The 60948-nt window shown below is 40.7% G+C and overlaps 2 protein-coding genes across 2 annotated transcripts; one reads left to right on the top strand and one right to left on the bottom strand.

Moving 5' to 3' along the window:
- Positions 1 to 33087: 33087 nt before the first annotated feature.
- Positions 33088 to 38682, bottom strand: supt7l (SPT7 like, STAGA complex subunit gamma). The gene is made up of 5 exons (XM_083908174.1): positions 38594 to 38682; positions 37365 to 37829; positions 36744 to 37068; positions 34122 to 34359; positions 33088 to 33708 (listed from the first exon to the last, which is right to left on the bottom strand). The coding sequence occupies exons 2-5, from the start codon at positions 37787 to 37789 to the stop codon at positions 33416 to 33418; spliced, it is 1281 nt and encodes a 426-aa protein (XP_083764300.1). The 5' UTR covers positions 37790 to 37829; positions 38594 to 38682; the 3' UTR covers positions 33088 to 33415.
- Positions 38683 to 38982: 300 nt separating this feature from the next.
- slc4a1ap (solute carrier family 4 member 1 adaptor protein) lies at positions 38983 to 50878 on the top strand. Its single transcript, XM_083907638.1, has 14 exons — positions 38983 to 39767; positions 40293 to 40497; positions 40625 to 40753; positions 40982 to 41042; positions 41120 to 41259; positions 41369 to 41529; positions 43584 to 43653; positions 43730 to 43919; positions 44521 to 44614; positions 44714 to 44933; positions 45663 to 45764; positions 45901 to 45956; positions 48534 to 48603; positions 49984 to 50878. Exons 1-14 carry the CDS (start codon positions 38985 to 38987, stop codon positions 50031 to 50033), a joined length of 2331 nt encoding a protein of 776 aa, XP_083763764.1. The 5' UTR covers positions 38983 to 38984; the 3' UTR covers positions 50034 to 50878.
- The last annotated feature ends 10070 nt before the right edge of the window (positions 50879 to 60948 follow it).

Below are 60948 nucleotides of genomic sequence, written 5' to 3' on the forward strand. Positions count from 1 at the left end.
CCGTTGCCGCTGCTGAGTCGCATCAATCTCAACAGAGCAGATCACACCAGACAGCAAGTCCGACACAGAATCAAAGTAAAACACTTCTGTCCCCCTTTCAAAATAAAACACAATACGCAGGCCATATAGCCTATCACAACTTCACATCAACATCACGTCGATACCGCGCCGCTGCTGTAACGCGCCCGGTGGAAATCCGGGGTAAGGAGCTGAGTGACCAAGCCAGTGTGCTCCAAGCACCCTGGTACGGCAGGAATGCTGCCTTTTTGCTCGGAGGTGTCGATGTATCTTTTCTTGAGGAAGAAATCAGCCAGTCGCTTAGCTACAATGCTGAAGAAAATCTTCCCTTCAACAATGAGGAGCGAGATTATGCTGAAGTGCCTGATGTTCTTGGAGTCCTCCTCTTTAGGAATCCACACACCCTCTGCAAACATCAAACGTCACTGCTGCACTGTTTTCCTCTTCTCCAGATGACCCTCTGGAGCAGTATTATTGTTTTATATGTATTATATATATTAAATGTTTTTTGTTTTTACCAAAGTTACATTTTATATGTATAACATAATAGTCTAAGGGACAAAAAAATAATTGTATTACTTGTTTTCCTATCCCACCACCTTTTTTCACATTTTATCAGCCCCAGCCTCTTATTCAATGCATTTTGAAAGCAGCAGTTTGCTCTTCACTGTGATACAGTCTGCTCTTCTCTTTCACCCTCTGATTGTTTCTTTTCCACTCCTCCATCCACCATCCACTACTGGCGATGATTTGGCACCAGAAGCAGCATTTATTTTGGCTCCCAGTTCTTTCATTCCCATGTGTGAATTCCTCTAAAGGAGAGCACACAGAGGAGAGTGAAGGAGAGTGGTGGTGCCCTGCGGGAGGGGGGGGAAAGGTTGACTGATGCACCACCCATGCTACACAGTTGGTTGTCAGTGCAAAGATGACCTCAGCCTCACATCTATTCAGTCTAAACTATGGCGAGCATGCGGGAGCTCACTCCAACTGGAAATGTCGTGTCTTGTTACAATGGAAACCAAGAGACTGATGTCGACAGAGTGCATGACTCATGTTTCCAACGGCCTCCACTGGGTGATATTGAACCTATATTCTATTCTCCATTCTCTGCTTTGACATAAATATGACTTTAATTATCCAGCAGTAGGTACACCTGCCACTTTGACGAATGTTCCCTAATATTCTCTTGAAGGCTGTGACAAATTAGTCCTTTTTTTTTTCAAATTTAAATATCACTTGACTCTCATGAGCATCGATAAGTCGAGACGCATGTGTCGCGACCTGTGGATATATCCAGGCTTTTTTTTTTTTTGACAGACATTTATTCTATTTGGACTTTTTGCAGTTCTCCGTCAGGGTTGTTTGTGCCGTATTAGTCTCACTTGTTTCTGATTATTTCTGCCTCCCTAATGCATTTAGGCCTTGTTTAGATTGCAGCCTAAATTGGATTTGTCAGAATCTGATCTCCCAGACTAACTGTTCACAGCATATTGCCTTTGATCAGACCCAATCTGCGTGTGTCCATATTGACAATGTTTTGTCTAGTCTGTGCCTGTTTCACACGTGTGAATATTGTTAACCTCTTCACAATAGAACTACAAGCCTTGCATTCAAGCTAACTATTGGTTTGGCATTGTGATTTTTATTTGATCCAAATGGGTAATCTGCCTAATTTATGAGACTGAATCAGTAAATCTTTTCCCTTCTTTCGAAGGCAGGTGCCCTGAGAGACTTTGATATCAGTATTAAGTAATATTAAGTAATAATATTTTCAATTATTCAGTTAATTCTTATGATTAATTTACTTTATGGTCCCCCAAAACTGTGCTCCCCGTGTCTGTGTTGGTTCATTCTGTTTGTTTCCGTGTACTTTATTTTGTCTCTTCCTCCTGCTTTTGCTATTTTTCCCATTTTGTGCTGTTGATTTATTAAAGACTTTTTGCCTTTAGGGTCCTCACTGTTTCTAACAACCGTGCCAATTTGCATCAAAAAAAAAAATACAACTTATAGCTGCAGCAAGAAGTTGCTGGAAAAAAATGTTGATTTAATGGGCATGTTTTTGAGTCACGGCATTCTATCTTGAGCTCCTTATCAGTTGAGCAATGACAGGTGCACTTGTTTTCCAAAGCAATCTCAATCTCTGAAAGTCTGTGCTCTATGATATTGACATGTGTTTATCATCTGACTCTTACTTTTTATTTTGCCTATTTTGTTTAGGCTTCTCAACCTAGGAAGTTTGAACTAACTTATAAAGACACATAGTTATTTTGTTGGTTTGCTATCTGCAAAGAGAGTGTCTCTTATGCAGTTTTTGTCACACTGTGGTGAGGGTTGTCTTGTTTTTGGGATTTTTTGTCCTGTCATTTTGTGTTTTATTTTGAAAGACTGTCCTCTCGTTTCAGAGCACTTGTCCTTCCTTCATTTGTCACCGTTGTGTCTACCTTGATTACCAACTACCTCCACCTGTTCCCCATAACCTTCATGTGCTTAAATAGTCTGTTTCCTTTGACTTGTGCCAGAGTGTCTTCGTCCATTGGTCTGAGCACCCGAGCCTTGTTTCCTTGAGTCGAGTGATGTCGTGTTTGTAATTTTAATACCTTAGTTTTGTGCCTTAGCTTAAGATAAAGTTCTCACCCATTTTAATTTCTCTCTTGATACTTTGGTGATTTGTGTTGTGTTATAGGAGTCATATTATATCATATTTCTCCAAGTTGACCTAGTTCCCTGGTGTCCTAAAAATACCATAAGAATGAAGCACCACAGCAATTCAATCAACCTGCCAAAACAGCCCTGTTCAGAATGCTCTGTTTAGATGTATCTCTTTAAAAAAAATAAAAAAAAGTAAAACGAAACTTAAGGGACAGGAAATGGCATCAGCCTCAGAGGCTACTGGGAGCTAACAGCACTTGGAAAAGTGATAATTTGCAGGTTCCAGCATGTATCCACTGGACAGATAAATCCTCTGAGGCTGGAAGTTTGTGTAGGACTCTGTGCTGCACTGTTTTACGGACAAAGCAGAGCTCCGCAAGACAACAATTCCAGAAATTTAGCGCATTGTGACGTCCCACCGAATGCGGAAGTCAACATTGAGAATTAATCTCCTGTACTTAGACTGAGGAGGACCACAAAAACATGAGTGAGTCATCTTTTTTCACACTTTGGCGACTGATAGGGCCTCTAGAGTCCCAAATATAAGGATTTAAATGATTAAAAAGTTGATTTTGCGTAATATGGGACCTTTTAGTTTCATAGTTAATCATCAGTCCTCCGTTTTTTAGGAGTGGATTTTATTTTGTATAGTTTTTCTATCTTGCCAGGTTTTTTTTGTAGCCTTTTTGTTTGCTTCCCTTGGGAGCCCTTGTTGTTGTTTCAACTTTTTCAAGTTATTTTTCTCTGTTTGGAGTGAATTTTCATTGCTTTTTGTTTCTAGTTCATTTTCATAGCGCTCTTTAGCTTTGTTATTCTGATCCAGGGAACTTTGGTTTATTAATAAAATTCTTATCAACTGAACCATCACTGAGTCCGAGTCCTGCCTTAAGTCCAGGCCTGACCGTTTTACATTTTCACGGTGCTGTCACTACTTTCCCAAAGTTACTCGGTTTGTACAGAGTAGCAGACTTGTGGTTGAACAGTCAGTGAGAGCATGAGAGGTCAAATCTTGTCGTTCTGTCTCTTGGTACCGTGACGTGGAGCTCAGCATCTACTGCAAACTTGGCTCTCTGTCTCTGCGTCCACTAGCTTGCAATACCATACAAAGAAGCTGAACACGGACAAGACCAAAAATTGCGTACGCAGCGAACACTCCACTCATCCCTCTCATGGCATGTTCACTGTCATGCAGACCAGGAATTAGATCCAGAAGTGTCAAATCAAGCACTTTCACAGCTTTTGAACAGCCTCTTTCCGTCAGCAATCAGACTGTAATCTGCATGTGACGACTGTTCCTCAAATGATATTCTAAATATATACGTAGTTCAATTATTTGTGGTCTGAATTATTATTGTGATTGGTGGATGTGTGAAACACAACGTTGTATTTGTGGTTCATAAAATAATTTTAGAATATTGATTTTCAGATGCAAACTGTCACCATGGTCCAGCTGGGCTCTTATATTGAATTTTGTCTTCATTATAAATATCTTGGTGTTGTTCTTGATGAGTCTCTTTTATGCCTCATATTCAGCAACTGAAAAGATTTTAAAAAATAGGATAAAATTTGTTTACTTTGGAATTAAATTACGTTGGTGCTTGAATATGGTGATCATCTCAGTGTATGTACTAGACAGACAGTCATGGAGCACTGATGTTTATTACACATCTCAGACCATTGCTTTCTGTATGCCAGAGTTGGATGGCTGCATTTATCCATCCATGGATCCCATCACAGACATTTACTATCTCTGAGATATTCCTGGCTTTATTGCCTCCTTATGTAGGGTCCTACATTATTCTTGAAAACGGTGGGAATCATGGCCTGGGCTCACAGGACGTAGTATTATTATCATTATTATGATTATTAATAATCATAATAATATTATTAATAATTATATTATAATTATTAGAATAAATGTCTCAATGTTCCATATAAAATTGAAAAAAATGTGTTACATTATGCAGCTCTGTCACCTTGGAATAATTGACAAACCAGCAGAATCTGAAAGAGCTGGTCTCACATAATGTTTTTTTTTTTAAATTAAGTTTTATTAAGTTGGAGTCACATGAATTTGGCTGTCCTTTATCACCAAATGCTGTACTTGTTTTGTTTCAAATGTGTGCATAAAAACACCTGAATGGAAACACAGAAAATCTGGAAAAGTGTTGGAATATTGCATAAAAAATTTAATATTGAGAGTTGGAAAAGTTGCCGTTTAGACTTCAGCTTCCCTCCAGCTTCTGCATTTCACTGTTCTGGTTTAAATGGTGGATGTAGCAAGTGAGAAGAGGAATGTGTGGACTGGGGAGAAATTCTCAAGTTTGTGGAAGAAACAAATATCACTACAATAATGAATTGAAACAGTGATGAAACACCATGTATCAACAGCTATTGGCACCTTGTTAGCTGTCTGATATGGACTTTTGCGTCAACTGCTGCTCGCTTAACTGAACTAACAGCAAAAATGAAAGATAAGTGCAGAATAAATGCACATTTTCTTTTAACCAATCATTGAAAATTTGGTTAAAATGTGCGATACAAATCTAGCTAATGAGGCATTCCTGGTTAAAGGGTTATAATTAGAATAATAAATGATGCTGAAAGGATATTATGCAATTATTGAGCAATAATACACAAACTTCCTAGTGTAGCTTTAACAATGACTACAGGTAAGCTCCTGAAAACAGCAATTCCAGCTGTCATTACAGAACAACAGGCATGATTCCTATTGTTCCTTTGGCATCTATGTCTCCCAGTGGGGCAGAATTATTAACCGTCGGTTGTGTGTTTGTGACATAATCCACGATACATACCTCATGTTCATATATATTGAATCCTCCATGATTAGTTTGGCTCTTGTTCACAGACAAACAGGTTGGAAAGACTATTCTGTCTATTCTGGCAATTAACATAGAGGGAAGGTTTTTGGAAATTGGTCACCAAAAGCCAATCACCCTATGTCAGCTGAGATAGGCACATCACCAGCACGACCATACATGATGGATGGATGGATGGATGGACATTTTTTTTGTTTTTTGAAACTAATTGAGAGGAAAAAATCATGGGGTGAAATTGAAGCTCATAAGTCTCATGTTTAGGTGTAAAAAAGGGGACATATTTAAAAGTGTAAAAGGGGACATATTGTGCAAAATCAACTTTTTAATCACTTAAATCCTTATATTTGGGACTCTGGAGGCACTATCAACGGTATCCGAAAACACGAAGTCTGTAAAAAGTTCTATTCTTGGCTCCACAGTGCAGCACAGAGTCCGACACAAACTTCCAGCCTCAGAGGATTTATCTGTCCAATGGATGCATGTTATATATGACAGCAATGTGCCTGCTAGAGCCTGCAAATGATCACTTTTCCAAATGCTAACTGCTGTTAGCTCCCATGACTCAGTGGCTGATGTCTTTTCCTGTCCCTGACGTTTCTTTTACTTTTTTTTTTTGTAAGAGATACTACTAAACAGAGCTGTTTTGGCAGGGTGATTGAACGGCTGTGGTGCTTCATCCTTAAGGTATGTTGACCAAAGCATGTCACAAACATGTTCATTAGGACACCAGTGAACTAGTTTAACTTGGAGAAATAGGATATAATATGGCAATTTTAAAGCAGTACAGCCTTCATCCGAGAAAAGCATGCAAGTGTCTCAGTTACAGCAGCATGACAGTACACAGACAAAGAAATTAGGAATTTTAATGCATATTTCTGATGTGTGTCCCTTTGTTGTTGTGCAGTGAAACATGCACAGAGCAATGCTGGTGTATGTCTCCTTCTGCTCATCATCTGCTTGAAAATGCATGAAGTGTCCTCTGCTGGTGTTTTTCTCGCTATTAGATGCTTCTTTGACAGCCATCACAGTCCTTAAAGGAAGGGAGGAAGGAAAGGATGTACAGTATAGATAGAATCAGGTCGTGACACGCTCCCTGGATTACCCACAGTGACAAGTGACTTGTCTGTCTGTCACTTCCCAACTCTTGCTGGATCACACTCTCCCTGTATCGCCTGCATCTGGAATGAGGGATACTGATTCTGGGGAGAAAATGGTGTAGGGGGGTTGCCATAGTAACGGCGCGTTCCCCCGTCTGTCTATGCAATCTGATCTTGTTTATCAAGTTCTTCAGCCAAGAAGCCTTATATAGGAACAACCCCTGATGCCTCACAGCCAAAGGAGCATGTAAATAGAACATTTAAAAGGAACAATTTGACTCTGTGAGTATCCACAAGAAACAATCATTTATTAAGCCCATTGTTGAGCCACACATAATTTTTAGCAGTGTGGTAATAAGATAATAATATTACAGAAATAGTATTTCCAAAGTAATATAGCAGCTTGGAAATTACATGTAATACCTTCACATGAAGATGTTTGTAAACCAAGGTTATTCATTACCGTAATATAAAGTTAAAATCCTCCCTTATACCCACACAAGCTAATACTGATTACTATAGAAATAAGATATTGTGGTATTTTTAATGTATGATGGTAAATGGTCTGTGTTTTGTAGGCTTTTGTAGACCACCCATTCACCCATTTACACCAATTTACTCATGGACATTCACATGTGCAGCATATTTCTTTATCATAGGTCTGTCAATGTACCCATTCATATACACTACTGGCACAGGGCAATATATCGCAGAACTAAGTGAATATACCTGAATCTTACAATACCTATGGTATTCTGACATCTTCAGCTTCCTGATAAGCTTTCCCTCGTCCTACTCCAGAGGACACAATAAACAAGATATCGCATCCAGTAAACGCTGGATTCTGAACCTGACTACATAGTAAATCCGTTGCCTGTGCTTTCCTCTTGCTTCATCTTCAATGCTTGAGCGCGTTTTATCCACTTCTGCAGCTCAGATCCGGTGAAATAGTCTCCCCTTTGCTCATCCCTGACTATTTTGGCATCCCAGGGCACAACATCTGTCCGCCATCTTTATTTTTAATGAATACAGCTGATTAAGAGACTGAGTTGCCTGACATGAGGCTGGGGATTTGAACAGCACAGCGTTTTACCAAAGTGGTGTTTTGATTCCAACTGTTGCATGATGGGATGATAATTTCCACTGTCTGTGTCTGCAGAGAGTTGCTACACATTTCCACTTTTGTCCCCATTTGTAAGACCTTCTATTCTTTATTCTGACTCTCAAATTGCGTTTATTTTCAACTTTCCTCCTGTTTTTTGGTTATATCTAGAGACAGTTGTTGCCACTGCCAAAACCACAGTACAAACTTATATGTATAAACTAATCACAAGAATGTCTGACATTATATCCTTGTAACATACCAACATGTGCAACATGCTTTACTTCCAAGGTTCCATGTCTCTGTGCATGGTTTCACCAGATTCCCAGGCTCTGTCTAACCAACCATCTGCTGCCTATAGTGTTGTGGGGGCTGTTCCAGGTGATAAAAACAGTGCCTCCTTTTTCCAGAACTACTGCACAGAGAGCCTTGATATGCTGTTCTGTTCCTCTTGCATAATACTCACATAGACAGGTGCTGTTCTCATGTGCTTGTTTCTACACTCACCGTGGTCTGATTCATAATTTTCCACAACAATAGAAGCCAGTGCAACTTAAAATAACAGAACAACTTTATCAATAAAGTGCCTTTAATTTGCGAGCATTAGGATCAATTTCTGCTGGGCTGCTGTGAGGTTGAGAAACCTTGTGAGGTCGAGAAACCTGGTGTGGTCAACGTGCTCGGAGATTCACCTCCCGCAGGCGGTTCCTGACTATCAGCGCTGAAATCCGCCTGTTGTGCAGACCAACAGTCTCACCGGCAGTTCTGGTCGCTGGGCGGAACCGATCATGGAGGTGCTGGAGCCGCATGTACCGGTCCTGAGCGGGCGCGGCAAAAAGGTGGCCGGCAGTGGAATAATGCACATTCAGTTGTGTTGCCACAGCTGTAACGCTCAACCCAGCACTCAGCATGCCAATGACACGCTCCCTTGTGATTTGTGACATCTGTGGCATATTGACAAGTGACGAAAGTCCACATTTTGGTGTGCCCTTTTATTGACCAGACCATAAGGAGTGTCTGTGTACTGGTCACGCATATTGACCACCACTCTGCCATGCTCCATGACTCTCGTGAGTTGAAATACTCAATCTGAGATTGTAGTCAATAGGAGTGGCCAAGTGACACTGGACTACTGGGTTTGAGCAAAACAAATGATTCCATAAACAAATGCATGAAGAATCTGAGCAAATGTCATGACATTCTATTTTTGTTCACCATTTCAAGTTTGTGCGTTTATATTTTTTTTGAGTATACATAAATTGCCTCCTTGCTTCAGCTAAATACTGCAAACAGATAAGATTGTGGCATCAATATTCCTCCGTCACTTTGAGCAAGAAAACAATTAGCATATTTTGGTTTTAGAAATCCTCTGACAAAATCCATGGAGTCTGGCATAAGTCATGAAAAACAGCCCAGAGGCAGAGGTGCATACAAAGTTTTGGGCATATTTGTGCACTTTATTTAGTCCCATCCTTGACAGGTGCATGTGGTAGACTCCAGCTACCTGCAACCTTAAACTCTACATCATGAGGGGATAGATCAATACATTTGATCCATGTCGATACTGAATTTAAATCATCTACCCCTTGATCTTGAGCAGATTAATTCACAAACATTCAGTTTGTGGAGATTTAGGCAAAAAAAAAAAAAGCTCGAGGCATTTATTATTGACCAGCTGGAGGTGCATATTTTCACAGATCTCTGGGAATACGCTTCCAAACTTTCACTCTTTAAACCACGAATGTCTATGTTCTCATCACGCAAGTGTTAACTAATGTCTGACAATTATGTCACTGTAATGGCACAAGAACTCAGTGCACTATAAACTCATAGGGAATTCATATAATATCTATACTGAGTAGTCTTTATAAAGAAAAAAAATAAAATAATTCCTCATGCAGTATGTTTGTAATTGTAAAGTGCAATAACAATATAAAACAAAAATAAAACGGTGTTTAAAACGTGTCTTTTTAGAGTAGACCACCCCATAAAATATCTTTAAACAGTAGGAACTGTCTTTTCTTCTGCAACAAACACTGGAAACATTCAGAGTAACCTTCTTTGAACAGAGAAGCTGGTTTAAGACACCAATTGTCAGCCTACAATGCTGTCTTGAGTGCCCTCGCCAAACAGTTTCACCCCAATTCACTTTGACCTGACTCAATTCTCATGGTTCTCAGGTGGAATAATGACCCTGATGACACCTTGGCTCATGTGATCTTAACAACTGACATGATGATTATGTGATAGACCCCAAGGTGCCACCAAGGGTACAACAACCTGGGGACTCCCACACTGGGAGAACTATTATTACTATTATTCATTAAATTTCGAGAGCGCTTTTCAAGACACCCAAAGCGCTTTACAAATTACCCATTATTAATTAACACATTCTCACTGGTGGTGGTAAGCTTCATGTAGCCACAGCTGCTCTGGAGCAGACTGACGGAAGCGTGGCTGCCAATGTGCGCCAAACGGCCTCTCCGACCACCATAATCATTCATTGCATGTTTTTTCGAACTGTGGGAGGAAGCCGGAGAACCCAGTGAAAACCCACGCACACACGGGGAGAACATGTAAACTCCTCGGGTCTTCTTGCTCCAAAGGGGAGAGTGCTGACCACTACACCAACCGTGGGCCAAGAACTGAAGAAGCCTTTTGGACGAGATGCGAAACATCTTCAAGAACCTAACAAATCCAGTTTCCTTGTTTTTTAGAAGACTACCATGACTTAGATGACTGAGAACCTTCACAGACGTAGCTAGTGGGTGTACTCTATGCCATTGTGGGGTGGTGTTTGTGTCTCTCGGCACAGCAGCAACAACAGTTCCACATTACTGTATTTCTAGTGTCTTTGTGTTTAACACACATCAAACCACCAAATTTGCTGCCATATGTGTGCGACTTTGTAACAGGAAGACGCCGAGTCTTACAAATGTACTTTTCACAGTATCGATCAGACCCTCCTTGTTTTTCCTCCATCCTTTGTTGCACTCGACTCAGCCAGACATTAGCCTTGGGGGAGTAATACAATGCCACCAAGAGGACCAATCAATCGGCATTGCTGCAACATAAAGTTAGATTTCCGTGGAGGTAGGCGTCAGACACTGCATGTGGTCCACATAGGGTCTGTAGCTATGCAGAGAACAACTCATAGGAGCAATTTGGAACCATAAATCAGGTTTTACTGTAGTCTGTCAACTCAAACCAGTCTGGCCGTTTTCCTCTGACCTCTCTCATCAACAAGATGTTTCCATCCACAACTGCTGCTCACTGGAGACAATAGTGTAAAAATAATAATAATAATAATAATAATAATAAAAACAGAAGCTCAGCAGCTTGAGAAAAACACAAAAACCAGCCTGCCAAACACAACGTCACAGACAAAGTGACTGAATTCACGTTTTGTCCTGATCCTCATCCATGAAATCGAGCACTGCATCCAAATGATTGACTTGTAATGGCACAAATAAGCAGGTGTATAGATGTTCCTGAGGAAGTGCTCATGAGTGGAGAGCTTATGCACCACATCAATAACTTCTTTCTTTCAACTGAAGATTAATTGCTGTGTCATTGGCTCGTGCCATTTTAATTTGTTTTAATCTCCAAACCTTTTAATAGGCCTTTCATGGTGTTCAGAACCTCACTGGTGTCTTATCTGAGAGTTCACCTGAACACAAACATAAATTAGTTTGTGCAAACAGTGGGACTCCTCTTCACTATAAGGACTGAAATCATTACAAGAAAGAGAGGTTTTTTTAATAGAAAAATTGTGATATGAGTGTCAAAGCTACAGGGAGGAGGCCTGGGGTTAATTTCATTCTCTCTTCTCTGGCAGCAAAACATTATCTCTGCTGGCACATTTATAAGGAGGAGTAATTGAATCAATTGTATAGCAAAGGCATTTTAAGTTCACATGGTTTTTAATCACACAGTAGGTGTTGTCTCAACAACATATGGATTTGATTCATTTAAGGAGGTGACGAAGCTTAAATAACCTTGAATAACTATGAAGTACTTTTGTTTTTCAAGGTTTCAAGAGCAGGTCTGCATGCAAACGTTGACCTTTGTCACAAAATAAGGTCACATAAACTCATGTCTCATGTTACAACCAAGCATTATACAGTATCTAAAGCCCAGATGGCCCCAGCTCGCTGGCTTAGGTTGGTTTTTCACTACAAAATAGTACCTAGAGTCATCATATCACAGCTGCATGAAACTGCCGTGACTTCGTTTTACATGCAACATACAAACAAGTGACGGGTGACTTGTAAAGCAGTTGTTTTCAGTGTAACTGAATCATGAGAATCAGTTAATTAAAAATATTTGTTCTGTACTTCGGTCCAGTGACCGGAGACAGAAATACAGTGGCATAGTTTTTTTGATGAAGCTCACTGGTCACGATCAGCATTGCTGTCGCTAAACACACCAGACTCCTCTGTTCTGCTTGATTCTTGTGTCCAATGTCTTGCTCATGCCTCCTCCTGTGACGGCACTTTGACCAATTAGTGGCCGGCAGTCTGGCGACATCACGCATAGTATCGCCTCAGCTCGCTTGGATCCTCGCCAGAATAGTACAAGGTTCTATCGCTAGTGGTAAACCGCCATAAGAGGACATGTCAAATTAACTTAGTAACCCTAAGGGTTAACCCTAACCCAAGTAAAACGTACAAAAACTGTACAAAAACCATCTTGAATATTACAAGTGACAGTTTCAAGCTTTAAAAGTTCACTGTGCACTTTAAATCCGCAGAGATCAAGCAATATATCACATAAACTGCTGGAGTGGACTTTATCCAAGACCTGCAGCATTATGACATTTTCAGCTTTTTGATCAACTTTCCACCGTTCTACTCCACAGAACACGTACAACTAACAATAATACACTTAAAATAAATAGCTGAACGCGAACTTCAGCATTGCGTCCAGTACCTGAACTGTTTCATCATCATAGCACATAACATCTATCCACCATCTTCAATTTTTAATAACAACAGCTGGTGAAGGGACGAATTCCCTAACATAATATGTTAGGGAATTTGTCTCATTAATTTATGCATCATCTTGCTGCAAAGGCAAGAATGCTAACTACCACACCAACCGTGTCCAACTGTGTGGCTTTGCCTGACAGCGTCTTTGCCTGCCAAAATGTCGTTACCATGGTTGCATGAAGTCAGCTACTGAAGCACAATAATCCCCAGAGAACAAAATTATTCAAGAGAAATTCTAAAGCAGATTTGAGGGCATAGCAACCTTTAAAACTAAATTTGGATATTATTAGGTTGTTTAAGGGTGTCGAGCTGACATTTTAAAGGAGACATATTATACCCTATTACTCCAAGTTAACCTAGTTCCCTGGTGTCCTAATGAACATGTCTGTGACATGCTTTGGTCAAAATACCATAAGGATGAAGCACCACAGCAGTTCAATCACTCTGCCAAAACAGCCCTGTTCAGAACGCTCTGCTTCGTAGTATCTCTTTAGGTCCACCTTAAAAAAAAGTTAAATGAAACTTAAGGGACAGGAAATGACATCAGCCACAGAGGCTACTGGGAGCTAACAGCAGTTAGCATTTGGAGAAGTGATCATTTGCAGGTTCTAGCAGGCACATTGCTGTCATATATAACATGTATCCACTGGACAGATAAATCCTCTGAGGCTGGAAGTTTGTGTAGAACTCTGTGCTGCACTGTGGAGCCAAGAATATAGCTCTTTGTGGATTTGGCAGACTTCCGGGTTTTCGGATACTGTTGCCCTTGCCAGCACTCTCGCTTGTTTTGCGGCGAAAGCGGAGCTCCCGAGGACAAGGAATTTAGCGCATTGTGACGTCCCAACATCACGCGTTTCATCTCCTGTACTTAGACTGAGGAGGACCACAAAAACATGAGTGAGTCATCTTTTTTCACACTTTGCAGACTGATACGGCCTCCAGAGTCCCAAATAAAAGGATTTCAATTATTAAAAAGTTGATTTTGCATAATATGTCCCCTTTAAGCAACACATACGTGATTAAAGCACTGCAACGTTGATTTTGATATCACAGGGACTTTGAGTTTACATTATTTTAGGAATATGTAAACTGCTTTTTCTCACTGTTAGAAAGGCTTTTCTGAAGTTTGACATCACACAGGAGTTGTCAAAGACTGCTGCCTTCAAATACAGTATGTCGTCTTGTGACTTTGGTGGGTTCTTTTCTAAATTGTTTTACACACATATTTTCTGGATGGCCTTTAGTTTGAGCAAGAAAAGCAGTGAATACTGTGAGAATACTGTGAATAACAGATGTGGGTTTTAAGGTGAGCCCTTTTTTTAATGGCGGTGCATGCACTTGGCATAATACTTACTATAATAACTATACCTTTAAAGACAGAATAATAAACATAAAAACGTGACAGTGGGGCTCGGTAATTAAATTATACAACATAATAGTAAATAAAACCTAACAAGCGTGACCGTGCATCGTAATTTTTTAACTTGCAAAACATAATGATGACTGATTCTTGTTTTTTAACATTCCTAACCACTGTTCATTCATTATTTACAATACACATAAAGGTGGTGTCATCCCTTCTTATCTCTCTGGTCACCACAGCAAATTAGCATACTTGCCAAGCATTCGGTATTCTCAGGCTGTGCCCTGCTGCAACACTGCTTGACAATAGTGTGGCAAACACACAAAGCAGACAATATTTATTCGGGAGAATTTTCATTTCAAAGACCATTCCTGTCTGTGCAAAATGTGTTCTTTCACCTGAGATGCTCGGAATATCAAGGGAGCTGCAACGGTGTGTTTCCTGAGAAAAGTCGCTGTGGACAAAGAGAAAAATTGTCTTCGGCATCGGCAACACGAGGCAACACTGAAACAAGTGAAGCTGCATGCTGATGTGTGATTTGGCCGTGAAAAAAAAGACGACAAGGTTAACACATTTATTGCAGGTGGAAAAATCTGTGTTCCACAAAAACGCTCGAGTAAGGAAGTGAAGACAAAGAGGGGACTGCTTCAAATAACCACAACAATGCAAGGGAGGGCCTATGACGTGTGTAAACAAGTACCGAAATGGCACCAAGCTTTCATCAGCCGCTTGCTTGACTCCTGCTTATGCATGTGTAAAATAATTGGCACAGAAAAGAAACACCTCAGAAAGCATAAAACTTACCCTGCTTCTAAATTAGGTTGGACTGGAATAGCATTGAATGTAAAAGGTAATTTTGAGTGTAGTAAGTAGCAAGAGTGTGAGTGTAAATTCTAGGTACACAGTTCATTTTGCATATTAAAGCTGCAGTACGCAGGATTGTGGGGCAAAAAAAACAGTTGATAGAGTCATGGACCAAGCAAAAAAAAGAAAAAGGGGTAAAATAATATTGAAATAACTCGATTGTAAGCTAGAATATGGGGCCCAACACGAGGCCAGCTGAAAATCAATAATCAACAATGAATAACTGGAAAGGCATTTATTTGTCATTTAGCAACAATAGCACTGAAGCTGTAAAACCAAACAGAATCAAAAGAAGGTATCTAACAAAAAGTAATGTGCTTAAGCAACTCATAAAATAAAGCTGATGAAAATATAGAAACAGCTCCGTGATCTGTTACCGGAAGAAAACAGATTAGTTCTGCACATGTGCGAAGTGTGACTACTTCCCATTGCAACTGTTGTGGAATGACTAAAAATGTACATGAAAACATGAATGATGACTGGAAGCTGTTTTTTTTAAAAGGTGACATATTAACAATTGACAAATATTGACAAAATCAACTTTTTAATCACTTAAATCCTTATATTTGTGACTCTGGAGGCCCTATCAGTCAGCAAAGTGTGAAAAAAGATGACTCACTCATGTTTTTGTGGTCCTCCTCAGTCTAAGTACAGGAGATGAGGACACGATGTTGACTTCCACACTCATTGGGACGTCACAATCCACGAAAAGTTATATTCTTGGCTCCACAGTGCAGCACAGAGTCCTACACAAACTTCCAGCCTCAGAGGATTTATCTGTCCAGTGGATACATATGACATATTATTATATTATGACAGCAGTGAGCGTGCTAGAGCCTGCAAATGATCACTTTTCCAAATGCTAACTGCTGTTAGCTCCCAGTAGCCTCTGTGGCTGTAATTTCCTGTCCCTTAAGTTTTGTTTTACTTTTTTAGGTGGACCTAAAGAGATACTAAACAGAGCGTTCTGAACAGGGCTGTTTTTGCAGGGTGATTGAACTGCTGTGGTGCTTCATCCTTATGGTATTTTGACCAAAGCATATCACAGACATGTTCATTAGGACACCAGGGAAATAGTTTAACTTGGAGAAATAGGGTATAATATGTCCCCTTTAAGGTTTATACAGGAACTAATAAAAAGTCAGTGGATCTAATTTTGAAATCTGCCTGGGATTGAGACAGAAAAGGCTCCAGTGTCTACATTCTACAACGCTGTCAATCCAAAAGTGGTTCCGCCTTTCAGACAGTTCCTCCAATCATCATACATCAGCCCAGCATCTGTGCCCGCCCACTGCTCCATTGACTCCCAGAGATGCTGAACTATTCTGTGCTGTCTCACAGAGATCGATTTAAAGCTGAGCTTTCACTGGTGTTAATGCACCGTGCTGCTGCGACAATGTATGAGAAGAAAATCGCTTCAGCCAATCTGTGATTCTGTCATGTAGTTGATTTGTTGTAGTGCCAGTTTAGAAATGTAAATACAACAGTACATATTTGACAAATTTATTTCATGACATAAACGTAGAAAGCAGAGTTTTCTGTCTTAGAGTGATCACCTTTCACTGTGATGCACTGCATTTCCCTTGTTTTTCTGAGGAGACGTGGGTCATTGCTGTATCAGATCATGTCTAGTAAGGAGGAAACAAGATTGGGGTCAGTGAATGGGTCAGAGGGTCTAATAGTGTGAACTATAGGCTTAAAGCTGCAGGGCATAACTTTTTAATATAAACACGTTACATTCAAACCATTGTCACTGTAGCTCACACAATCTCATCATTTCTCATTACACTCGTGTATTAGCTCTTGTATTGCCTGGCGACGTTCTCATGCTGCACACAGGAAGTGATTTGTTTTATCTTAAAAACAGATGGAGGCAGCAGCCAAACTGTGCTCATAAAGTGAGATGGCTGCAGTCGGAGTATGACTGACAGCACAAAGTGTCACAAGTGAAATCTACTGCTCTGAAAAAAAACCTGTCATGAAGCAGTTTGACAGGATAAACGCTTATTGTCCCCGCCCGCCCCGGCACTGGTGCTGTATACGCACAAACGCCCCCCTCAGTCAGGTCAGATGAAGGACGCTGCATAAGTTAAATGGTTTCTGTTCATAAAGACCAAACAGAGGCAGTTTTACATCAACAACAACAAAAAATAAAATCATTAAAAGTAAGCGCTGCAGCTTTAGCATGGTTGTAAGTACTTTAAGATGGATATAAATTCCCTTTACATTTCAAGGGGGAAAAAAACACATTACAAAACACAATGACGTCATTGTGCTTCCTGTGGCCCAGTTCAGCCAAGCCTGATTCCTGGTTCAAGGAAAACCTGATTTATAGTATACTTAAAAGGTTATTATTGAATTACTGATTAACCCTTTAATTCCTAACCCTCAAAATGTTTTGTTTGCTTATTTAACCATTTTTCCAGAATAACTTCTACTGTCTGGCAGTTATTTACAATTTACTGCATGTTAAAATAGTGCATTAACAATTAAATATGAAGAAAAACAAAATTAGAAAAGCACTGTAGTTGTACACAAACAACAGATTTTACATGCTAATTCCAAATTATTATGCAAATTGTATTTAAGTGTCATAAAGATGAAATCTTTTGTTTTTCATTAAACTCATGCATGGTATTGTGTCTCAGGGCTCTTTGGATCACTGAAATCAATCACCTGTAATGATTAGTTTGCCGTGTGGATCAAATCAAAGGAAAAACTACTGAAGAAGGACGCTCCACATTATTAAGCAGACCACAATTTTCAAGCAATATGGGAGAAAAAAAGGATCTCTCTGCTGCTGAAAAGCGTGAAATAGTTGAATGCCTTGGACAAGGTATGAAAACCTGAGATATTTCACGAAACTTAAATGTGATCATCGTACTGTGCAAATCAATGAGGAAATTTTTCTGCCAGACAAATACATCGGATTAAGAGAGCAGCTGCTAAAATGCCATTACAATGCAGCAGACATCGGTGCTCCAGAGGCATGCAGTTATGCATAAACCTTCTATTCGTCCACCCCTAACCAATGCTCACAAGCATAAACGGCTGCAGTGGGCCCAGAAATGCATGAAGACTCATTTTCAAACAGTCTTGTTCACTGATGAGTGCCGTGCAAACCCTGAGTGGTCCAGATGGATGGACTAGTAGATGATTGGTGGACGGCCACCATGTCCCAACAAGGCTGTGACTTCAGCAAGGAAGTGGCGGATTCATGTCTTTGGCAGGGAATCATGGAGCGAGACCTGGTCGGGCCACTTTAAGCTAGGTTTATAGTCGCCGTGGTGTGCTGGGCGCGCGCCAAATATTACGTCATATCATGTGCCTTGGCGCACGCCAACTCTTCATTTTCAATGGAAGGAGAGAGACAGAGACAGTCAAATGGCCTTATATTCATGGAAGGAGATTGCTACCACGTTACAATAAGACAATGGTTTTTACTGTAGGGCGTGAAAAAAAGGAGGGATCGCTTTGTGAAGGGCAAAAGACGAGCCCATTGAAAGAGTGGTGACCCAGGGGGAAAAGCACTCCCAGTGATTCTGGTGGAGCTGGGATGGCTGACCCAACAGTCATTTTGAGATCAATGTAAGCAATATGCGGAAAGTTGTTGTTTACAACTGTTTCTAGGCAGTGGACGTTTATCCGGCAGCACAAGTTGACTATTTTGGTTGTACGCCCCGAGTGCTGTAGGGCTTTAGGGCCTCCAGATACTCTGAAAAGTCTTCTTCCATGGTACAAAAGGAACCGTGAAATCATCTTCATGCATGACAATGCACCATCTCGTGCTGCAAGGTACACCTCTGCATTATTGGCTGCTATGGGCGTAAGAGGAGATAAAAAAGAATAATAATCCAGCTTACTGTAACTTTATACCACATTTTCAAAAGAAGCTATTGTTGAAACTTTACAGTTACTGCTTGTGGTTTCCTTCTGCCCTTTTGATTTGAAATGAATCAGACCGTTTCCCTGGAATGTTGGTCTCAGAGGATTTGACAGAAAGGTCAGGTCACCTCTCCAACCCCATTTCAGCATCGCCTCTTGCAAGTAAAACAGATCTCTCTGCCAGGCTTTCATGTGCACGGATACATTTGACAGTGTTGGAGGATATGGCAACAAATGCACAAAACAGCTGAGATAGAAATGGTGTCACTTATCAAATCTCTGCCAGCTGCCGCTGCTCGCGCTAACTTTTTCTCGATCTTCGAACTGTTTTGACAGTTTTGGAGGAAGTGCCAGCGGAGAGCACATGTGAACGGTGTCATGCACTTGGTACATTTGACACTGAGGACTAATCAAAGTGTCACAGCTTCACAACTGTGGTGTGACAACCTGATGGAGGCTCAGACTTCAACACTTGTGCTTCCCAAGAATGGGCCTCGAGGTAGAAGGTGAAATAAGCCAGCAACTGATTTTCCTTTTTTCTTCTTCTTCTGAATAACTGTGGTTTTGAGGAAACAGTATCTTGCTAAAGCCTCACTGCATGTCAAACTGACACCGTAGAAAATTCATTAGTAACGATGAAACCCTTTTATTGCACTCGTGCTTGGTTTAGGGGGCGAATGGCTAATGCCATGTATAGAGATGTGGTGTTTGCTGGTGTTCTGTTTCAGGATGCATTATAGGTACTTTCATCCATTAGATAATTCAACATACAAGTAATTTTTGCGACTGTATGTAAGTATTTTTTTGAGCTTTTATACTGTTTATTATTTTATTTTTTTTATTCCAAATAACCTATAATATATAAGTTGTTTTTTCCTCCATCATATCTGGCTTGGCTGGACACCACATCAGCTGGAGAATCTCTACGTCGACTGGTTTTCATGTCATTGTATGAGTCGAAGTTTTTGGCCAAAGTTGAACATTTTTAACTCAACGTGAATGACACAAAAACACTCATCTCTAGTTAGTGTCTAACCGCGTCTATGCATCGACTCTCTATGTTAAAATTGTACTGATTCCATTGTGACCACAGCAGTTGAATTTCACTTGACAAGGGAATTTTTTTTAAAAAAAGGCAGTGACACCTCGTCTAAAAGAGGGGTCTTCTATATTATTCGGGCCAAGTACCCCCAAACTGAGGGAGAGATGGAGCAGGAATCCACATCTATATATATTGTATATGAAATTGTTTTTATATTAACCCTTAGAACACAGAGCATTTTGGCTGCTTTTGTCCATTACTATATTTAAACATACAGTATATACAGAGGTTATAAGAATGTGCAATATAAATGAAATACATTTTTCAGCACAAAATAGGCAATCGGAAAAAAACAAAACATTTTCACCAACTTTATAAACACACTTTAGCAAAAAACTACTCAAAGTGTTTGGTATAAATTTGTGAAATTTGGAAATATAGTATGTCACAGTTCAAAGTTCACTTGGCTTGTTTTTATGAACAAAAATAAAATAAATAACGGTCTATTTTGTGACTTCTGCACAATTATTGCTACTTTATATCACTACTAAAAATGCGATATAAAATGAATCCTAACTTTGACTCCACAACAACACATAAGAAGACCAGAAAAAAAAGCCTTTTAAAGCCTGCATGCGTGACCTATAAAACACTCACCCCCAGGATGTCCATATAAGGAGTTGTGCATTATTCCCACGGCAAATTACCATGGGTGCACCTGTGCCACAGATCCGTGCCACGTTAGCATTAAGGGTAAACTGGGCCTAGTGCCATGTATAAACTTACTTTAGGTTTGCGTTTTCGATACTAATCTATTCAAATAATAAACAGGTTCATATATTAATTTTTTTTAATTTAAAGATGTGCAAGGTACAGTGAGTATGGTGGCCCTGCCACTGCTATTTAATAATTGCATGGTAATCATACATACAAGCTATTCAAACTTGTTACATATATGTTGGATTCATGTGTATTACAAAAAACTGAAAACAATAGTAAAGCATGTTATTATGGATGCCTCTTTAATGAGTAACTACAGACCCATATCAAACCTTGCATTTTTGTCCAAGATCATTGAGCGAGTTGTTTATCAACAAATTCACTCTTTCATGACCCAAAACAATCTCTTCAATGCTTTCCAGTCAGGTTTTCGACCACACCACAGCACTGAAACTGCACTTATTAAGGTCTTAAATGACATACGTCTTAATAATGATGCATCAAAAACTTCAGTGTTGGTGTTACTGGATCTCAGTGCTGCATTCGACACTGTTGATCACAACATGCTGCTCCAAAGACTGGAGAAGTGGGTCGGAATTTCTGGTACGGCGCTAAATTGGCTCAAATCTTACTTAGAAGATCGTGACTTCTTTGTCTCACTGGGAAATTGTGAATCTGAGCGAACAAAGATGACATGTGGGGTCCCTCAAGGCTCCATTCTTGGGCCACTCTTGTTCAACATCTACATGCTCCCACTGGCCCAGATCATGGAATATCATAACATCTCATACCACTCATATGCTGATGACACACAACTCTATATTACAGTGTCACCACATGATTACGGTCCATTACAGTTGCTGAGTGAGTGTATCCAACAAGTCAATCAGTGGATGGGCCAGAATTTTCTCCAGCTCAATGCAGAAAAGACAGAAGTTATTGTTTTTGGTCCCAAAAATGCGAGGCTTGAGGTCAGTGGCCAACTTGACTCAATGACACTAAAAACCACTGACAAAGCCAGAAATCTTGGTTTAGTTATGGACTCAGACCTGAACTTTAACAGCCACATAAAGACCATCACTAAATCAGCCTATTATCATCTCAAAAACATTGCACGAATCAAAGGATTTCTGTCTCAACAAGACATGGAAAAACTTGTTCATGCATTTATTCTTAGTAGGTTAGATTATTGTAATGGTGTCTTCACAGGTCTTAGTAAAAAATCAATCAAGCAGCTGCAGCTCATCCAGAATGCTGCTGCCAGAGTCCTGACCAACAGTAAGAAAATGGACCATATCACACCTGTCCTTAAATCATTGCACTGGCTCCCTGTGAGTCAAAGGATCGAGTTTAAAATCCTGCTACTCGTCTACAAGTCGCTGAATGGTCTTGGGCCTAAATACATGTCAGAGCTGCTCATTGATTATGAAGCGTCCAGACCCCTCAGGTCATCAGGGACAGGTTTACTCAGCGTCCCCAGGGTCAGAACCAAGCAGGGCGAAGCTGAATTTAGCTTCTATGGTCCTCACCTGTGGAACAAGCTCCCTGAACACCTGAGGCGAGCACAAACTGTCAGCTTGTTTAAATCAGGGTTAAAAACATTATTGTTTACTGCAGCTTTCTAATATTACCAATTTTAACCACTTTAACTTTCCTTTTTAATGATTTTATTAATTTTAAAATAATGATTTTAAATTGCATTTTTTTTTTGTGCATGATTTTAAGTTGTTAAATGTTTTAAATTGTTGATCTTAAATTGTTTAATGTTTTAAATTGTTTTAATTTCATAATTGATTTTTGAATTTATTGTGCTTAAATTTCAAATGATTTTATATTACACTCATTTCTGCTTGATTTTAAATTGTTTGATGTTTTAAATGGTTTTAATTTCTTTACTTGATTTTTTAATTGATTGTGTTTTAATTTCAAATGTATTTCCTGCCTGTAAAGCACTATGAATTGCCTTGTGTAAGAATGGTGCTATACAAATAAACTTGCCTTGCCTTGCCTATTATTTCTTGATTAAGATGTCAAATTGTAGTTATTTATGTGCATTCCTGAACAGACAAATCTGTTTCAGTGGTTGAATGTTGCGCTTGATTAATTTCTGAGTGCTCAGAGAAGCCCAGTGAGCCGACTCAAATTTGGGTATGAAACAGTGAGTTCAGTTTTCTTGTTTTCGTGACAGATGGTCTAATATTTTTCTTAAGCACTTAAGAAACTAACAAAACGGTCTAATGAACCAAAACATTTTGCATCAGTGTTGAAGACCTCTGTTCTCGAGGCAAATGACAGAGTTGGCAACGAAAGAAAGTTGTGAAGGAAAGAAATCTATGAGTGTTTGAAGAACTTATTTATTTTTTTACTTTTATGTCCCATGTTTAAATGTCCAATATGTCTAAAGGAGGAGGATGTATGGACAGATATTGAATATACGTATGAGTATGTTTCTATGAGTTTCTAAATGCTTTAAAATAAAATAAATATATTGGGGTTTTTCTAGCCTTAGAATAAAACTTACCAGCCAGAGTATGCCATTTGCAGTTTGTAATGAAACTTACTACACTACTGAAGAAGAAACCAAATTACTTCTGGAAAATGAAGGCCATGTAGTTCCCTGATGCTCATGGGAAAGAGCCGAGCAGAGTAGTTCCTCCATTTGTTGCTATCTGCAATCTCATCATGATGTCATTCATTCTTACACTGGGGCTTTTAAGATGAGTTCTCAAACCTCTTACTTTAACTTTAAATTTAACCTTTAACACAGATTATATTTATGTCCTGTTTTAAGACTTTTATTTAAGTAATATTCTAGATTCTAGATAAGACTGTTTAATGCTGAAAATATCGAAACACATACAGGCTAAAAGGGCTGCTGTGATTCTTTGTCTCCTTTAAGTAATACAATTAATAAAAAGCATCAAATTTAACGGCCCTATTTAAACAATCTATAGGTCATGGTCTGAAATGAGTTGCGCAAGTGCATTAGGGTGTATCCTGCTGTAATTTGTAATCCTGGTGCAAAGTGAGGCGCAGGGTGCAAAGAGGGTGCATTTTGTGTCTAAATTATTTGTAGGTGCGTTTTGGGCGTAACATCAATTCAGTTTCACTTTTCATATCCTTTAAATGCCAGAAGCGCTTGATGGTTTCCTATTTCAATGGCAAATGCAGGAAACTAGAGAAGTGAAGTCTTCTCGCAAGCACTTCACAGTGGGTCGGGCCGCTTGGGCAGTGAGTGATGTGGGAAGTTGCATGTGAAACAGGAGAGATGGGATGGAGTATTTCAAATGCAGAATAAACAACAATTTAGAGCTGAAAGATCAGTTGCTGTTGGAAAAATTCCAATGGTTTTTGAAAAGCTGAGAAGTTGCACGTCAAAGCCATCATGAGGTTATTACAGTAATTGCACTCGAACTGTTGCAGGAAGCTGGTGAATCAGTGCCTTTGTCACGAGAGAATAGAGAGTTGGACAAAAGCCTGTACATAGTTTCCATTTTTTGGCTTGTTTTTGGACATTGAGACATGAAGTCTCAAACGAATGTTACTTTACATATGTTTTATACTGTTTAAATTTCAAATTTAATTTGCAAAATCTGGTGTTTGTAAACTCCCCGCCACAGTCCCTTTTACGACTTTGACCCGGAGTCAGACCCAGAGTCAGAAGACACTGTCACTCATGAAACACCTCCACAACGGACGTTCTTCGTCTTCTGCGGTTCAATGTACGCAACCGGATGTGCCCAGACGAGTGCCCAGAGCAGGACGATCTGCTGTTCAGGAGAAATGCTGTTATCGTAACGAGAACGGGTTTCTTCATTTATCTCGCTGAGCCCGAGATTACAATACAACACAGCGTTCTCAGCAGTGGCTGAACTGTTTGTTTCAAACCTTCAGGGCTTCATAAAAGGTAATGGTGCAGATACACACCAAAAAAACAGCGTTAATTCGTACTTCCATTCTATGGGAGCTTTAATAAACCTATGAAAAATACACTCTTTTAACATGCAGTAAATTGTAAATAACTGACAGATATTGAAAGATATTCTGGAAAATTGGGCAAATGCACTTACTCACAGGACAGTTCTGTCCCTTTTATGGTTAAAATAGGCACACAAAAAGTTTATGCACATTGACTGACTCCCATAATGTTTAAAAAAGAACTTGTGTGACATGGATGCGGGCAGCTCATTATAGTGTTGGTGTGTCCTGCACATAGTGCCCTTGTTATTTCAATTCTTACCGTATACGATGTTAACCTGCAGCCACATCAGGGCAGGACAAATGCTATGTTAAAGGGAGCTGCAGCTCCGGCAGTATGGGTACATGCTCCTTGGCTGGTGGACCCTTTGCCTCCACTGTCGACCAACAACTCTATTAGAGTGTCGACATTCAACATGCATGTAATTGATGAGGAAGAGGAGGAGCTGAAGACTGTCCATATATAATGCACCATTTAAAGGGGTCATATTATACCCTATTTCTCCAAGTTAACCTAGTTCCCTGGGACAGGAAATTACATCAGCCACCGAGGCTACTGGGAGCTAACACCAATACGCATTTGTAAAAGTGATCATTTGGAAAAGTGAAATAAAGTTTATGTGATTTACAGAAAGTCTATCTTTCACATGCCTAATCAAAATTAGGCATGTGCATAATTTTGTGCATCCTTTTGCAGAAATAACAGGCTCTAAACGCTTCCTGTAGCTTCCAATTAGAGTTGGAGGCAGAAGGTATTTTGGACCATTTTTCTTTACAAAACATCTCCAGTTCAGTCAGGTTTGATGGTTTCCAAGCATGGACAGTCCGCTTTAAATCACACCACAAATGTTCAATAATATCCAGGTCTGGGGACTGAGATGGCCATTCCAGAACGTTGTATTTGTTCCCCTGCATGAATGCCTTAGTAGATTTTGAGCAGTGTTTAGGGTCGTTGTCTTGTTGAAAGATCCAGCCCTGGCACAACTTCAACTTTGTCACTGATTCCTGGACATTGTTCTCCAGAATCTGCTGGTATTGAGTAGAATCCATGCGACCCTCAACTTTAACAAGATTCCCAGATTCGCAATGCATAACGCCCCTTGTTTTGTTTAAATAATTCTTGCACATTTTCTGTAAATCATATAAACTTTATTTCACTTCTCAAATATCACTGTGTTTGTCTCCTATATGATATATTTACAGTAAAACCAATGATTTATAAAGGAAAATCATGAACATTTACAGTGGTGCCCCACTGTAACATGTATCCACTGGACAGATAAATCCTCTGAGGCTGGAAGTTTGTGTAGAACTCTGCTGCACTGTGGAGCCAAGAATAGAACTTTTCAACATGAGACCAGGATTTTGTTGATTAATGCTATAGTGGCGGTATCATTTTAAGAGTTGGGCGCGCTGATGTATGCAAGTGTGTTTGTTACCTACACGATGTTAACGCTGGAAGTGAAAATAACAAATGTGCCGTGGCTAAACCAGCCATGACACGTGTGCTCTGAGCCGCTTCGTGCCAGGTGTAAGATAAAGCTATAAGGGGTAATAAGTTTAGCCATGTTGTGCTAATTTAGTTTTTGATTTTTGTATTGTTCACACCACACATCGGTACAGTGGCTCGCATCATTACCTCACAGCAAAAACGCCACCAGATTGAATGTTCTACTGGGTGCCTGGGTTCTCTCAGGGGAACAACAGTTTCCTCCCACAGTCCAAAAACATGCAGTTTGGTGATCAAATTAATTGGACAATGTAAATTGACCATATAGGTGTGTGAGAACCAGTGGCGGCTCGTGATAAAAAAAATCAGAGATGGCAGACTTCACCCCATTCACGCAACAAGCCTCTGGCGGCTTCTGTTGGTTATATTGGCAAGTGCAAGTGTGGAAGCACAGACAGACACACAGAACCACCATAAACAATGTTTCACTCCCACTGAGGTAAAAAAAAAATCACGACACGAATCAAAAGAAAAAAACAGCAGACACAATCAATTAGAGATTAGACGTGACGAGCTGTTCGGAGCTGTTCGGAGCTTGCCTCTCGCTGTGACAGTATGATGTTTCAAACTAGTTTGACGTTCATAAACATTTATAAGTCATTGATTGACTCAGTCATCACGTGTCTCACCTGCTATGGAGAAGCTGTGTCCGCACTGACGCTGACAGATCTGCAGCTGCACACGAGAGCATGTTCCAGAGTAAGATAGTTTATATCTGATTATCTGGGCCAGTCTGCTCGACTGTGGGCAGTCTTTGGGCGCTAAATTGTGCGCCCAAGAGTTGTCTTGGGCACACAGATGTCTTTGCAGTGCAAGGGCGGGCCTGTGTGCATGCGTCACTACTAGTCTATGGTAAAGACTTGTGCGGAAATACGTCACTTGACCGGCACTCGCTGTAATCGAGCACGTACGTTTTTAGACTGCACTTTAATGCAGATTACACACGATGGTCGTAATGTGTAGCTTGTTTATTTCTTCTTCTTCTTTTTGTGAGACCTCTATAATTATAATAATAATAATAATAATAATGCATTATATTTAAGGCGCCTTTCAAGACACTCAAGGTCGCCGTACAACAACATCTCCTCTATGGACGGGCCGGCACTGCAAATGGTTGTTCATTGGTCTTGTCATGACCTAGTGACCTTGCCTTTCACCCTCTGTCAGCAGGGATTGGCTCCAGCTCCCCCACCACCCTCGTGTGGAGGATAAAGCAGGAGATAATGAGTGAGAGAGTTTACAGTTCACGGTGTCGGACCCTGAAAACAAACAAGACGAGTCTCTTTAGATTGATGCTGAGGCACACTTTCAAGCGCATTCAAATTTAAGCCGCCTTAATGAATACGAACACTAAGAGCAAGTCTTGTATGGTGTGGGAGGGGATTGAAGGCTTCTTTATGATATCAGCACCATCACCTAAAGTGCTTTCAGTGTCTGATGTGAATACATTACCCACAGCCATATCAATTGTGGGTGCAACGGAATGAGAAAACGGTGGTGCTATTTTTGCTCGTGTGCTGCCAGCTAAATGTAGGCACAAAGGGCCTAATTAGTGACCATAACCCTTGTGCTGCAGTGGCAGATGTGAGACAGTCACCTACTGAACAACATGACTGACACGCAATTAGATTTCTGTGGTTTTAAGGTTTGAATGAAAGAAGTTTGGATCAAAAAAGCTGGCATCACAGACGGGGGAATACACTTTTATGTTGATGTAGGGACAAATTGATCGTGGTCATTTGCTCCAGAGAAAAGAGAACTCATTTGTTTGTTTAGATGCACTCTCATCCAGACATTCATGTTGATTGTATTCAAAGGCAGCAGCAAGCTAATTATTCCCAACATTTTGCACTACTCTCCTCCGCCCTGATGACATATAATGACCGCTCACTAACAGGACATGGGAGTCGCCGACTCTGTGGAAACTCACTGGGAAAATGATATTTTTAAACAGGAGGCCACAGTGTCGCTGCAGCTTGTTATGTGGTGCAACACTGCCCCCCAGTGGAGGCATCATGATCTGAGCTCAATTAAATAAAAACGACAGAAATGTGTCATTTTCAAACGATCAATTTTATTTCCAGTAAAATGGATTTGCCATAGAGTGGCTCTATTTCCAGACTCCACTTTATTCTGTAAAGATGAAAGCTATCATTTAATTGATTCGGATTTTATTTATATAGCACCTTTCCTACAATGCAACGCAACTCAAAGTGCTTCATGGGAGAAGAATAAGACGGGTCACAACCACTCAACTCATCACTCATGTCTACCAAAACATCAAATAAAAATATATCACAAATGTAGATAGTGAAGAGACGCTATCATAGATCTCAGCAATCACAGATCGGGAAATACTGGAGACTAAACTAAGTAAATAAAAACAACAGCTATATAGGAAACATTTTATCTAATGCAGCTAATACAAAGGGTATGATGAAGATAAATGAAATGGATAAAACATGTTATTAAATAAAAGTCCAAGCTAAAATGAAAAAAACTGGCCCAAGGCATAATCATACTAAGCGGCATATTAAAGAAATCTAGACATCTTTAAATATCTAAATAGTGGGGTTGAAGAATGCACATCTGTTGTACGTTTTAAAAACAGCTGGTTTACTCGTTTAATTCAAGCGGCACAACACAACACGGCACGGCACGGCATACCTATGTGTAGTATATTCAATATTTGTCCTTAAACCCTCACACTTGATATTGAAATATGGTAAAAGTACCTCAAAGTTGTACACAACAATGTGACAAAAGTTGACTTTCATACAGCCAGTCATTTAACAGTTCACTCACACTTTCTGATGAACTCTTGTCACTGTCATTTGTAGGTGCTTATTACATTTTTGGACCCCCCCCCCCATCAATACTTGCTTCATTTTACAAATTTAGTAAGATCACCCAAGAGAAAATCTTCATCAATTGATTCAGAGTGAGACTCTGATGCTTTGAAATCAATTCTAATCTCTGGAGAGGAGTGCAATAGCTGTAACAGTGGCATGTGCAGCAAAGGACCTCTTTGTTCCTGTCACATCCCGTATTTGTGGCAATTCATCTCTCTGTTAGAATCATCATCTCACCTCATAATTCATTATTTATCTCCTCTGCAGAGGCAGCTCCTCATACATAAGTGCAGTCTTAAAAAAAAAAAAAAAAAATCAGTCAATGACTACTTTGGGGTTGACTGTGATTTGTTCACAAATGATTGCACTAAAGAACCGCCCGAAAAAAAAATTATACATATACCTCATTCTACTCGCAACACGACTGGAGAGATGTTTCATTCTAAATTAACGACTCAGACAGGGGAAGGTAATTAATCATTCGTTGGGTTCTTTCATTGGCGCTCAACACATTTCGGTCCCACTCGCACAGCTCTGCCAAAAAAAAAAGAAATAAAAATAAAAAATCTTGACATTTTTGTAATTACACCTTTTCTTCCCAGTACAAAGCAGCTGTTGACGAGCTGAAGGGTCAACACTAAGGATCTATTATTATTACTACAGCATGAATATAATACGGATGTTGGTAGTACATTTAATTGTTTCAACAGTGACCAACATTTTCTACCATTATTTTTGTATACCTGTTTCACTCAACCTTATCAAATCATTAATCAGCATAAATAATCAGTCATCTTCACATTATCAAATCTGGCCCTCGTTTGGACACCCCTGAAGTAGAGGATGGGTTAAACGCAGAGAAAGTATTTCCCTAAGGGATTGATAAATATAAGAAAGAAACAAACAAGAAAACATTACAAAATACACAATCACAGAGACCAAACACAAGAGAACAATGGCGACAAAGATGGTGACAGTGAACGAACAAGGCCAAGAATGTGGCCAAAAACGGTTACTACACTCAAATTCAAAATACTGTGGCAAGCCGTATCCGCCATATTCCTCTCAGCTTTCAACTCTCTCCACCGTTCAAAAGCATGTCCTATATATACCCTTGCTTTGATGCAAGCTTTATCTTGGCGTTTTTCAGTCAAAGCGATTTCTTTAAGGTTTTGATTCCATTGAAGCTCAGAGGTAACTGGCAACCCGTGGTTGCTCGGCAGCTGAGACTCTACTGACTGCAGTGATTGGTAGACGGCGGTAGGTGGCGCCACATGCCAAAACATGATTTCAAAACATAAACATGAGTTGCGGTCCGCAAAATATATTTTTAATGCAAATATATTGGCTGTACTGTTGTTGTTGGTGAGTTCAGTTTGTTATATGAACATTATTCCTGAGTCTCTGTGACATATTAGGAGGATTTTACGGCCAGTAGCTTTAGATTTATTACATAATGCACCTTTAATTTAGTATATGTGGCCTCCTGGTTTTATTTTGGTGAAGGGTTTTTCTGTCTTCCTGTATGCACTTCATCTGTCTTATGCAGTCTAGTTGATTCCCCTTGATTGTCTGAACCTGGTGTTAATCAGTTCACGCTCCTTTAAATACGCCCTCCACCCTTTTTCCTTGTGCCAATGCGTCATATGCGTTTCCTCGTCCTGCACCTCACGGTCCCCTTTTGGATTTCCACGTCTGCGTCACCTTGTTCCCTGTCCCTGGCTCACTCTGGTCTGACCCTGTTTTGGATTTATTGCCTGAGCAAGAGTAAGCCGTTGCTTTGTTATAATAAACTCTCCTCCTTTGAACCTCCGCCTTGTGCATTTGTGTCCACACTGTGGACCTGAGACAATCGTGGCTGATACTGACTTATGTTGGGTTTCTTTGCAGCATAGGAAGTTGAGTGGAAAACCTTATCTGTCTTATGATTGGTCAAATCCTCCCATAGACCCCCGAGGAGGTGCAGAAGTGTCTCTCTCTGTCAGATCTAGTAGTTTACATTATGCTGCAGGATATTCAAGCAATATCACAACAGTGAGAGCCGTCGTCGTGATATTGAAACGGTATTTCTTAGTTAAGAGCAAGAACAGGTTTTTTTTTTTTTAGTTCTTAGCTTCTGCCAACATGAATGGTTCCACCACAGGACAAACTTGGTAGTTGCTTAGCAACAAATGTATAATGAGCATCTTCCTGTACAATATTTTACTTTACAGCAGGTCATATCCTGCTACTTTATTCATGTACGTTTCCCTTTGTCGTACCAGAGAAAGGTTTAAAACGTGCATGATTAAACACATCTTTGTTGGGAAGGATAATAATTTTTTTATGTTCATGATTCATGATCAATCACAATCTCTGTGATTTGATTAAAGTATCCTGCGCTTCTTTCTCTTCTGACAATTATCCATAATTAATCTCAAATGTTATTTCTTGAAAAGTGTCAGTCACTAGATTAATGGTGCACCGTAACAGACGATTGCAATCGATGATCAAAGTTTTAAAGACAGTGATCCATGCTTTTTATAACATCTCGGTTGGATTATTGTAATTCTCAGTAAGCGGGCTGAGACCAGGCTTCTTTCCAACGACTCCAGCTAGTTCAGAATGGTAAAAAATAAGAGACCACGCTCCCTCCACTGGTTTGTGGAGGTTTGGCACCATCTTACCTCTCTGAACTCCTTCATCTTCACACCCCATCCATAGCTCTGAGGTCTAATAGGTTGCTTTTAAATGTGCCTAAAATACTATGGAACAATTTACCTATTGTAATTACACCTACCCCCACCACTGAACATATTTAATCACTTTTAAAGATCCACCTCTTCTTCTTGACCTTCACTTCGGGATGAGAGTAGTCGCTATTATTTTACTGTTTCCCTTTTATGATTTTATTGTTTTTGTTTTATATCTTATTATGAACACCTACGACGCAGATTGATTCTGTTTAGGGTTCCTACAGTTTAAGGCATGTTAAATTAAAGACTTTTTAAAGGCCACTTAAGAGTGAATTTAAGACCAATTTTGCAGTATACAAAAACAAAGCTGCCTAAACGCATTAGTTTGGGACAACTTTGCCAAAATGTTTATTTCAACATAAAACATGGCTTTTTGGTCAGTGCAAAAGTTAGAACATCTATTTCCTGGTGCTAGTATTGTGACGTCCTGGCCCAAAACTGTTTTATTGGTTCCGCTGTCCTAATTTGCATGATGTTACTGCAAGAGGCATTTGATTAATCATTTTTTAAACATAACTGTCATTTAAATTATTTTGATTTATATCACAAAATTCATAAAAGCCTACTTCACATCATCAAGACTTTTGAAATATGATTTGCACCTTTGTTAAATGGGTTAGTGAGACCATTTTTGGTTCCTCAAAGACAGACTGTGTTAAGTTTTCTGTAGTCACCACAAAATAACAGAATAACAGGCAGAAATTTACTTAGGACTCACATTAGTGCCAGGGGATGCTACCTACAGTCATTAACATGGAGGACAGCCCAAATCTGGAACACTACTTTTGTTTTTTTTGTTGTTGTTCAGCTGCTCCAGCAGTTTTTAGGTTTGCCACAAATAAAAAAAAACATGAATCAAATTAATGTTGCAGCTAATTGAATATCAATACATGTGACCTGATCAGCTCCTCCCTTGGGAAGAAAATTACCTGCCCGGTTGTGAAAATGACAGAGGACACAAAGCAAAAATCATAATCATCAAACCTGCACATTCAGCATGAACAGTTGGGTATGATGTAATTAATTTGTCATTAACGCTGGATTGATGTTACTGTTGTGATGCAGACGATCAAACCATAATTGCTTCTGGTGTTGCATCCAGAGATTTTCCTCAATACTGACATAGATGCTAATTCGGCGGAGCAGCTTCAGGTTGACAGGTGTGGGAACAGTGTGTGTGTGTGTACTGCTTTGTTTGGTTACATGAAAAGTCTACTGCGGAAGGTAAACAAGGAGGCGAGTGTTAAAAATACAGCATAATGAATTCATGAGGGAAAATATGTATCCAAATATTCTCCTATTTGGCCTCTTTTAATCATAATGAATGGCACAGACAGTAATTGCTATGTGAGGACAGAGTGAGTTAATAGCTTGAGAAAACAAACCACTGCTGAATTATTAAGCGGTTTAACAAAATGGTTTGCTTTTAGACCTGAGCCGTTTCCCGTTTTTCTAATTAATTTACAGAAAGATGCTCTTTAAATGACTTTTTATTTATTTATGACATTTAATGGAAAAATCTTCAGCCATTTGAGATAAACTACACTCAGAAAAACAAACGTGAAAAACTACAAAATATATTCCCCCCTCCTTTAAGTTCGCTCAGACATGAATATCATTTTATGCAGTTGCTATAATCTCAGCAGAGTTTAACAGACCGAGTTTAAAACTGTGCAGCTGCTGCGTCCATGATAAGAAACACGGAAAAACTCGCTGTGGCGTTAAAGAGTCCACTGTTCTTCCTCTAACTCCAGGAGCTGCTTCTCCTTTCACATCTTCTTCTGCCGTTTCTTGGGTCTCTGGTTGAAAACGGGCGATGAGCTCATCAGGGAGTCCGGTGAATGCGAGGCATAGCTGCCATCGGACGCTGCTCCTGCAGGAGAGGGTGCCATGGCTCCTCCAGATTCGCTCATGGTGGACATGGGTCCCCCCTCCTCGAACACATCCCCACCCAAGACAGCATGGTGATGGTGATGATGTCCTGAGCCCTGGCCCTCCTCGCCGTCTTGCGGCTCCATTTTGACCTGTGGCCACAGAGGGGAGTGGTTGGCCCTGCCTCCACCTTACAGGAGAGAAGAAGAATACATTTAGCAAAGGTGACTGTCTCGTTTCCTTTGATATTTGATCCACTGATTTTAATCAAAACATATCGGCACATCCTTCGTTCTTAACTACAGCTTCACTGACTTAACTGGATTAATTTTAAGCAGAAAGGTGAGCAAAACTAGATCATGCTATCAAGCTGATTAAAAACAATAATATGAAATATGATTTCCTAGTTAAGCAACAAAAAGGTAGGAATCAATCCACTCGACTTGTTACTGAAGCCACAAGCAGCTCCATCTGTTCACAAACAGCAGACCTTCAACACTGAAGGATTTAACTTGGGACTCTGCATGACTCACTCCTCACTCTCTATAGAAAATTATTCATTTATGCAGAATATAAATGTGGAGTGGAAACTCTTCGTCTTACCTGAGTTGTGAGGAGAATGATCACCGTCCAGGCCTGCAGCCAGCCTTTCACTGTGGGCCCCGAGGACCCCCATGGGGAGAGCCTGGTCCCCAGAGGCCAGGTCAGCCTCCGGCTCCTCACTGACAGGGAACGAGATGTCACTCATGGGCTCTTCCTTAATCCTCGGGGGTTTGGAATCCTCCAGAGCCTTTTCTGGGTTCACAAGCCGCTCGTACTCGTCTGACAGGTCCTTACTGACCTGAAAGAGGGGAAACTATCAGTGCTATTTTTCCTGGTGTAAGACAATGTAAGAGGTGATCCCAAATCATCTCGTCTTTAATTCTGAACATATTATCTTCTAACCTTAAAAATGAAAATATCAAAATATAATTTACTTAAATCTCAAAGCAAGAATTTTTCAATATATATATACATTTAACGTTAATGCATTGTGTATTCGGTTTTCTGTCCAAAAAGAAGATTAAAACCACAATTAAGTGGTTTCCTTTGCTCAGGAGCAAAAATCTATCTTTAATTGTAACCGTTAATGCGATTATTCATTATTATCTATTATGATAATCTTCCTTTTGACCATATCGTCCAGCTCTAGTCAGAAGTTTCTGCTACTCAGATATTCATGCTAAATAATAAAGCAAATCTCATGTGGTCAGTAGGAATGGGTGTGAAAAATTGGTAAATACTAAATTGGTACCAGTTCCTCATTGGTCCAGACCAAAATATCAAAAAGTGCTAGACAAACTGCAGTGTTATCAATATTCATGCTGCTTTTCTTCTAACTGTATTCTAACTATTTTTTTTCACTATATGACCATCATGGAAGAGAAGTGTTTGGAAGTTTTGGCTTATTTTGCTTTGTTTAGCGTAGACACAAGCAAGCATACCTCTTAAAAGGTGCTCTTCTAAGCTCAACACAATGCAGATCCTGTGAAACTGAAGACTTTAAATACATCTCAGGAGCTGCTTCTAGTAGCTCAGCATACTGTGGACCTGCTTTATTTCCATTAGGTCTCATGCACTGGAGTTCAGAGTATTTGATTAATAATCCTAATATTTTTATATTTCTGCTTGCGATGCCCCTCTCCATCAATTGTGTAGAGTGAATCTCTCACTTTTTGTCTCACTTCAATGCAGTTCAAACACAAACTACTTCACAGTTCTTTGTTCAAACATATCACTTAATGCTTTATGAGGTGATTCAGCTCTCTGCAGTGAAGACACAATAATTTAAAGAGGAAAAAAAGGTTTCAGGCAGCATTGTGCCAAATGTGATTATTTCCCAAAAAAACGATTCATTTGCAGATTACTTTAGGGACTAATTGATCAGTCTATAAAACGTCAAAATACAGAGAAGAAACACAAGCCTCACACTGAAGCAGATGGAACTAGAAAATGTGTTTTTGATCGATGAATGGCATAAACCTCATCAATTACTACAACCGTAGAGAATGAATTTGCTGTAAATAGACTGACTAATCATTTCAGCATTAAATCAATGAGCGAATTGGATTGGAGAAACCTGCTGCTGGGCTGTGTCTCGGCTGCTATTTCTACATACTAAACTGCTTCATGTTGAAAATCAATTCTCAACATATGTTCAATGCCGCAGACGTGGTGACATGAGTATTTAGTTACTATAAACACAAGTTCATGCCATGACATCCATACTTGCTTGCATATATTACACTTCCTTGAAAATGTAATGAGACGGTTTCCTGATTACTGATTATGAACTTAAAGTAGCCAAATGATCAGTTTCATTATTTTGAAAAATGTATAAATATTATAATTAAAACGAATGCACAATGTCTATATAATGGGGGCATTATATAATATTAAATATACCTTATTTGGAAGATTATAGTTAATAAACTCTGACATCATCACATGAACATTTTGTCAGTCCAAAAGAAAAATACAACACCTATAATGTTACTGTATTTGTTTTAATGATTATATGAATATATATAGATGCCAAATCCTAGGTACTTCCTCTTATTGATTACATTTGCATTTTAATTAAACAACCTCAATGTAGAATCACGTCTATTTCATGCTATATATAAAGAAATGACAGAATCTATTCCGTCAGATCTTTAACGTCGAACAGCTCTGACCTAATCATCTAAGCATTAAGACTATATTATTATTATTTTCTTGAATAAATACATGGTAGAAGTCAAATTTGATCTTTACAAATGTTATTATTCCTAACCATTTCCTTGACAACCCTAAATTAAACCTATGGACAGTACTGACTGCATCATCTCTAATCATTACTGGCAGGCTGTACATGGAAAGGTGTAACGCTGCCCTCCACAGGATGAAGATGGTCTGTGCCAGTGTGGACATCCAGGCACAATCAAAGTGCCCCATTTGGTCAACAGACGCTTACCAAACCAGGGACCCCATGCCCCTCCAAAAAATATCAACTCTCAATATTGAATAGAATCATCCTACATCATTGCTTTATTTATTCTTACTTTTTTAAGAGAAATTTCAGCCCTATGATGCAAGATTGTTTAAATAAATTACCACGGGCAATTCTGACAGTTTCACAGTAACAGAATTACAAACACACAAACGCAATTAATTTATGTTATAATTTAATTATGTCAAACTCACCTGCAGCATGTAGCTGTGATAATCTTTGATCCTAACTTGCCAGAAGCGCTGCAGGGCCAGCACACTGCCAATGCCCACCTCATGGAACACTTGTTCCACCACGTCTGGGAAGGGACTCGCTCCTAGCCGTGCCTCCCGGTCTACTGCCACTCGCAGCAGGCGTGTGAGGCGCAGGTAATGCTCATGGACCAGGTCAGTCAGAGTCTCCAGCACACTCTCCTGAGCAGACTCGAAGCCAGCGTGGGCCAGGACAGTGGCCACTGATTGGTAGAGGAGCTGCCTGCAGGAAGGCCAACTCAGCTCTGTGACTGGTTCACCTTTACCCCTAATGTTGGATGAACCAAAGTAGATGGAGGAAGATGAATGACACATGGTTGCTTACTTGCGGTAACTCAGATTATACAGTATGTATGTGGGACGCAAAATAAGAATATTGAAACTGTAACTTGGATGCAATAATATTTAACAAGAGAATGTATGTAGTAAATTTAGTTGTGAAAAAACTGTAGGAGGAAATGGCAACCAAACATTGCCAGAGAACTGATTCAGCATTTCCAACTAGTTCAAAAAAAAGAAAAAAGATTCCACTCTAAGCTCAGTTACAAAGCCAGATTAACTTACTTATAAAAGTCACTTTCAGGATCACTGTGAAGGAGCTGAAAGGGTTGCCGTGGGGCTTTGCTGTCCACAGGCAGCAGATCATCTGGCATTACAGGTGGGGTGGGAGGACGTTGAGGAAGTTTGACATCAGTCTCTTCCATCTTGCTGCCGCCCTCCGAGGATGCCGAGTTCTGACCCTGAGCTGCTACCAGGAGCCCACGGAGACGTCTGGCATGCTGACACAGCTGCACTGTGTGGATGGTGAGGCTGCAGGGCTCTGACGGGATGTCCAGCATCGTGGTGGGACGTGGACGCTGCGCTGACGGTTGGTGCAGTGGAGGATCTTGCATCTCCACTGAGCGAAATTCGCGCTGCAGCAAGTCAAAGGAGCTGCGGCTTGGAGGTGCACCCGCGGGTCCAGGGATCTCTCCCCAATAACGCATCATGATGAGTTGGCAAAGGATTCAATTCAAACTAGCAACAAGTCTGGAAATTGTAAAGAGGGAAAAGGAGGAAACATTACTGATATGGGTTTTTCTATCACTGATTTGAAGATTGTTCAATTTAAAAATTACCATAATCTATTTACTTCGAATTGGCTATAAAAAAAGTAAATATTTTCAGTGCACTGATTCAGATCTTAACATACCACCTGGAATATAATTGAAAAGCATTAAGATACTTTTTACAAGATAGTTTACAAGGCTGGCTGGCAATTTAACTCCAAGTTACGTGGTGATGACATCTAATGTAAGTTCACAACCGAGTATATTGACTAGCCTTACTTGGCAAACATTCAATGCACTTTGCTCTAAACCTGCCTCATAATTATTTCAGCATATATTGTACTGCCATGTTTAAGAATATATTTACAGTTGGTTGTCAATAATGTATTACTTTTATCAAAGAGGAAGAAAACTGGAACTGCGTTTCAGTGTTTATAACATCAATGGGACGGCTAATAGATGTATATGCATGCCGAATGTAGTAATAATGGGAGTATATTACACTGATCTCGTTACGTTCTAAAATAATTGCGCATCACAGTGTATGTCTTGCAACAGAACAAGCCAACAGAAAATATCAACCGTCTCAGGGGAGTTTGGTACAACATGAGATAACCTGTGAAAAAACGCATCACAAAATAACATGCTCACCAGTTAGCTAGCTAAATCACTACAAGTACGCAACATGCACGTGTAGCGAATTGTATTTATAGCCGTTAAGTTAAAATCACAACCATGACTTACATTTTTCAGAGATGAATAAAATGTGTGTTTGTAAAGGCTGCGAAAAGATTTGCAGTCCATTGAAAAGGATGTTGTACAGGAACTACGCTCTAACCTTGTTGTCCCATTAGGAAAAACATTCGGGTAAATGGCTGTATGATTATTTTGTTCCACAACAAACCACACAATTTTAAACGCGATCCAATTCAACTTATATGCCGCATCTATATTTTAAATTATATTTAAATTATTTATATTTCGCAAATATAATATTATATATCATAAAATGATAATCTCTTTTTTTCCACTTTTGATACAACTTAGGAGACCCGGGCCATTTTGACAGTTGCACCAAATAATCATGGCCGCCTCTCCGCCGCCAGACATGAGCATGGAAAACAGAGATGAAGAAATGAGCTCTGCAGTGGGAACTGACGACTGTTGTATGACAGAAAATGGTGAAAAACCCGGAGAGAAAGACCAGTCCAAAACGGAACCAGAAACGGATGACCCGTTTAAGAAACCAGCTATTTTCGCTGCACCTTCTGTGACCAGTAAACGCAGTAACGTCGCTTCGTCGTCCAAACCAAAGACGGACGAAACAATAAGCGCGAAGGAAAACAACGAAGCCGAACATGTTGAAACTACCAGTGATACTTTACCACCACCGCCTCCTAAGGATATTTTACCTGTGGGGAAACGTCAAGAAGAGGACAAAGGGGGCGAAAAGGACAATGGTATCGCTACTGTCAAAAACAAGCCTGACGCTAAACCCAGAGTGCTTCCCAAAGGACCCATAGCTGGAAAGTTCCCCCCTTTACCTTACACAGAGCCACCGTGGGGTGGCAGGGCTTCAGATATTCCTTACTCGCTTGAAATACTCAAAAATGGCACCATCGTGGACACGGTGTCTCTGACCCATAACAGTTTCTTCGTAGTCGGACGTTTACCCGTGTGTGACGTGTCTCTGGAGCACCCGTCCATCTCCAGGTACCACGCCGTGATCCAGTACCGTGGGCAGGCGGGAGAGGGGGGGGAGTGTGTCGGGGAGGAGAAAGGCTTTTACGTCCACGACCTGGGAAGCACACACGGTACCGTGGTGAACAAGAACAAGATTCCATCCAAGACTTACATCAGACTCCGCGTGGGTCACGTTTTGAAGTTTGGTGGGAGCACGAGACTTTTTATCCTGCAGGTGAGTCATATCCTGAAGTCTATACATGCCATTGATTAAATATTTTCCCAAAACCTCAAAATTATGATTTTCTTAAATGTCTTATTTTGTCCACAAACCAAAATTGATGCATTTTTTATTATATGGAGAGAGAAAATGAACATTTAAGAAACTGAAAAACCCCTGGTTGCTGCTGAAAAGGTCACATGAAAGTGTGACCTTGTGAATGGTATGAATCAGTGAACGATGAAACTGTCACGAAGCAGCTTTGAGTGGTCATCAAGACTAGAAAAGCATTATTTAAAAACGTACAAACCATTTACTCAAACAGATCATCTCCTAAATGACGGACTTCCAGGTGCAAGAGATGCAACTAAATAATTATTTACATTGTTAGTGAATCGTAACCATAACCCTTCTCAGTTAACTAATGAATTGTTAACACTCCATATGGTTTATAAAAAGTATAATCAATAAGTTCCCATGTATCAAATAAAAAGCGGAAAGAAAAATTCTAAAGTCTTCTTCTCCACTCTTCATCCACAGGGTCCAGAGTTTGATGAGGAGGAGGAGTCTGATTTAACCGTAACTGAGCTGAGGGAACGCACCCGGAAACAGAAAGAAGCACTGGAGAAAAGGATGACGGGAGACGGTTCAGATGATGATGGTGAGGAAGAGGAAAAGGAGGAAGGTGAAAACAAGCACCAGGGCAAACCATCGAAAGAAGATTCAGGCTGTTCCTGGGGAATGGGTGAGCTTTCTATGTTTACATGTCTGCTGTGCTCATCTTCACTGAGCTGGTGTGAACCTCTCAAGTAACCGAGGCAGGTTCCATCCTCCCCTTTCACTCACTCCAGCCACTTAAATTCTCTCTGCAGATGAGGAAGTTGTTCCAGAGGAAGATGAGAATGAGGAAAACCCATTCTCGACAGAGTTCCAGGAGGACCAGGAGGCCGCATACCTGAAAGACCCCAAGAAGGCTTTGCAGGGCTTCTATGACAGGGAAGGTAAGAATTATGGTTGCAAATGTTGTGCAGTTTTTGAAGCACTGTAAAGTTAATGACTGTCAGTACTTGAGAATGTTTTTTCTTCACCAGTTCATGCTCATCATTGATCGCATAAATACTTATCTGTAATTAAATGGGAAAACATCAAATATTATGAATGAGATGCAGAAGAAAAACTTAAATTTTGTTTCCTTGACTTGACTTCAGTGTTGATATTCTCTCTCTCAGGTGAAGAACTGGAGTTTGAGTATGAAGACAAGAGTCATGGCATGTGGCTTTGCAGAATAAAGTAAGACACATCAAACAGGTCATTAAGTGTAAACCTCTTGAGTTTGTGTTGATTTTCTTTTTTATTTGTCTTTTTAGACTGCCAGTGGATGACGCCTTGGGCCGACAACTGGTTGCTGAGGTGACCCACACAGGGAAGAAAAAAGACACAGCCGTCCAGTGCTGCCTGGAGGCTTGTAGAATGTTGGAAGCCAGAGGGCTGCTGCGCCAGGAAGCAGGTGGAAATGTCTAAAAATAATAAAAAGTGATTCCACCACAATTCCCGGGGCGATTCTATCCTGTAGTTGTCAGGAATAATCTTTCTCTCCCTCTTTTTAAATATTGCAGTTTCTCGCAAACGCAAGAAGAAGAACTGGGAAGACGAGGACTACTACGACAGTGACGACGACACCTTCCTGGATCGAACTGGCACCGTGGAGAAGAAGAGGCAGGAGCGTATGAAAAAGGCTGGAAAGATTTCGGAGCGTCCTGAGACCTATGAGTCATTGGTAAACAACTGGCAGCTTTTTCCACAAGTATATTTAGTTTGGTCTTAGAGAGACAGGAATGTGAGAGAACAGGGAAAGGAACAGATTACCTATGGTTCAATGCATATTCACCAATGTCGTTTGGTTTGGTTTGTTTAGATTCTGGTTCCTTGTTAAATGAAAATAAACCGTGTTGGCTGGACAGTAGAGAATCCACAGATTCCAACTGTACCATTTTTATCACTTTACGACCAAGATTCAAGGATCCAGACGCAAAATAATAGCAAAACAACAACTCGCTTTCAAGAAATACAACCAGAAATGTTGTCTTACCTTTACTGTTTATCAAAACAAGTTATTGCCACTGGAACAAAACCCACTTCTAATGAAGAACTACTCTTCCCAGCATGCTTTGGGGACAAATCCTGGTCTGATTCATCATTTCAGAGCGACATTAGATGGTTCTGATGTAAGCCAGAGCTATGGCGCTACGTAACTGAAGACGCTGCAGAGTCACCGAGTTGTTATTACGCACCGCACCAGGAGCATCGATTTACAGCCAGTTTTCATATTTATTTATTTTTCTTTGTTCTTTTTCGACCAATAGTGGAATAAATAAAAATTAAATGGGTTCTAATAATTTGGTACCTGAGAAATCTCAAATGGCACAGATGGTGCCAAACTGTACCAAAAGACAGAAAGCCTAGACATCTCTTTACTAAAACCTCTGTCATTTTATTCTGCTTCAGTTCAGCAGCATCAGACTTTGCACAGCTCATGTCCACATGTTGTTGTATAGATATTTGCTTTAAAATGCAATGTTTTTTTTTTAGGCGAGAGAAAAAGAATCCTTCATTTATGCTGTGTTCCATGTGCATTTACGCTGACAAAGTGGCATCTGCAGTGAAACTTACACCACTGGTGGGATCTCACAAGTGTTATCTTTATTTTGATACCAAGAGCTTGTAACTGCAGAGATTTACTCCATTTAGGTTGGGCATGTCATTTTTAGAGCGTGGGGGGTCAGGGTAGAAGAGGTTAACAAACAGAAAATATCACAAAGTTGAATCATGCCATTCACTTACACATCCTTCAAACACATGAATTTGATGCATATATTTAAGTCTGTCACAGCTTGGACTCGGTGTAATATTTGATTTGCATACCAGACGCATTGCAAATAAGCACCCTCGCATTAACATCAAATGCGATGCAAAAAAAGACGAGTTATCATTGAGTGATGTCATAGTGGTGCTAATTTTACAATTAGGTGACACCTGCTATACTAAGTCAAGAAAAACAACACATCATTTAAATGCCATGACTTGATTTTTATGCCGTTTCAAATTATTTCTTAAAATCAATCATATGTACTGTATTTTGCAGCAATTTAAATCTTCATTACAAAACTAATAAAACATTTCCTTTCACGGCCTAACTGCAGCACCATCACACTAATACTTTGGGAATCCAAAGTGTACCTGACGGTATCTGCATATAAAATTATAATTTTAAGTCTTTTAGATCAGTCTCTAGAATGGGTCAGGACCAACAGCCTTCCCAGCCTTTTTTTTTGTATATGCAGGACACATCTGAGGGAATGGTAAAACTCGTTAATTTTCATTTTCACCACAATCCCAGTTTCTGCCTTTATTAACCAAGATAGATTCAGCAGCCAGACACTAGAAATAGATGGTTGGTTCATTAAAGGAAAACATGAAAATGTGCTCTAGATGTGATATTGTAAATTCTGAAACACTGTTTGTGACTTTTATTAAAAGTTGGTACCTGTGTTCAAAGTTTACGCAACGCTGCTTTAGTTCGTCAAATCAGTCCATTCTTCACTTTGCACAACTCTATTTTCCAGAAAACCGTTTAAAGTGTCTCAATCCCAATTTCCCAAGCTGATGAATAGCAGGATTAATGTATACCGTGTTGGCTGTATTGTTGTTATATAGAGTATTACTAACAATTATGGTGACACAAATTGCACTCCTCTGCCTTTATAACAACAAACATATTAATGTAAAATGCACTTGTGATATAATGTAAATCACTGTATGTTTTATATGTAGGTGGCCAAACTGTCCGAGGTGGAGAAGGAGCTTGAAGAAACTCAGAAAAAGCTGAACACTGGAAGGGGAGGTGAGTCACAGTCACCTGAGTTTGGCCTTGTCTGCATCACATTCATTATTCAGTCATGCTTTATCCCCTCTGTCAGACTCTTCTGGCTCTTCTAAGGAGGACTCGCTGGATGCCTTCATGACCGCAGTGAAAAGCGAGGCAGCGATGGACGCGGTGGAGCGCAGGAAGCTCCACGTTCACGTGGCCGACTTGCGCAAAGATGCCCAGCGACTCCGCAAGCTGGTGGAGCTCACGCGGCCTGCGCAGATGCCATCGCTGCTGCCGAGGTGAGAAACGGAACCACGGTTGATATGTATTCTCTGATTCAAGAGAGAAATCTGTGAAATGTGAAATTGAGGGCATTGAATCACAGTCAAACAGCTGAACCTCACAAGCAGGTTGAACCGCCTCTTTATATAGTTCTGGGTCATGATTGGATAAAGTGTTTTCTTATGCTGTAAAGGTTTCTCCTAGATTTACTGTCAGACCTTTGAATCCTCATTTTTACATAGCTTTGTGTCATGTCTGTGTTCAATTATGTGTGTATGTATATATATGTGTGCATGTATGTTTGTGTATATATGTATGCATGTATGTATGTATATGTATGTATATATGTGTGTGTATATATATGTATGTATGTATGTATGTATACATGTGTGTATGTGTATATACATATGTATGTGTTTCTAATTGTGATGTGGTTTTGTGACCAACGTCAACACTCTACATCAGCAATGGCTGTCAGAATACAGAGCTATTTAACATAGATTTTAACTAGTTAATTTCACTGACATCAGCTTTAACTGTTGGATTTCATGCAGAAGTCACTTCATATTTAATCACATTTAAACACTGATGAGATAATTCTGCTGTGTGTTGACGTAGTGGCTCAGAGGCCGAGAAGCCTAAGAAGTCCTTACCACTGTTTGGAGCCATGAAGGGAGGAAGCAAATTCAAACTGAAGACCGGTACCATCGGGGTCAGTGTGGTTTCTTAAGTCCGACTAATAATTTGACACAGAATTTATATCCTCCTGCCTTTTTCTCTCTGCTCATGAGGCTACTCCTCTTGTCTTTAGAAGGTGCCTCCTAAGCGGCCCAACCTGCCTGCAGAGCTCTTCAACATGAAGGAACTTCCACCTGGGGGAGAAGAGGAAGAGGAAAATGAGGATAAAAATGATCAACAGCTATGTCCAAGCACCCAGGCATCTAACGATGAAGAGTCCACTGCAGCTAAGTGTGAAGAGAGCACGTCGTCCAAGCAGCAAAGAGAGCAAGTACAGTCCAATGAGATGAAAGGTAACGAGACACAACTATTAAGATTCTGAGCTTTTTGTTTTTCTCATTTCACATGTTTCATTAGAAATGATTAAGTCTTGTAATAATGATGATGAGAATGTATTTTATTGCCACTAGGTGGCAGTATATTCTGTGTACATAGTGTGCTTCATATAGAAGCAGTGTAAACATCAAATTGCAGCTTTCCCATATTCTATTTATCACAAGATTTGTTGATAGATTTAATCATGAGGTGCTGTGTGCACCCACTGCTCCTACAACTCTCATAAGAAAAGAAACCATGCTTTCATATGGGGCAGCCTTTTTTTTTCTGGAAACTGAAGTTTGTGGCACTTTTGTGGTGATCTGCTCATCCTCCTGCACCAAAGTCCATAGAGACAGCAGTGATGTAAAATCTCAAATTTTCTATATGGTCTTTGGTGCAGGGAATGAGCTCCAGCTTTGTGTTGAAGAAGTCCATCTAACAGTGAGATCAAGTGGTTAAAGTATCCTTAAGATATTGTAGACTTGAGCATGAGTAGATTTCAATCAGGTGAGCCTTTGATAAATGGCTAATATCAGTTTTTCCTTGTATTCTATATTTTCAATGAGAACAAGCACTTGTTTTCAGTGCAGGCAGTGTCCATGTCTCATGATCATGGTTAAAAAAAACTGAGCTATCCCTTTTAATGGTTAATGCACATTCCAGTGTACATAACTCTTTTGTTTGTTCGTATTATTTAATGTCAGAGCACAGCCACAAACCCAGAAAAGGTGGAGACTGTGCTGAAGCGGTGGAACAAGAACCTGAGCAACACCAGAGCAACAAGGCTACAGTAACATCCAGTCCAAGTGTGTAATGTTTATCATTGTTTTCTTCTCAAAAATAATCCTTAAGTCCCTTATTTTGACACAATACAAAATAATGTTTCAAATAAGTTGATAGTTAGTCCTGTCTCTAATGTGTCACACCTGTACGTGTTCACAGAGCTGGCAGCTGAGCCCAGTCCCAAAAAGAAGAAGAAAGTGATGGGTCCCAGCAGGGTGCGTACTTACTCACACTCATAATGATTGACAACTACTTGTCCCGCCTTCCCAATGACCTATGAACTTGTGCATTGTAGTGAGCGTTGATTGGTCGTGGTCATACTTAGTGTTATCAGTCCCCAGAACAAGACACGACAAGAATCCGTACCACTGTGATTGATAATCTTGACATGGTGAAAGACATAGATATAGTGTAGTCTGATACGGGCATAAAATAGAGCCTTTAACAGGGTATCAGCGGGGTCTTTAAAAGTCTTAAATCCAATAATTTGAATTTAAGGCCATAAAATGTCTTAAATTCTCCTAAAATCGCATAAAAGCTCTTAAATACAGTTTTGAAAGGTCTTAAAAATCTATTAACGTGACTTTTATTTAGAAAATGCATAAACTTCAGTCTCACTTTGAAATGTTTCTATTTTTGAGGATGCGATAACATAACTACAACACGGAACTAAAGTAGGCCACCTGTGCTGCCCGGTGAGAATTTATTGAGCACCACTAGCTAGTGTGCTGTGCGCGCCGTGGTGTGTTTCAGCTTTCAAGGATTTGTGGCTGCAATTTTTTCATGTCTTTTGTCATTTTTGCCAGTGTGGTTTTGAAAGTTGAAAGTTGTATCGCCCCCTAGTGGAGTGGAGGTGGAAACAAGCCACTCATTAATTATGTTTATGAGTGGCATGTATTGTGACATCTTTTTCTTTTTTTATCTTAGCACGTGATCTTATCACAGACTTGTATTAATAGTTTTTTATTATTCGTTTGTACCATTATTTCATTATTTTTTTCCTCACTATATTTGTCATAAATTATTTCTATTTTAGCTACCTGATTTTGTAGTTTCAAACCTTGTGAAGCACTTTATGTCTGTGATTTGAAAAGGGCTCTAAAATATCAAGTTTATTATTAGGGATGCACAATATTATCTGCTTTAAAATGTATTATCAGATATTGGCAAACAATTAGTTAATTTCACTACATAAGAGAATAATGACCTTTGCAGTTGGGGGCAAATGAAATGAAGTCATATATATACATATATATACAGTGATATGCAAAAGTTTGGGCTCCCCTCTAAGATTTCATGATAATTTGCTCTAACTTTATAAGAGAAGATCACAGCAATGAGATTTGATTTCTGACAGATGTAGACATTTGAGTGTTTTCCAGACCAACATTCTGAGAGTAGCATTATAAAGTTTTATTATGATAAAATAAAATGTAAAAAATGGTACGTGCAAAGGTTTGGGCACCCTTTTAATCGCATTCATATCAAGACCTATAGTGATTTATAGCTGACAGGTTGCAGCACAAAATTGCTTTGAGTTCACAAAGACAGGTGGAACCAATCATGAGAAAGGCTGAGGTAATTGCTAACTGTGCTTGTCCAAGGTTCTTTTTCAGTGTGGGAACATGGGGGCATCGAAACAACTCTCTACTGGCCTAAAAACTAAGATAATTCATTATCATCAGTCAGAAATGTAGTGCAGAAATGGAAAGTCACAAGAGCAGTCCTTGTGAAGGAAAGATGTGGTAGGCCAAAACAAATACTGGAAAGGCACATTCCACAGAGCACCTCCAGAGAACTAGAATAAGAACATCTGGCTACTGATTGTGTAGTTGTTCATCGTTCCACAATCCAGTGCACTTTGCACCAGGAAAAGCTAACTGGAAGGGTGATGCGCAAAGTCATCATCACAAGAAGAGTCGCATGAGGTATGCTAAAGCACATCTGGACAAGCCAGAAGCATTTTGGGAAAAAACACACTGGTCAGATGAGACTAAGATAAGAACTTTTTGCCTACTGTGAAATTTGATGGAGGGTCTATCATGTTATGGGGCCGTGTGGCCAGCACAGTGACTGGAAACGTTGTTAAAGTTGAGTGCCACATGAATTCCTCTCGGTATCAGCAGATTCTTGACAAGGAATGTTCAAGAATCGGTCACAATGTAGAAGCTACGCCGGAGCTAGTGCTGTCAAACGTTAACATATCAACAGCGTTTTAACGGCGTTAACGCACGACATGTTTCCATGACGACTGACCGGGAAAAGAGGCGCGTGGCGTCATGTTTATGTGACTCCCAATTGTTAAAACGAGTCTCTAAAGTAACGCTAAACTTTAAAAACAGAGGCACACATACGCAGTTACACAGGTACGCTGGTTATTTGTAGCAATGCTCTTTTCCTTTAATAAACAGACCGCTCCAGTTTGACTGTAGGCGCGAAAAGGAGCTAATGCAGCTAATAGAGTTAACTGGTAAACGGTGCCTGGACTCCGCGGCACGTAAACATGACGTCATGCACGTCTATTTCCGGTCAGTCGTCATGGAAACGTGTCATGCGTTAAACTTGAACTTTTGCACAGCTCTATTAAAAACACCTTGACAGAAATAATGTGTATTTCCATAGAGAGCTGGGAAAGTGAGATTCAATCACGTGTGGTCACGTGAGATGAATTTACGATGCAAGTAAACAATCGGGTGTGGACAGTCGTTCTTAAGTCCGTCCACTTGTGATTTGATCACTCCAGGGTGGACGTTAATGCCAGGTTTGGTCGTCTCATGGTTTTGTCTCCACAGCCACCAGTGCAGCTCTCAGGACAGTATCCAGATGACGACCCTGATTATTCTGTGTGGGTTCCTCCTACAGGTAAACTGAATCAGCCCCTCCCGTTCATACGCTCTGACACATTAACCCAGAAGACGTTTTGTTTTGCTAGAATTAGTTTTAGAGCATGGATAATCTCTGCAATCCAGACATGTCTGGAGATGAATGCTTTAATAATGACAGCTGGACTCTACTTCAGTTCTGTTCCCATACTTCGACAACAAAGAAATACTCTTCTAATTGACACTGATGGATTTGGTGCTGCTAAGTTCAGGAATGTAGGGCGGAGCTATTATTTAATGTGATTGTGAGAGGATGTAAACAGGTTCTCATGTTAGCCATTTTCATTGTTCACCGAGGAATGCAGATCAAAGTTGCTTCAAAAACGATAAGATAAGCCGAGGCTTTGAAACGGCTGCCAGGCTGGATTTGGATTCAGACTCGAGACTAAATGATCTCAGCGCCATAATCAGATTAATAATGAGCCACACAAACTTGCGAGTCAGCAGAGAATCTGGATCTATTCCAGTGACCTCCTTTTATCGCGTTACCTGCCGCCTGAGTGCAACAGGCTGCAGGGGCTCCACATGACAATAACAGGAAATTAGATAACAATGAATGTGCTTTATTATTTTACGTTGACAATGCCTAAAATGGATCTTGTGTGTGTAATTATTCTTACTTTCCTCTAATCATTGTCTAATTACATGGAACCCTTTTTTTTCTTGTAATGTCTACATTTGTTTTCTTCACACTATGAACTGTGGGTAGAAATCTACAGGCACACGATGGCCTAAGACCTTTCCTAACCAATTTACCGTATTTTCCGCACTATAAGGCACACTTAAAAGCCTTTAATTTTCTCAAAAAACGATAGTGCGCCTTATAATCCGAAGCGCCTTATATATGGATCAATTGGTAAAGTTTTACTTTATCTGTTTTGTTGACATTCCCTTTAGCACAGCTCCATCTAGTGGACGCATAACGAAACCCCAGTCAAATGTTTGACTGCAATATCTTCTATTCTATGCGCCTTATATATGAAAACAGTTCTAAAATAGGACATTCATTGAAGGTGCGCCTTATAATCCGGTGCGCCTTATAGTGTGGAAAATACAGTACCTTATTTGTGACGGAAAACTAAGGAATTTACACACAAGGTCTTTTTGGTTCCATCCTTCATCTGAAAACAGACTCTGTCAAGCAAAACTATCAGACCTGGCCCTCACACACTTGATGAGTTCATAGTGCTACTTCACAAATCCTGCACTCATGATCTTTGAACTTATCTTTTAAGTCTATGTGGTTGGACATTGGCATTCGATGGCTGTTTCTGTCACGTTTCAGATAATACTTTTTTTAATTCAGTTTTCTTCCATTTTTACTAAAACATGCAGCTGTGTTTTTTTCCTTTGCTCGTAGGTCAGACTGGAGACGGACGCACACACCTCAACGACAAGTACGGCTACTGAGGAGGGGGAAACACGAGGAGGCTCTTCAGTCTTTACCTGGAACACAGAGCCTGTGTCTCTCCTCCAGCTCTGTGGTTCCAGTCCCTCACCTGAGAAGAGTCTGGAGCTCCAGAGATAAAACTGCCATACTTTTTATTCATCTCTGGGGGATATTTGCTTTAGCAGACTGTCATAAACAAATAAGCACATTTTTGTGATTCACACTAAAGCAGCCCTCACAGCCCTGGCTCTCTCTGTGTGGTCACCCTGCTCGCACTTGACTAAAGAGATTCTGGTCGCACCTGAATTATGTCCTTTTTTTTCCAAATAAAGCAAAACAACAATCCAAAACAAGCCTGAATTTGGTATAATCTAGGAGAAAATGGAACATTACAGAGCAGGAGATTCAGATTTATGGTCTTTGTCTGCTCCCTTTTGCATTTGAATCCACCTGACATCCAATCTGTGTCCCTCCTCTGTTTGGCCTCAGTCAATTGCTGGCATAACCTTTTATTTTTTTTTCCAAAGGAGAGCATGTAGCAGGGAGAGAGAAAGAGGGAGAGCAGCTTTTCTGACCATCTGGACTCTTGGATGGATTACTGGATGAAATGCAAGCTGATAATGACTCAAGCTAAGTGGTGTGTGTGTGTGCGTTTTTACACTAACCGACACACAAAACCTCTCAAAGTTCTCTTTTTAACACGATTGTCTTCATGAGGGGGCCAGCTCTTGGTGTGTTTGCCTGTGTAGGATATACGTTGCTCGAAATCTCACTCGGTGCTGTTCTCTTGCTTGGCTTCCATACTGTCCATTTTATTTGCCGCTGTCACTTAAAGTAAAAGTGTATTTTGTTATATAAATGTACAATAAAAAATGTCTGTAAATATGAGTGGCTTCCTGTTACTCTATGAAAGGTTTGTAAACTGTAGACTCTTCTCTTCTGCACCATAGCCCATTGACAAAATCAGCATTTTTAAGTGGTGAAGGGGAAGAAACACTGATTTTCTTATGGACTTTGGTGTGTGCAGTGAGTGGTTTACAAAGTGAAACCAACTTCAATTTATAGTCAGAAAATGGCCTTCTAACCACCAGATAAATCAATTTACATATCTGTAATATATCATAGACTTTAACAGAAAACAACAATCCAATGGATGCATATGTGTGACCAAAAAGTAGCAACAAGTCAGCCCAGGGTAAACAAATATTTTAATTTAAAGTTTCGAAGAAGCTTCAAATCACAGTATTGCGGATCTTAAAACCATAAACGTTGTATTTGAATTGGGGTTGTTTGATTGCTGTGAATGATTCTTAGTTAGTTTCCAGTGGTTTTGTTGGTTTTTGTCCAATCAGCTGCTCCACATGGAGAAAACACATGGCTGCTTAATACGCAGCATAGAAGCTGTGTGTGTTCACCATTGAATAAAGATGGACAAGGAAAAACGCAGAAGAACTAAATCATGGCTGTACTTCATAACGAAGACAGGCTTCTGGTCATGGATACTATACACCGATCTCACTTCTGCGATGCGTGCGTACACGTTAGCGTTAGCATTAGCATTTAAGGCCTCTTATTACCTGTATTCTATTGCTAAAAATGCAATAAAGGCACATTTCACTGTTTTTTTCAGCATACAGATTACTTTGGACCTGGTCTTGATCCAAAACCACTGTACCTAGACTTCTCAAATCTGGACTAGATTAATCATAAGACTCTGAAGATTCATAAAAACACACACCGTGCATCAAGTTAATTTTCCCTTAACTTTCCCCTTAAGTGCAGAATCGGAGGCTGGTGAATCGGAGGCTAACTTCAGCGTCGTCCTGCTAACGTCTTATGGGGTGAGTTGTTAGTGTTCATTGGAATTCACATACAGGGATTAAAAAATGCTTTTTTCATGCTAGACGCTGTCTTTTAATAATCCATTGTGCATTTCAGAACATCATGTGGCTACATTTTTATTAGCTAGCTCAGTATTGTCGTTTTAAAATGGAAATGTTATGCACGATCGAAACTTGTGTTCGATCAGGTGATCGTACTAAAAGCTGTAACGGGAGCATCTGCTATTGATATGAATAACGAATCACCCTGATGTGCTTGAATAATGTGTGAATGACACAGCTTTGTGTATGAAGTATTGACTGTGATGCTAATGATTAAGGCTAAAATTCTCCCTAAAGCAGTTTGAGGAGACATTTGAGTGTGCCTCCATTCCATGTTTTAGAAATCACACTTTCAGTAAATAACTCAGTGGGGAGTGTTGTTGCTGCTGGTTTATCAACATCCTGCTTTCTCTCCGCTGGATTCCAGCTTGTAGTGACAGAAAGAAAACCAATTTGACACACTTTTGCCTTTACATGTGATGAAGTTTATATAAATATATATATACTGTACATACAGCTTAATATAATCTTCTCTTCTTCTTGTGTTTTGTTCCTTCTTGTTTCTATTCGTTCTGTCTGATCACCGGCATTTGCTTTGACTGTCAAAGCACTTGTGAAGTCAGCAGTACAAAATTATTACTGTTATACTTGAGCAGAAACATCCATAGTAACAAGAGCCGAAAGACATAAACACATTAAATACTGTTTAGTACAACTTCACAAGATTAAAGATTTATTTCTTGTTTAGCATAGCAAAACTATACTGTGAAATAACAAATGGGTGACAAAACAAAGGAATAGGACACATAAATTGTCCTTAAATGGCTGACACATGAAGCAAAACAAAAGAAAACAGGTTACTGGGGTTTTTTCCTTTATTTTGTCAACTGGAAATGAATAATCCCCTGAACAAAGAGGCCACAGGGCGTTTATTGATTCATTTTGTGCAACAGTGGACAGAAATATGTTGCAATGTTACATTCACTCTGGAGAAATGCGAGTTAAAGTGGTGACTTTGTGCTTGAACACGAGCTGAGCGCTGTTTCATCGAAACAACACGAGAGGAATGTGATTTAAAGGCATTAAGAGATCGTCAGAAAAAGAACTCTGGGATGTTTTATCTGTACCAGTGGTCCTCTTCTACCTACATAGTAAGGAGGTAACAATATTAAATGGTACAATACACACAGTAGCCTATGCATAACACAGCACCAGTTACACTAACTGAATGTGCAGCAAATCTTTCTCACGACTCCTTTTTAACTCCCAATACCTCTCTTTCTGCACAACAGTGGGATTCATGCAAGCAAAGAGGATACAAGCACTTCAACTCTGAGCTGGACTAAAAGTGACACATTCATTAAGAAACATACATCATCATCATCAGATGTCTATTAATCAGCTACAGTCATACATGTTTGTTATAGCTCGTCGTCGTGACCTGTGTATTCAACAACACGTCCAAACACTTGGTTTTTCAGACAGACTATTGTGACCACTGTTCATTTTCAATAATAACAAGATACCTGACGATTCACCCCACCATGTTTAGTACATGAAGTTACCAAGAAACTTACAACATACAAGGAACCTTGGAATTATTTGATTGTCTTACATGCATCATTTCCCTTTACGCCGGTCTAAGTTTCTGTCAAGTTTCACCATTGGTTGACCTCGTGTTGCTGCTCTGGTCCACAGTCCATATTAGAGTTTCTTCCTCTAATCAAAGTATCTGTTCAGAAACAGTTACACACTTATACAAATACCTGAAGAATCCTTAGAAATGTTGTGTTTTTGTTCTCCAAAATGTTCCTGATGACATCTGTTGCAGAGCAAGGGTCAAAGTGACAGGGTTTACATGGTGGCGTTACCTGAGTGTGCAATAGTTCAGCCATCAAACAAAAGTCTTTTCTAGTGGTCAGTCTCGTAAGAGTCATTCCTTGGTCTTGCAGCAGAAGCCACAAAAAAGTGTCCTGGGAATGAAGAGAGTAAAGAGAGAATGCTGTGGTGGTGGATGATTTTTTACTTAAGAGCAGGGAGGGTCCTCACATGTGGTCAGTGGACTGCAGGGTGGAACTGTGCTCAGGGAGCGGAAGGCAAAGATGGAGGGATCGTAAGTGTACCTGGGTGCAGGACGACTGCCGGTCAGATTCTGAGGACACAGAGGAAGAGAGGGTGGTGTTCATGGACTTGTCAGGAGAGGATGTTTGTGTGTTATTACATGTAAAATTTGACGTCTACCTACTGAGCATTATGGCTCTGTTAGAAGGGATGAGCGGATACAGCATTCAGTATCATTCTGATATTAGTCTGATACTTAAATATAAAGCATTTTAACTGATGTTTATTTTATCAGAACAGAAATTCTTCTTTATGGGACTAGAATATGTGTTACAAAGTTGGAAGATACTGTTTCTGAAGTGGCTGGTTATAGCTATGTGGTAAACGCATCGGTACAAATTTAGTCGTTTAAAATTGGGAGGTTCTGATCAGCTTCTTTTGACACCTGATCCTGAACCCACCTTTTTAGAATTGAGTAGCTGATAGTGCTTTCATTTGCCTTGAAAACAGAGCTGCACACTACACCTTTTTTCTGTCAGTAAAACGAATAATACTCCTGCCTGTGTCCATGAGAGCAACAGTTTAAAAGGTAAACAATCCATAGTTGTTTTGAAAGTCCTGCTACTTCCAAGACGAAGACTTTTTCCTGTGGCCCACCTACTCTTTTTAATTGGCTGTTGGCAACGTGTTTGCAGTTGGGTCAGAAATCGGCACACACTACCCAAGGTTCTGAGTGTTTCTCTTCATCAATTATTTGTATTTATTACCTATTAAAAGGTAAAAAACGTAATTACTTCAGTATGGTTTTACAGCCAATTTAAGCTTTGAAAGCATATTTTTACAATTACTACAATAATCTCATATATTATGGTCAGGATAATCATTCCTGGTTCCTGCCTGTACATGACAGTGAGGAAGGTGACTGAACGTCAGACACTGATGGGAAAGTGAAAATGCCTCATTAGAGCATTCTCAATAGACTTTTTTCATTCACACTGCAGGTGCGATGACATAAATGCTTTTCCACTCACACAACTCCATGTAGCTCTACAAGCCCTCAGTCTAAAATTAGCCCTGGTCATTTTCCTCCCTTCAGGAAATAGCAGGAAATGACTTTGTTGGATTTGGCAATGAGGCAGCACTTTCTCCACAGCTTGCTGAGGGGGAGTGAAGTTTGTACTGAGAAAGATTAGGACCCCGAGACCAAGTAACTGCAATTAGAAACTGATCCCATGGAATAAGTGTGTGTTTACGTGGATGGCTGTATGTTCTCAGTGCCAAATGACTTATACAGATGCATCCCTGTGACTGAATGATTCCATTCAGATGTTCACTGTCACTGGAAAAGTACCAAGTGACATCACTGCAAAGGGGGGAAAAAAAGCCTTGTTAATAATGCATGTGAAGCTACAGGTGTTGCTATGACTTCAGAAGTCATCTTAAGGGATTCAGCAGTAACAACTGAGCCACAGTAGCACAGCAACAATTCCCACTACCGCTGTTTCATCGACCAATGTTGATACAGACACGCAAAAAAGTGACTACACTTAGGTTAAGATGTTCTCCATATGGAAGCGATGAGTCTGTCCAATGCTGGGGAGAGTCATACATCAGGGTGGCTACCTGTCCACAATAGCACTCCCTATAGAGCTGCTCTGGACATGTATAGTTTGACAGACGGTTAGGTGTCAGAGGGGTCAAACAGAGAACCCAGAAGAACAAGACCCTCAAATTGTGGATACACCAAAATCAGCAGCTGGAGCCGTTTATTAGTACATCTAATCCATTGGTTCTCAAAGTGCGGCCCGTGGGCCAATAGCAGCCCGCAGAAACATTTCTGGTGGCCCACAATGAATTACAGTTGATAGTTTTAATCCAGGAGGTACTAAGCTTGTTAAATGTTTATTGGACATTACTGGATACAGACCAATAAGTGTAAACAAAAATACTGGGTATTTACCTGGTTTCTATATGGTGAATTTTAGTGTATTATTGGGTTATAAGCTGGTAATAAGCAGGTAGCTACAGCCCCCAATTACTAGCTATTTACCCAGTAAATATATGGTAACAGAAATGTGTTACTTGGTATTAACCTGTAATTAGAAGGTAAGAACAATGGCCAAAATAAAGCGTTATTATATTAATGCTTAAATTACATTATATTAACGCACATTTTGGAAAAAGAGATAGTGATTATCTATCTCCCAAATAATAATAATAATAATAATAATAAATTTTATTTGTAAAGCACTTTTCATAAAGTTATCTCAAAGTGCTACAGAAACCAAAAAACAAAATAAACAAAAGACTAAGAGAAAAATCAGACACGATTAAAATCAGACACGATTAAAATCAGCAGAAGAAAGAATAGCTAAAGGAGGAGAAGAAAGTGCAGAAAAGAAAATAAAAACATCTAGGAACGACCTAGGAAAGCCTGTTCGAAAAGAAATGTTTTAAGCCCTTTTTTAAAGGCATCGACAGACTGGGGTTGTCGTAGGTGTTCAGGGAGGGAGTTCCAGATGTGGGGGGCAGTGGAGCAGAAGGCTCGGTCTCCCATGGTGCGGAGTCGTGTGCGGGGCTGATGGAGGAGGTTGGTACTTTGGGACCGGAGGTTACGGGTGGATGAGTGAGGGGTAAGGAGGTCTTTGAGGTATTGTGGGGCGTTGCTGTAGATGCAAAGGTGGGTGATGAGGGCGATTTTGTATTGGATTCTTGAGGTTATGGGAAGCCAGTGTAGGTTCTGAAGAATGGGGGTGATGTGGTCGTATTTGCGGGTTTTCATCAGAGTTCGGGCAGCACAGTTCTGAATGAATTGAAGTTTCTGAAGGTGTTTGTTGGGTATACCGATGAGCAGGCTGTTACAGTAATCAAGCCTGGAGGAGATCAGGGCGTGGACGAGTTTTTCAGCATCAGAGAAGGTGAGGAATGGGCGGAGTTTAGAAATGTTCTTGATATGGAAAAAGCAGGTTTTGTACAGATGTTTGATGTGTTTTACAAAGGTAAGTTGTGGGTCCAGCTTCACACCGAGGTTGGTAACTGAGGTAGAGAGGGGGATGTCTTGACCGGAGAAGGAGATGGTGGTTATGGGTGATGACTGGACCTGATGAGGGGTACCAATTTGTATGGCTTCGGTTTTGGAACTGTTCAGCTGGAGGAAGTTGTGACTCATCCACGCCCTGATCTCCTCCAGGCAGTTGGAGAGGGCTAGAGTAGGTGATGATGAGTGGACCGGGGTTGAACGTAGGTTGGGGTCAGTTCGGAGGTACAACTGAGTGTCATCGGCGTAGCAGTGAAAAGAGATGCCGTGCCGGCTGATGACACGACCCAGTGGCAGCATGTACAGGATAAAGAGGAGGGGTCCTAGGACAGATCCTTGGGGGACACCGCATGTAACAGGGGCTGTTTGGGACCTGGCAGAGCCCAGGCTGATGTACTCTGTCCTGTCGGCGAGGTATGAGGTGAACCAGTCCAGTGTGGAATGATGGAGACCAATGTCGGTGTGGAGGCGGCTTAGGAGGATATGGTGGTCGACAGTGTCAAAAGCCGCTGAAAGGTCGAGAAGGATGAGCAGGGAGGGGGATCCAGAAGCGGCAGAGATGAGAAGGTCATTGGTGACTCTCAACAATGCTGTCTCTGTACTATGGGCAGTGCGGAAACCAGATTGGAATATTTCAAACAGTGAGTGAAGTTGTAGATGTTCCTGTAGCTGTGCGGCAACAGCTTTTTCAAGCACTTTAGACAGGAATGAAAGATGGGAAATGGGCCGGTAGTTTGAGAAACATTCTGGGTCGAGGTTGGGTTTCTTCAGGAGAGGCTTGATAACGGCAGTCTTGAGTGAGGGCGGGACATGGCCGGAGTTTAACGAGTGGTTTATTATTTGTGTGATAAGAGGGCTTATGACAGACAGGTTAGATTTGATGAGTGTTGTAGGGATGGGGTCCAGGGGGGAGGTGGAAGGCTTCATCTTTTTGATGAAACCCTCAACTTCGGTCTGTGTGACTGTAGCAAAGGTGCTGAAAAGTGCAGGTTGAGGGCAGGCAGATGGCAGAAATGGAGCTGGGGAGCCTGAGAGCTGGGACCGGATGGAATTTATCATGTCTTTGAAAAATGCAAGAAACCTGTTGCAGTGTTCTACTGTGGGTTCTGTATGGGTTTGGTTTTTGGGATTAAGGAGATAGTTTATGGTGGAAAACAGCTGTTTTGAATTTCCTGGACTGTTATTGATGATGTTGGAGTAATAGATGGACCGGGCTTCTTTAAGGGCCGCTGCATAGGCCTTCTGGTGATTTTTGTAGGCCAGCTTGTGTACCACCAGGCCAGATGATTTGACACGCCTCTCAATGGCACGGCCAGCAGCCTTCATCTTGCGCAGTTCTTTCGTGAACCAGGGGGCAGTGCGGGAGAAAGACACAGTTCTTGTTTTGAGAGGGGCATGTATATCCAGGAGGCAGCGAAGAGAATGGTTGTAGTGATCGACCGATTTGTTGACTGATGGAAGGTTGACTGAGGCCAGCAGTTGAAGGTCAGAGTGCAAGATGGCAGGGTTGATGTTTTTTATGTTGCGAAAATGAATATCGCGTTTAGGCTGGGGGAGGAGAGATGGGCAGGAAATGTCCATGGAAATGATGCTGTGATCAGAGACGCCCAGGTCATATACTGACAGATCTTTGATGGAAGGAGAGTCTGTGATGACCAGGTCTAAAGTGCGCCCTCTGGTGTGTGTAGGTGCATCAACGTGCTGTGTGAGGTTGAGACAGTCCAGTACATGAAGGAAATCAGCTGCCAGGGGGGAGGAGGGATTATCAATGTGAATGTTCATATCACCAAGTATGATGTTATTGGAGGATAGAGAGCAGAGCGAAGTGAGAAGGTCGTGAATCTCTGTGATGAAGGATGGGTGTGGTTTGGGCGGCCGGTAGATCAGTACAGCATTGATCTTGGAAGGGGGTTTTGATTTGAAGGCCAGATATTCAAACGAGGACACATCAGGTAGAGACAGAGGAGACAGCTTGAGTGTGTCGCGGTAAATTACTGCCAGGCCACCACCTCGGCCAGTGCAGCGAGCCCTCTGCAGGTAACTGTATCCAGGGGGACAGGCTTCATTTAATGATGAAAAAACCTCAGGTTGGTGCCAGGTCTCAGTGAGGCACATCAGGTCTATATCTTTATCAAGAATGTGATCATGAACCAGGCTTGATTTATTAGACAGGGACTGGACATTCAAAAGTTCAGTTTTAATGTGGGATTGATCAGTAGACCTCTGGATGGGACAGAGCAGGCTGGGATCCACACCTCTCTTTCCATCACGCACAACATGGCACAGTCTCGCGATGTTTCCGCCGGCGATATTCCTTACCGCGGTGGCCGCACTCTGATGACGTATCCGCGATGCGACAGGAAGAGCGGCGAGCCAGGTGGATGAGATGGAGCCGGTGTCGGGAGGCTGGGTGTAAATAAACTTTCTCCGCGAGCTTCGAGCTGTAAGCTGTGCCAGGGTGGCGGGTCCATTTACCTTAGTAATGAGCGGCGCTGGCTCCGGGAAGATAGGACGGATCCATCGGCTGCATACGAACCGGACAGGGGGAGAAGATCCTAGGCGCAGCTCAGCCGAGGAAAAGACTCTCCGGTGAGCTTTGAGACGGGCGATCACACCGGCACGTTTCCCACGTCTTCTAGAGCGCTTTCTCTGGGGGAGAGGGCATAACAGCCGGCATCGGTGTTTGGAGCCGCAGGGTCCGTTGGAGCGGGACTTTTGGTCACGATCCCTCCGGGGAGAGACAGTAGGCAGTCGGCGCAGGTGATCGGGAATGTCCGCCAGCACCGGTGTTTCCTGATCGAAAAGTGGGCGATCAGATGGCAACAGGGACTCTGACCAAGCCCTGAGGTCGAGGAGGGTTTGGCGGTCGTATGCCAGTAGAGCAGAAACATATCCGAAGGCAAAAAGCAGTAGGAGCAGGAAAACAGACATAACAGCGAAGGAGCGAGGCGGACGGCTTGCCAACACGGGCGCCATCTTGGCCTGACTTGGTCAGACTATTCCTTAAACATCTGGATGTTCTCATGCTGGGACCACATTTGTCCTTCAGTTGCAGCTAAGCCGTGTAGTTTACCTCTATCAAAAAGCAAAGCGCCATGCAGAACAAAGTTTTTTGCGCCATTACCATCACTTCAATCAATCCTAACCCTCCACTTCGCTTGTTCTTTGCGACGGTTGAAACCAGACACCGTCACTGTCACGTCGTACAGCCTGGGAAGCTCTCACCCCTCTTCTATTCACCTCCAACCCCAAGGAAGGATGGCTTCGGCAGTAGCAACAGCAGCCACAGCTATGTTTTCCTACTGAACCCCTCTTTAAAACACAAACACAACCAACATCATTTTGAACTTCCCAACTCTCCTAACAACTCCCATGCTTGAATGCTTGAGTCTCAAAGCCAGGGCCCCATCCAGATCCAGTGTCTCTTTTGAATCCCAGCCAGGAAATTTGAGGTTCAGCGATAAATGGGGAAAAAAAGAGATTGAGGGAGGACGGTACAGCAGAGAAAAGATGAAACAGAGAAGGAGAGATGAGTATAAAGTAGCACAAAGGGGTCAAATGAGTCAACACTCTCCTCCAAATGGCTCGACAATCCAGAGACTCACTGTGTGCTTCACTTCAAGACATTTTTAAGAACTGGAAGATACCCAAAGTCCACAGACGTCACTGACAGGGAAAACAACGCTAGCAACTACACCAGCGAGAACTGAGGATAATGAGCAATATCTCTGTGTATCAGTGGAGCTAAACAGATAGCAGCCGGCCAGGCTATAAATGGAAAATGACTTCATCCCTGGAATTACACCACAAGGGACCACACAACACTCCACCTCCTCTTCCTCCTCCTCCTCAGCTTCACCTCTCATTTCCACTCACTTGCTCTTCATAAAAACAGTTATCCTCACTTTATGTCCATATTTGCACTGATCATACAAAACTACAGGAAGGATCAGA

The sequence above is a fragment of the Microchirus variegatus genome (assembly GCF_963457635.1).
Source record: "Microchirus variegatus genome assembly, chromosome: 21".
Taxonomy (NCBI): domain Eukaryota; kingdom Metazoa; phylum Chordata; class Actinopteri; order Pleuronectiformes; family Soleidae; genus Microchirus; species Microchirus variegatus.

Bases quoted from the DNA above. Each gene is read 5' to 3' on its own strand.
- supt7l (XM_083908174.1), bottom strand. From the start codon at position 37,789: ATGATGCGTTATTGGGGAGAGATCCCTGGACCCGCGGGTGCACCTCCA. The intron at 37,069-37,364 runs GTAAGTTAATCT...ATCCAACATTAG, and splicing joins CCTGAAAGTGACTTTTATAA to GGGTAAAGGTGAACCAGTCA. The intron at 33,709-34,121 runs GTAAGACGAAGA...CTCTCCTGTAAG, and splicing joins TCATTCTCCTCACAACTCAG to GTGGAGGCAGGGCCAACCAC.
- slc4a1ap (XM_083907638.1), top strand. From the start codon at position 38,985: ATGAGCTCTGCAGTGGGAACTGACGACTGTTGTATGACAGAAAATGGT. The intron at 41,530-43,583 runs GTAAACAACTGG...TTTTATATGTAG, and splicing joins CTGAGACCTATGAGTCATTG to GTGGCCAAACTGTCCGAGGT. The intron at 43,654-43,729 runs GTGAGTCACAGT...CCCCTCTGTCAG, and splicing joins GCTGAACACTGGAAGGGGAG to ACTCTTCTGGCTCTTCTAAG.